A 72089-nucleotide genomic window follows, 5' to 3' on the forward strand; every position below is an offset into this window, starting at 1 on the left:
ATCGGAATTCGGATTGATAAACACGTTTGAAAATCAGTCATACTTATTCTCAAAAGATCAAAGAAGATGTGTTTATTCATAGACATATACATATTTCATAGACTGTGGTGACGTTACACATTAGGTTAATTTAATATGCGATTTATATAGAAAGCTGGAAACTCGTTTGAATCCTCACAAGTATATGTCGAACCAATTACCTGAGAAACATGTGTCGAACCTATTACCTCAGAAATATGTGTCGAACCAATTACCTCCGAAACACGTGTCGAACCAATTACCTCAGAAACACGTGTCGAACCAATTACCTCAGAAACACGTGTCGAACCAATTACCTCCGAAAAATAAATCTACCAAATAGCATAAGATAGAAATAAAAGAATGTTTCTAAAAAGCGTCGAAATTTGCACAAACGAGTAAATGTAAATAAATTGACAACTTAAACAGTAATCATATGTAAATGTGTAAATCAAAGTTCGTTTATCTTGACAGAGTATGAATACGAGATATAAAAGTATATCATAAGAACAGTCAACGAAACAATGAATACAAATAGTTCAAACAAAAGGTATTCCATTAATAATCTTATTAAGCCAATTGCTCTTGAAAACGTTCGGAAACTCTTTTTGTAGACATTTTACACAGTATCCTTTCAAAGGGACCTCCTACTGTGTTCTTTATTTCCACCCAAACTAAACCTTGTAGAAAACGTAACACGGCGACTTGATGCCTGGTCGTCAGCAGCTATAATTATTAGAAGGTGAGCCGGTGGTCTAGTGGTAATTTAACACGCTTGACTGTCAATCCAGAGGTCCGGGGTTCGAATCCCGGTCCAGACACTGGAAATTTCTGAGATGCTCTTGACTGTCTCCCACCTAACTAAGAGGCCTGTACTGGTTTCCTCCAGGAAATACGGCTTCGCGTGTATCGGTGCCGCTATACATCGGGCCCTCTCCATCTGTTCTTGGGGATTTATCTCACTCTATCCCTCTGATCAGAACACTTTGAATCTGGTACTATCAGAGATCGCTTTGAATCTGGTACTAGTTGAGGGTGAATTTCGCACCCTCTGTGGCTGCGTTTGCTATATGTATTTTAGCGCCTCTGAACGTGTCCAGCATGAAAAGGGTGTTATATGCATATGTATAATAATAATATATAATATTTTAGCAAATTTTGGTCTATCGCAGAAGTTGCTTGTTCGGAATTTTCGTCTTCACCATTCCAGAATGTTTACTCAATGCCTTTGACTGAGTTGCGGTCTGTGCTTTTTTTCAAAGTCTTCATCAATAAAAAGAAGTCTTTAACTCATGCTTTGACTCGCCCATGTCGTTGCGGTATTTTTCCATAAGTGCACTTCTGCGTACTGATTAAAAATTCAGTTTCTTTTCAGTGCTATGCGTGCATGAGACTCGACCTTACTTATCAGCACCATCATGTTTTAATGTCGATCTTTTGTTCTCTGGCGTACTTGTGATTCCCTTTTCTCGTTTCTTTTTAGATGCCATGCGTGAGCTAAGACCTTTACTTAAATCCACATCCAACATAGGATTTTATGACGCTCTTTGTCACATACGCGTTTGTGTGCTCGATAGTAGGCTATGGTAATATATTGTTATATGTAAAGTGTGAGCTAATGACCTTGTTCAATCGATAAAACAATGGTCTTAGTAACGCTGTGATACACTTAGCATTGGTATTGCTCAATAGTATGAGCTATGTATATATATATATGTGTGTGTGTATAGGTAAACTTTCATTTTTAGTACACTCCCGTGTTATTTATTTTGGAGTTGTGTTTGTTTACTATGAGCCTTGAAATTTGTTGATAATTACTTACCCCGTGTTGTCATTTCCTTTACCTTTGAAATAAAGATATTTGCTTTTCGGCGAATGTCGTACTAAGAACGAATTCGTGACCTGGACCGACCACGTGACTTAAGTTTGCAAATCAGACTACTTTATAACACATTATAGACAATTTATCAAAATGAAAGATTTTTATGTAATTGTTCATTATATAGGCTGTCAAAAAGAGAAGAGTAAGGAATAATATAAATCTGACAAGATATGCAAATTGCATAACTCATTCAAAGTTATAGAGTTGATATTTGTTGTTGTTGTTGTTGTTGTTCATTCCAGCAAGAATAGGTCATAATTAATTTAGATCACCTAGTACATGTATATTAAATGAGTGTATCATGTTTGATCTTCATGAAAATTTTAACCGGACATACCCTTTGAAACTGTCAATCATTCATTATTTGACAACCGACCTTAGGCTTGATGGTTATGTAAAAGGTCGTTTCATTAATTTATTTTGAAAGGTGGATATTAATAAGGTGAGGAAAAGTTTAAAACTTTCATAAAAATGTTTTTGCAATATTTGTAATTGTTATGTTGTAATTTATTTAAACAAATTTATTAATTAATTTGCAGCGATGAGTGACGTCATTTTTTGTGTTCATTTTACCGTGTAGTGTCGTCGCGGCAAAAATTCGTTATTGTCGATATTTTACGTAGGCCTACATTTTATATAATCAATGGTTTCAAGCAATCGGGTTTAGGTATATAATAAACAACTCTTTGAACGGCAATAATATTCCTAACGTGGTTATTAGCACTCCCGGGCCTACAGTGGCACACTGACCGCGCTCTCGTGCATTATAGGTATAGTCGTGCTAATAACAGAATGACCACCCTAGACTCGCTATTGCCGTTAAATAAGGGTATGATAATGCACATGGTGAATACAATGTAATGAATACACAATTATTTTGAAACTTTAATAATTTCTGTTTATTTGCTCTTTGTTTCTGTTGTAAGTCTGAAATCTGTATTTGGCTGGTCGGGATTGGGGTTGGAGTGTATGTAAAATATATGAATAATGTAAATACATACCTTTTTTACCTCCATCCTAGGAAGAGTACATGATTTTAAACTAAAGAAATACTGTAGGCCCTATGTACATTTTTATTGCACGGTATTGCTGTATTATCTTTTTAAAAGCTAAATAAATAGGTAGCATACGTGCCTTAGGGTACACTTAGTTGTTAACTACGCTGTGGCTATCATAAATTCAGTAGAGAACGCATCACTTTTTCTTGTTTCATATAAAGATTATTTTGTCCTTTATGAGCAGTAATAATTCATTGAATAAGTTTGTAGACATGTAAAAAAAGTTTGAATTGCCACACAAAATTAGATATATATGATATTTAGGGGCCTCCGTGGCTAAGGTCGCTGACATCAAATCATTTGCCCCTCACCGATGTGGGTTCGGGCCTTAATCCGGGCGTTTAATTTTTCATGTGAGGAAGCCATCCAGCTGAAAAAAAATGTAGTTGCCGTATGGTTTTATTTGATTGATCTATCTCAGAGAGGTAGTAACAAACATTGATCTATCTCAGAGAGGTAGCAACAAACATTGACTATCTCAGAGAAGTAGTAACAAACATTGATCTATCTCAGAGAGGTAGTAACAAACACTGATCTGTCTCAGAGAGGTAGTAACAAACATTGATCTATCTCAGAGAGGTAGTAACAAACATTGACTATCTCAGAGAGGTAGTAACAAACATTGATCTGTCTCAGAGAGGTAGTAACAAACATTGATCTGTCTCAGAGAGGTAGTAACAAACATTGATCTATCTCAGAGAGGTAGTAACAAACATTGACTGTCTCAGAGAGGTAGTAACAAACATTGATCTGTCTCAGAGAGGTAGTAACAAACATTGATCTGTCTCAGAGAGGTAGTAACAAACATTGATCTATCTCAGAGAGGTAGTAACAAACATTGATCTATCTCAGAGAGGTAGTAACAAACACTGATCTGTCTCAGAGAGGTAGTAACAAACATTGATCTGTCTCAGAGAGGTAGTAACAAACATTGATCTGTCTCAGAGAGGTAGTAACAAACATTGATCTATCTCAGAGAGGTAGTAACAAACACTGATCTATCTCAGAGAGGTAGTAACAAACATTGATCTATCTCAGAGAGGTAGTAACAAACATTGATCTATCTCAGAGAGGTAGTAACAAACACTGATCTGTCTCAGAGAGGTAGTAACAAACATTGATCTATCTCAGAGAGGTAGTAACAAACACTGATCTGTCTCAGAGAGGTAGTAACAAACATTGATCTATCTCAGAGAGGTAGTAACAAACATTGATCTATCTCAGAGAGGTAGTAACAAACATTGATCTATCTCAGAGAGGTAGTAACAAACATTGATCTATCTCAGAGAGGTAGTAACAAACATTGATCTATCTCAGAGAGGTAGTAACAAACATTGATCTATCTCAGAGAGGTAGTAACAAACATTGATCTATCTCAGAGAGGTAGTAACAAACATTGATCTATCTCAGAGAGGTAGTAACAAACATTGATCTATCTCAGAGAGGTAGTAACAGACATTGATCTATCTCAGAGAGGTAGTAACAAACATTGATCTATCTCAGAGAGGTAGTAACAAACATTAACTGACTAAAGTATGTACGCTCGTATTTCATTTTTACAAACACATTTTTCGAAAGGATTTACACTTGAGGATTTTCACAACAACGCTCCGAAGATGGTAAACTGGGGAAGAATATCTATCATTAAGTTGATTTTACGCAGCCATCACCAAGCCTTTCAGAAGGCATCTTTTTTTAAATATAAGTCGGGCCAATATTTGAAAAAGTTTGAAATTTATGAAAATGGCTAACCATTGAGGCAGGCATTTGTGTTTATGACGTCAGTTACACACACTTAATATATATTCCGGAGAATATTCCTCTAGCCAATAATTGAAAAGTAAAAGTACATATTTTACTTTAAAAACCCGAATAATTAGAATCATAAGGTGCAAAATAATCCATTTTCAATATTTGATTTATCACATGCTATTTTTTACATAAATTTTGTCTCGGATTTTGACTGTCCCGCACCTCGATTTATGATACCCTCATTTCGTCATTATTTCTGTTCTATTTCGTTAAATATAAAATGTGTAAAAGTATCATAATTATGATGCACGATTTTGTATAAAACCGTGAATATGAAGACTTTGGTGCAAGCGTTTTCTTTCTCTTAATTAACAGATCTTTCAAATGATATATATTTCATTTTCTTAAATCAAGAAGCTGATGAAACCCAGGTACGGCTTATTGTCACTAATTTTGAACATTCAACTTTAAAGCTGTACCCTCTTATGAAGACAACATATAATGCCGGTCAATAGAGGCTTATATTTTATGAAATTACATTTGAAAATGAAATAACACTCCAATCATTTAGGTGACAATACCCGGAAGCAATAAACATCGACACATGCAACATTATCAGAACAGAACAGAACAGAAATTTTATTAAGTCTTATGCATATACAGCACATCGACATAAACCAATATTCATATAAATAATAGCATGATCATGACAATAATGGCAACAACAGTAATATGACTGTCATATAATGACAATTAAATTGATGAGAATGTTTAAAAAGTACAAATTTAAAAGGATAACTTGCATAAAGTTAGTACACAAGTTAATTATTTTTATACACATTTTACACAATCATGTCGCATTCAATATATTTTGTCTTTATCAGTACCGATCGGTTGCTGTTGTCTCCCCTGATATCGATTTTTTTGTAATATCGGTTTGGAAGTCAATTCTTCTGCCTGTTAATTTCTATCATTTCTTGATGTAAGGACGTCATTTAAAACATTATCAGTTCTTTCTTTTATGACAAAAAAAAAGATAAAATATTTTACGGAAAGAAGGAAGTGCGGTTGAAATAAAGAGCTCTATGACACTTTAATTCATCACATGTAATAATAAACTGCAGCGCCACTTTCTGTCATTCTAAATGTTAATTTTCTGCAGAAGGGATAAGCGATTTTGTTTAGGTTTTTGAATACCGACATACATATTTCTCGAGGTAGCGAGAACGCCTTTAGAACTTGTTGCGCGAAGCCCAGATACAGTGAAGTGTTATCATTTTATCAATTCATTTTTCAGCCGAAACTGAGGCAGTCATGAAAATTGAAAGAAGTTATGTTGCAGGTGGCATAAGACGCTGTTTCTTCATGTCCATATTCAAAGCTTTCGTCATACTGTCATTAATGTGTATCTGTGAGTATATATATATTCATAATGGTTTTAAAGACTTTTTGCTGTTTTTTCTGCTTTAATCAAAAACTCATTGAAATCACTTGGTGTCTTGGAAAAAGTCTCAAAAAAGCTTACAGTCTGAGTATAGATAACCCATAACCTATAGATATTTCTTTTTATAAGTTACATCCCATATTGTAGTATATAGTAATATGTGAATGATGATCTTTAGGCTGATAATGCTCATGATGATTGATTCCAATATTGATGATGAAACCTATGTTATTAATAAAAACGGCGAAGACGCCAACCGTGATGATGATGATGGCGGCAACGAAAACGACCACGACGATGATGCTGATGCTGATGATGTTAATGATGCAGATGATAACGCTGATAATGATAATTTATGTTTATGTTTCAGTGTTCACTTTAAGTCTCATTTCCGTAATGTTACGTAATGATGACGTCATAACGGTAGGCACACCAAGGGACAGATTCCGCATACCAAACGATCAGGAACTGGAGAGATTATCAGATAATCAACTTCTGCGTGTATTTACAAAGTAAGTTGTACCGGAAAAAAAACAAAGTATCGGCATGACAACGCATTTGTTTTATAAAGCCCGGGATGAACGAATTAGGGCACATAGATCTATATACAGAGATTTTGCCGAGCCCCGATGATGAGTTCGAGCGAAAGGTGGTATTCGAATTATCCAAGTTCGAGGTCTTGCAATTATTTCTTGCCCATAAAACATTGAGACTTTCTGTTACAACATTCCTCACATAGTAATTAATAAAGAAATCTTCAGCAAACTACAAACGCACACAACCGGCAGGATTTACATATGAAAATTTAATCAATCATACCTTGAGAAATACAATATAGTAATTCTTAAAGAGTGTAAGAACAGTCATGATGGGATTTCCTTTTATAATGAAATTTCTAATTATGGTGTCAACCATAAAAAGTCTATAACCGTGCTATAACCGTGGTATTTCGGTAAAATTTTATGCTCTTCATGCTTTATATGTCAGTTTTAGTTAAAAAAAAAAGACGTAAATGTAATAAAAGCAAGTTATTTTACATGTTGCCATACCTTTAGTGTTTGTACGAGAATTCAGTGTCAATTTCTTAAGGTACTTCCGCAAATTGAAATTAGAAATTCATGTGAAAAATCAGAATCCTCGAAACAACTTTCGAAATGCAAGGACACAAAAAATATATGATAAAACTTGAAAAGATATATCTGTAGGTAAACTTGCGAGTATGAAAGTTACGTTGAACCCTATATCCACAGTGCTTTGGAAGAAAATGAGTGAACATTTTTGGTGCAAAATTTTAGTATCGTATGCATCCTAAATTGCTATAAAATATTTATTTTCAAATCAAAGAAATGCCAAAATAGTGCACACGAGCGCTATTTTCTCAAGAAAATGTCGTTAAACATTCTAATGCGCAAAACATGTGCACAGTTTTTCTAAAATATTTCGCCGCCATGTTTATTTCAAGAAATAAAATATATGATTGTTCTTTTACCTCAGATTTCCTTACTGAAATATATATGCCTCCTTATCAATGGTTAGAGATATCCATTTAGTATAGTTTTGCACTGTCCGATCTCCTTAATTTGTTACCGATCCTTTACATTTAAAGAATAAACGCTATGTGTAATGATAGTTTTTCGCTTTACACACCTCTTTTGGACAAGAAAGCCGTTTCACTTAAAATTTGTAAGCATCCGCTGACAAAATATTGATGAAAGATCGGGACTTTTTCTAAAAACAAGTTCGATTTCAATCATTTTCAAAAACTGGAAATATTGCACATTGTGTTGAATTTATAAATAAAACAAAAAATCCTCCAAATAAGCCATTTTAGAACTTTTCCGGGAACTTTACGTTTCAGCCGAACAACGCATTTCAAGATGACACAAAACTGATTTCACTTTGAAAACAATGTCAAAGTTCACCTGAGGAACATTGCTGGAAAAGTAAAAGTGCTTACTTGTTTCAGTTTTACGTCCTGTATAAAACAATCAACTTTCAACTTTAAATGCATATATGTTCTATGATTATTCCAATATAAAAAACCGTCCGATCTTTTCCGTGAGAAATAAAACGAAGCAAATTTAACTATTTGTTTACACTTCAACCATGTGAAATAAAGGCATGTACTATCACGAGACTCCCGTGCATTTTGAACCTCGTGGTGAATAAACTGAATTTACTTTAAAGTATGGTGTCTCAGCTGAGCCAGTTATTTGTTAATACAATAAAGAAGTGTTTATGAGATTATGCATATGTTCGAATATTTACTAGTTTACTTTATATTTACGATGATAGAAAACAAGTGTGCACTCGGCAAATAGCAAGTCTATTATTTTCAGGTGTATACTGAACACTGATCCCAATGTTCGTAATTTTCAGATAAAGAACTCGTTATCCTTGGTTTTGTAGACAGTCTTAGTACTGGACCGCTGCTTCCGCTGTCAACACCGCAGTGACCACTAATGTAAAGTCAGTGTCCATTTCTATGCCGGAATTTCAATACACATTTATTGTAGGGATAATACACGCTTTTTTGTGTGTGTAGTAACGTCTGCAGAAGCCCGCGGGATTGTTTGTGACCGAGACCGAAGGTCGCTATTCTTGCATAAAAATATATTTCACGACGATTTATGTATTGTTTTCATATGTGATGACTTGACGATTCCGGTACATTTTTACTTACCATTCCAGTTGTTCTCGGAAACGGTAAACTTGTTTTAAATATCCGTATCCAGGGCTCAGAAATAAACATCACTACCAAAAGCACATCCTGAAGGTTTTTAAGCGATTTTTTTATCTCTCATTATTACAATATAAAATAACCGATAATTTTTCATATCAGTTCACAATTTGGTGGACTCGATCACAACTTCAAGAATAATAACTTTACATTCGGGTTATATTGGAGTACGGATGAGTACGAACGTAGTGTCATGTTTCCAAGCTGTTTATATAATTTCTTCGATAAATTAGATAAAAACATACTGATTGATACATATCAAAATCATAAATATAATACCTAAAAACAAAGAATCGTACAGGTAAACACGCAATTCTTTAAAATTCACGGTTGTCTACAAAATCTGAATTGACGCAGAGTTAAAATGGGAGTTTAGCGTATTCGTTAGTTACTCAATTTACTGATACAGTAAATCATTCTATGGTTTAGATTGCATATTTAATGCTTCAAGTAGAGGTTTTTATGAAAGAAAAAAGACGTAGATACTAGATGTCAATCTGCGCAGAATTACATATACGTCCCTGGGAAAGCATTTTTAAAAATAAAAATCGGGTATTAACAGCACGTGAATTGCCTTGTTTGCACACGATTTTTCTCCCGTTAATACATGGCGAGGGCTGAGCGCGAAACTATTGTATCTTGTTCTTTATTTATATACAGTTACAATAGTTTCGCGCTCAGCCCACGATGGGTGGATCCAGTGAAAAAAGTAGTTTTTTATGCAAGAATATCTGTTTAAATCTATGAAAGTGTGACAAATCATCAGGTTATCTACAATTGTATACAAATTATAATACCTCCTTACATATTTTGTTGCACATTTTTTTCTGCGATTTATTACATGCTGCATAAATTCTCATATTGTATGAAAAGTCGAAAGATCAAAATTGGCAAGTTTACGACGCATGAAACCTCTAAGGAATCATTATACACATCGAACTTGTCCCCGGCCAGTATGCGGAAATACTGTGGCCAAATGTTTTAAGATTGTCTAAAATATTTGCATACATCGTGATAACGCAAATATTTCGATTGTTTTTATAACTTATAAATATACAATCACGTATGTGTGAGAAAGTTACGTTAAGTAATTTCGGTAGTTAGCGCAGGAAGTGCCGAAAATTCCATTTCCACCAAATTTTCCGTGAGATAAGCAGCGCGTTAGTAAATAAAGTCCACAATAGTAAATTAAAATTTTCTTATACTTGCACAATCCTTGAAAAGAATTTTGGATCGCTGCAAATCTTGTTCACATTAAGTCTGAGACTTCTCTTACAATTTTAGGCAGTTTGGTACACCATACATAGAAAAATCATTGTCCGCACATTGCACTACTTTTATGTATGCTGAAAATAGCAATATGTACAGATTTATTTTTGTTTTAATACATGAGGTGGTCAGATTTGAAAACAGATTTTGTACTAAGTTTAGTTCTATTCGGTAAGACAATTCTCCTATGCACTAATTGATACTTTGAACTAACTTTTGCCATTCATGAATTTTTAATAAAGTATTTTGAAAGGATTTAAAAATCTAACCAAAAATTTTGAAAAATACAGGTAAAATATCTTCTTTGTTTATTTCCAAATTTTATTATTACTTTTTATACAGCTACTTTTACTTCAGATCTTGCAAACTGAGCTGTTTTTGTACTCTGGAACAGCTGCATTTGAAAGCTTTTGTTCACAATATTTTCACACCTCAAATGAAGGTCACTCTAAATTCAAGATGGCGGAAGTACCTTAAGCATCTGTCAAGACTTTCTGCCAAAAACTTTCTCATACTACACAGTGATTAATTGTTGAAAAATTTCTCTATCCAAGGTACGTGAACTCGTTCCAGATAATGTGTAGAAATCACAAACGCACCGGTCAGTTAGTGGATGGCGGAAAGGAGGTGTGCGTGGATGAAGTTATCCGCCCGAAATCTCCATGTCTCGTGTATTCATTCGGGTAAGCCATAAATAAACACATTTTGGAGAGGAGGGGATTTAATGAAATTGATGTTAATTTTCACCAGTTTCTGCTTTTTTGACCAGTTGATGATATGAACAGTTTCGAACTGTACAGACATCTTTAATTTATCCATTTTATATCCAAAAATATATTTCTCATTTCCCATATGTAAATTTCTGGCCCATTGAAAATGAAAATTTCGGACATACGCACCCCCCCCCCCCCCCCCCCCCCCGACACACACACACAAACTTTAATAAATCTTAAAATCATATTTAGATACCATGCAAGTTAAATAGTATAACATCAATAAACAGAGCCAAAATTGAAAGCTTTTATTCTTTTTTTTCAAAGCCAAAATGGCTGAAAATTTCGATAGAAAATACCTTATACTAAAAGCGCTTTTTACGACAACCTAATATTCTCTACATCCCTGTGTCCTTGGGTTGTCGTCTTTAACAATTTTACTTTTAATACTCCAGATGGCACACTTTTCGCACAGTCTTGGTGAAAGTAACTTAAATCATAGAAAAATCCTTTTTGATTCTACATACCGCGTTTTTTTTTTTTTTTTTTTTTTTTTTTTTTTTTTTTTGTTTTTTTTAAAAACTTGTTAACACTCCAGATGTGAACAGATGCAGCAGTTGTCATTAGTGTAAATATTCATTGTAATTTCATATTCCGTCACTCATTTTGAAGATAAGATTATTAGCATTTCCGCTTGAAATCAGTGATCTTTAATCGGTTGAACGCCAGGCAACACGGATAGGACTTCATATGGTGTCTACAATACCACCAGCAGCCCTAGCAAACTGACACATTCTGACATTGTAAAAAGATTATATGGATCTTGTGTGATACAGGGTTTTCCGAAACCTGAGGGACAGCGTTGGACGAAAACCCTTTTCTTTCACCGTCTGTTTTAATAGTTTTGACCATTTTACAGGTCACATTACCACCTAGAATCACTCATCCGCGGTCCGCGTGCTCCGACTGTCTCTTAATTGCAATAATTCGGAAGAATTAGAATTTCAAATAAAACAATGAAAATGCTGTAATTCTACAGTCAACATTTTCTAATATTTCTCCACGCCATTTTGTAGATGAAAAAGCTCGTTAAAATAGCTAAAAGTATTATATCTGTTTACTAGGAGCAGTTCGATGCCACTATAGTTTAACAATAGTAGGTGATCAATATAGGCCAGTCGATGTAATTTTTTCTAGCATAAGCTAAAGTTGGCATGTAAATCTGTTATCCTTTTCGATTTCCATTTTTAGAAGATGGAAAGATGAGAAGAAGTTCTGTTTAGTGAGGAGAAATGGAAACCTAGAAAAGGTCGAGATACAGAAAAAGTGAGCGATTTTCTTTCAAATGCATTTATATTATAGTATTAGTGAGATACATGAGTCGCGCCTTGAGAAAACCAACCTAGTGCGTTTGCGACCAGCATGGATCCAGACCAGCCTGCATATTCGCGCAGTCTGGTCAGGATCCATGCTGTTTGCTTTCAAAGCCTATTGCAATTAGAGAAACCGTTAGCGAACAGCATGGATCCTGAACAGACTGCGCGAATACGCATGCTGGTCTGGATCCATGCTGGTCGCAGACGCACTAGGTTGGTTTTCTCACCGCACGGCTCATTATTATGTATATCTGAAAGTAATGCTAATTCTGTAGACTTTCATGACAACGAAACGATTACCCAAACGAACTAGTTGTTAAAATGTTTGAGACTTTTAAAACAGATACAGGATTAACAGCATGCATCTAAGCGTTTGCTAATATATTGATATTTTAATGACAGATATATTTTATTTTAAATTATAAATACAGTGACTTAAGGCGGCAGTTTTTATTCACAAAAAGTCCACACGTTTTCAAGTTAGGAATATCAAATACAACGACAACAAATTCTGTAATTCAAGGGCTTTTCACCAAGACTAATAGTACACATAAAACATTCTACCTCAAGGTGCTTAAAAAGAACTTTATAATATATCTTTCAATTTTTCTTTGTGTTTATTTGCGATTTATCGTAAGTGTATCAAGATTTTGGAGTTAGACATGGGTTCTGTCTGGTGTTGAAATTGTATCTCTTAATAACCTTTCAGTTGAGTCACTGTTCGCTTTTTCTTTTATTAGTTTTCAAGTTTACTATGTCCTGTATGTGTTCGGGTTTAACGTTTTTTTTTTTCAACAATTTTTCAGTCATATAAACGACGGTGTCTGCTTGTAGCAGTGAGCACAATGCCCAACTTTATAGTGCTGCCTCACTGGAATATCACATTATACTGACACCGGGCTGACCAGTCCTAGCACTATCCTCTTAATGCTGAGCGCCAAGCGAGGAAGCTACTAGTACCATTTTTTACGTCTTTGGTATGACGCGGCCGGGGATCGAACCCACGACCTCCCGCACTCAAAGCGGACGCTCTACCACTAGGCTACCGAGGCGGTTTACTATGTCCTAAAATTGTTTACTTATTACAAGTGTTATGCAGTTTTCGGACCAAGGGAGTCGGAAGATTGCTCCAATATGGCGTACATTTTCTATTTCGGACCTAGTAAATTGTATACAAAACAATTTTTAGAGGGCTGGCGCCGGGTCCTGTCCATATCCCCCCTCTCATACACATATACACACGCACACAAACGCACGCGTAAATGATTGTAATATGGAGATCATTTAGTTCTGTATAACCGAGGGAAGGTATTCTTATGAAAAACAAAATATTTAGCACTGTCTAACCTATACACGTTTACTATATTGTGACATTACCATCTAATCTATTAAGTTGCACTAGATTCTTTATATTTCGGTGCTGAAAAAAGTAACTTTGTCCTATGTATCATACATTGTGATTAAAAAACCTTATAGGATTTATACGTTGTTTTCTTCGCCCTCCTCCCCCCACGCCACCTTTTTTTTTCTTCTCACAAACATATTTTACTTTTGCCTTTCAGTTCGAACAACCAGTTTGACTTCGAGGATGGAGTAATAAAACAATTCGGTTGCGAAGTACTGACCTTTGATCCGACGTAAGTTACGTTATAATATACTAGTAATTATATCTGGTAACAGACTCTTAAATTTTTTCATGTTGCAAAACATAATAATTATTTTTATTTACGTTTCAGCCCTATGATCTTTATCAAAATGATCATGTTCAATGGACTATATATAGTGAAAAAAAGATTAACCAAACAAAAGTATCTTTTGACATACCCCTTGGTACCAGGTTGCTTATATATCTGTTACACAATGCACAAGTATTCAACATTCTTCAACGTACATACTTAGTAAACGTTGCTTCAATGTGACATAAGTCTTCAAATGACAGTTTTAAATTCAACGTAGGTTCAGGCACTGGTAGTCAGTGCCAAACGTGAAAGCGTTTCGTAATAACAAATACTACAACACAGTGAAAACATGTTTAATAAATATTGCAAGAATAAAAGCAATATCGATGAAAATGTAAAATTACATTGAATTAATAAAAATGCAGGTCTCTTTTGAATTCGAACCCATGGTAACGTGCGTGGAAGTCGGAGAGCTTACCACTACGCCACCGAGCCATTGTTAAACATTATATGTTATTTTAGTTGATGTGCACGTGTAGATATTTTCAGAATACAAAGCAAACTATAACGAAAACACGCGAAAATATTCGCGAAGATTAATACTTTACGGACAATAACATTGTTACTTGACTGTTCCTTCTCCAGATGTTGCTTACAAAGTCTCCACATGAAATAACGACGCTTCAAACCTATTGTCTTACGTGTGTAGGGCAAATCTATGAGAACTTAGATATGCACGTGATATAACTGAATTGAAATTCTCTTATTAAAACGTTTAATGTTTTTAGAATGGGCATGTTAGATAGAAAAGATTTGAAAATCCCAAAAGGATGCCGTTTCTACGAGAAGGGACTTGATGGGGAGGATAAGCCAGAGAAACGCCTGTACAAGCTTGGCACTATCTTAAAACAGTTTGGACACTCAGAGGTTTGATATGTAATCAGATAAGATAAAAAAACATTTGAAGATTTAGATATGACCGCAGTCACGTATGATTTTCACCCTTTTTTCTTAAGTGAGGTCGATAGAAGTAATGACGTTGGAAAAGACATATTGACGTAGGCTAATATACAACGTATAAGAATCTTTCACTGGTTGCGGGTAAAGATGGGAATATCCGGTACGAGGGTAATTGTTAAGGCGGTAACGAGGCTTCTGCCGAGTTACTGCCTAAACAGTTACCTGAGTGCCGGATATTCCAATTTTTACCCGCTGCCAGCGATTGATTCTTTTTCTTGCATGCCTTATTCTTCAATTTGTAGAAGATATAAAGAAAAACGAAGGTTTTTCTTTAGGGCTTTATTTTGTTATAGTAGCGTATGAATTTACGCATTCATTCATAAAATATAGTACGTGAGTCATCTTACACCCTGGGTGTAAGATGAGTTTTTCTAGCACCGGGAAAGCACAGGGAAATCCTGTCCGGCATGCAAGAAATAATTGTTCATATCGACGAAATCATTAAGGCAACACTCGTTTTATTATTCAATCCATCAGTTCAAATGTTACTTGTAGAAATGGATGCAAACGTTTTAACTACAACCTCGTGTCAGTATGTCTTTCTTTCATTAATCGTGTTACTTTGCACTGACGGGTGAAAATAGATTTACCAATATTCTAATTTGATTTAACTCAATTAACAAAATATTATAAAATTCTCGACCTGACTGTCATTGTACCGAAGAAGAATGTCAAGCTATATTCTATATACTGCGATAAACAACAGTTGACATGCGGATCGGTAAGAGAACATTATGACGTCAGTTATGACGTCTATAGCCGCCTGAAGTCCGGTAGGCTACACTAATACTTGAATAAATCAAGCATTAATTTTATCAAAACATTTCAATGACAGTGTAAGAATTATAAAAAATAGACCTTCTTATGGTTTATCGTCTAATTTACCACGGTTCACCCTTCAGTTGCTAGGATATGTAACCAGTGGGGCTTACGCCAACGTGGTTCAGTTCCAGAAAATCTGAACTCCGAACGGCGATAAATCAGGGGACAAACCAGGCCTTGATTATTTGATAAATATCGGAGATTTTGAGGGTCTAACAATAAAACAACTATTGCCCTTTACGTTCTGTCAATATGAAAATTACCGGTAATACAGTGTAATATTATATAGTTTAAAGTATAGTAGACGTTGGCCAAAATGGACTTATTTATATTAGTTAAAAGAAAGTAGAATTTTAGTGTTTTGGCATGAAAAGCTAACATATGATAAAAAGAATATTACATTTCTGACTTTCCACATTGAATTCATTAAACTCATTGAAAGAAAATGATAAAATGCTCTTCAGAGCCTCGCATTTTATCATTTTATTACACTCGTTTAATTTCAATATGAAAAGGCAATCATGTTATATTCTCTGTTTACTTATTGATAATGTTGTCAGAACCTTTTGGCATTTTTGTTTAACTATGTTAAAAGCTTGTTCTGCTGTTCTGAAGTTACGGTTCGGTAATCAGTAGGCCTACTGGTGTCTCTATTGGTTCAATGAAAGAGGGTATAAACTTATTAGCCATTATGTCAAACCTCTTTTCCACGAAATTGACTTATGAATGGCCAATACATAGGAAGTACGCGTTTTGTTTTTTTCAGGAGTTTTGAATGAGAATTGCTTTTAGTTTTGGACGCGTCTGTGAATTACACGCAATAATTAGATATGCGACTGTTTTCTTTGTGGCGATAGTCTTTAAATCATTTGTAAAAGCATGATTTTGTCAGTTTTATTACGTATGGTATTAATGTTATTCGAAACGCATACTTGTACATATAATAGACTTATTTCTGTATTCAGTGGTACATTTTAACCAATTTTATAGCCAGTGTCCCTTTATTTTCGTAAAACAAGCACCCAATATGTCGAAAATTTTATAAAAAATATCTTTTTTTTTCAGAAAGCGCTTGATTTACTTAAAATTGACATTGAAGGATCAGAATGGTCTGCCCTTGATGAAATGATGACGTCAGGGACCCTGAAAAATGTCCGTCAACTTTTCGTAGAATTTCATTTTCATGGTTTGACAAAAGATGAAAAGATAAGAAATTTAACAGTTTTCAGAAGGCTCTATGACTATGGTTTCAGAGCGTTTAGCCGAGAAAGAAACACGGGTAAAGCAGAATTCATCAAAGAACTTGGATACGCTATTGCTTATTATGTTGAAATTTCATTTGTTAACATAAGATATCTTTAACGCCATAATATATTATTTTGTAGTTTGTTCTTGAACCATTATGAATATATGAATTTGGTACTTATTTATTTACATTGTTTGTTCGTATGTCCGCATGATTAGTAATCGTGCTTCCATCGTCTATTTATGCGCATGTCTATAGATACATATGACTGTATGTATGTGTGTATTCTGAATACGCATGCGCACTAAAATCAACGTCAGGGCATCCTATAGAGTTGTAAATCCGTCTATTGTGGAACGTAATTTTTTCTTCACGACTACAGAGCGTGGTAGGTTGAAAAATGTGTTAATACCACAGTCACACATACGGCGCGGATAGCTACGTTTAGGCGCGGATAGCTACGTGTAGTAATCCGTATTTATCCGTACCTAGACCGTACCTTAAAGTAGTAATCCGTATCAATCCGTACGGCTTAGCTACGGATCGATACGGATTACTACGTTTCTATCCGTGGCTAGACGTAGATTTCCGCGCCGTATGTGTGACTGGGGTATAAGGATAAGTAACCATTTATTTGCGCAAGTTATGTCCAATCTGTCCTTTACTTACTTAAGCTATCAAGTACTCGCGTACTTCGCGTATTTCGCGAGTGTTGTATTCCGCGAATCTTTGTACCCGCTAAATTGCTTGTCGTCATATAAACGAGAAATATAGTGTTCGCGGACGTTTCTAGGGTTACTGTATCGTATCCAACCGAACTTTGTCATGCTTTCACATCAAAACAATACCTCAAGTGTACAACTCGGGCTCCTATCTTAAACGTAAATGTCAAGCTGAGGGGTCAAAAAGTGTACTTAATTATCCTTAGTCGCTGAGTAACTTTTTATACAAAGATAGGTGTTAAAATAACTTGGTTCAAATATAAGCTCAAAACAAAACAATGTGCCGTGTAAACCATCACTGCTCTGGTACTGTTGAATTGCTGATGTTTACCTAATATATTCAGATAATGTAAATCAATTCTCATTCTTACTACTACGCTGGTACTTATAACATGGAATGAAGAAATAATTGGCGTTGTTCGTCCTAATTACTCAAAAGAAGCAATAAAAATAAAATCAATTTCACTTTAATAAGTTTTCACTAAATTTCAAGTTTTCTGTGTAACATAACCTTTTTCTCGTTTTCTTCCCGTATTAATGGGAATAGCAAAACTGTAACAGAAAAAAAAATATCACTATTGTCAAAATAAATGGTTCTCCCATTTCTCATTATACATTTACAGGTAGTTACGCGGGATGAGAGCGTTTTTATAGAAATAAACAGTTGCTATAATAGGTTTTCTCTTTTATCGCATGACGTAGGAGGCATACGTATTAGGCCTTCATGAAATTCTTTTATTTAGAGGGAAATTAACATATATACACACACGAGGGAAAGTCAAATAGTTCAGGAAAAGCTGTGCCATCTTATGCTAATTATGGTAATTTTTGACAGTATAATTTGTTTAATTTACCTATCCATTTCCAAGAAAAGATCAGTTTGTATGGCGTGCAACCTGTGTGTAGTTGCTTCTTTTATCAATTACCGCGCTTAGCTGATGTGCTAATTTTATTGTCTACTTTGTTAATACTACTGCGCCGTTATTGTTTTACTGCAGCGTCGTTATATAGTCATCTATTGGTTTTGCCGATTTATTGTGTCAGTTTTCTAACTAGGGTAAGGCCTCTCTACTTTGCCACCACAAACAGGTTTGCTGGCTGGATATGTACCCCGCCGTCAGTAAGCCGTGCAGCATGCCTTCTCTTCATCGACGCCGACTGGTTGTAGATGTAGAACAGTAAGATATTGTCTGTACATGCGTGGTGCACTCGGTTCAGAGCGCGTAATGTGAGTTATTACATACTCGTTTTTATTCCCCGTTAAGTTGCACTGGTACCGGAAACGTCAATATTTTCCATACACTGACGCCTGAATTTCATATCGGGTGCGTGACGTAATTCAGTGTGTGTTGTTGCACTACTTTTTCTTTTTAATTCAGTATTGTCAATCCTAATCAGGCTACTGAACAAATTTATGATATTTACATTATATTTATACGTGTAGATGCGTATGTAATAAAAAAGTTATTATCTTTGCATCGGGAAATATGCACTCGTTCTTCAGCGGAAGAATATTGCGCTCCTAAATTCCGCTGAAGAACTCGTGCATATTTCCCGATACAAAGCTAATAACCTATAAATATTTAAAGACGACGTTCGTTCCTGTTTACAGACACTAAAAACATGTATCAGTTGGTCGGATTTACTTTGTCTATAATAGGTAAAGAAAGAAAGTTTGAGGTTTCAGCAGGAAAAGCTTACATGTGTTCAAAAGAATGTTACTTTTACGTCTTTCCACGTTGAATTTATTAAACTCGTTGAATAAAATTAAGAGTCTCGAATTTTATACTTTATTCAACTGGATTAATAAATTCAATATGAAAAGACATTCATGGAATATGCTCTATATGTGCTATCCAGCGAAATGTTGTTGTTACGCCAACCTCTCGTGGTTAATATCAATATTTAGTATAGTTACTTAACATGTATTTAAGAGCATTATTTTGATGTGTCTACAGCTTTGTAAATATAAGATATTTTCTCAATGAATAAAATATATATCATTTTAGTACATTTATAAAATACTCTAGAAATGTTTGTCAAACACTCAATACACTTAAAGTGTGGGGTAGTGTGTAGAATTGTTTCTTTTTCCAAAAATAATTAGTGATGGCTCCATTAACCAGGGGGTTTGAACCTCTATATGCAGACCGTCTGGGCGTACCATGTAAGGCTTTCAGCACTGGTATTGGCAATGGGGGTAAGATAGCCTCAGGGGGAAGGGTGCTATTACGGTCGTTCGTTTCCTTATTTCCTGATTTGTGCATTCCATTTCTCTGACCACCACAATCCACAATATCATTCATAGGTGTAAACTGTTCATTCTTCGCACTTGTCACGGAGTTCTCGGACATTGTAATTTTCGTGACATCTTCTCTTGATGTTTTTTTTTCACTTACTTTACATAGTGGCACTGCTTTCGTTTTTATTCTCTTCTTATCTAATTAGTTATGTATAATTCATATGACAATTTTGTCACACCATTTATTTTTCTTCTTTCTTATTTGCTTTCCTTTTTACTTTCTTTTCCAGTTTTATCTCCCTTCATGTCTTATCAATAAGTGTAACAGCCTTGCAATATTCGCATTTTTATATCATGTGTTATTACTTTTTCTTTAGTCTATATCTGTTATTACATATGTGACATAATAACAATATTATTTCCTTAAATGTAATCCAACGCTTTCCCGTACTTTTCTCACACAAGAGTTTCTTTTTAGAGTTTTGGTGCACGTATTACAAATAACATTTATTCTTTCACCATTTGTACATAATTTTTATCTTATTTTAATCTCTGTTTATTGTACGACATACTGTTTATGCCACTAAGAATTAATTTGTTTATAATACATTATTTTAGTTCATGTGTTTCACTATACTGTATATATTGGGATGAATTTTTACATTATTATGTTGGAGGACCATATGTTAGACTGGCTATAGCCAAATATGTTATCCTCTTTAAATAAGCTATTATTATTATTATTATTATTAACGCGTTCCCTGGACATTTTTGAACGCCCCTCGCATATGAGCCTGGGTAAAAGAACGTTAGATATTTGTACTGTAATGACGAAATACTAGTGATGAAAATATCCGTTCATTATAAACCGCAAATAGTAATTAAACAAGGTATATTTGTAAAAACGCCGCCCAAAACTGTGACATTTCACAGAGGTTTATTACTACAACATATCGAGCTGTGGAAAACTGTGAAATACACTGAAATGGCAAAGGTGTTTCTATAGAAAGCGATGACATGCAGAGCCTTATCTGTATCCCTATTGTAATTTTCTCCTTGTTTAACGTCAGTGACCAATAAAAGTCTTAACAATATTTACCAGTTCCTAGAGAAGTTTTCTATACCCTTTTCTTTATGAAATAAACAATTTATAATGTTTTGAAAGACTAAAATTGCAGCAGAAAAAAAATGATACTGTCATTTGGGCAATGAGACACGGAGGCATATTTTAATTAATGTTCGCAACTGGGAACATCGCGTGCTTTAGTGATAATATCTTCGATTCCATGATATGAAGCTGTTGTATTACATGTAAACATAAGAAAAACTTTTGAAAATAATTCAGTTGAATGCTATTCTATTTTAAATGTTCACACTGACTGAAATAAAAGATATTCTAAATGGAGTTTCTACCTTTACACTTTACACTCGTCACTACTTAAGAAGGACCATTAGACGATCTAATTTTGTTTTAATTATTTCTGTTTGTTTATGCTGTTTTGCGTAGCCAGTTTCGAGCCATTGCGAATTAATGGCAGACCCGGCGAAAATTCTATTTTGAGACCAGTTGGTTGCCTGGGTACAATCAAAATATCGTGTTGTAACACGAACCAATACCATTATTAGTAATCGCGCACTTGTGTTTAATCTGCCTTTTACAATTAGTTTATGAAATAAACAACCTATTACCCTATACGTCATGTATATGCCTGTATTGTGCAATATGCATTTTCAGCATTTAAAGTGACATGCGGAAATGGAGAAATCTCAAGGATTAAAGGAATACAAAAATAAAAACGGTTGAATTTTTTAAGCCCTGTTCAGATGAGGCAACGTTTGCTACCGGGTGTAAACGTTTAGGTTCTGCATGCAAAATGAATTCATTTTAAAGTTTTAATCATTTTAATATCACTATTGTCAGCACCTTGTTACCTACTCTTGTGAAGACATACTTTAAAACTTATATTGTTTCCAAATAATAAGAAAACTAAACGATTTAACGGTTGCCAGTTTGGCTGTAAATGTTTTAGTTTTTTAAGTTTATGTGCAGGGTGCACCTTGATTCACAAGACGGAATACCCATTTTTGTGCAAGTCATGCGCATGTGAACAGTGTTTTAGACGTGTGTAAGACACTGCTTGGACGCAGGAGACAATTGATAGCTGCATAAGCGTCTTATTTATTAAACATTTTTTGTCATACTTCTTAATCAAAACTTAGTGAATTAAAACTTATGTAACAATCACAAACAAAATAATGAATGCAGACGTGAAACGAGCTTCTTTCTTTATTGTAAAAACATGCGACATAAGAGCGCGTAGGCAGCTAATTTATATTCATAGAATTATTGACATTCCGTCATTTTAAGCCAGGTTCTTATGGTCCAATGGAAGAAAGGATTTATTTGCTAGGCCCAGGACGTCTAATGACCTTTTGTTGTTTCCTGTTAACGATGCGTCGCATGTAAACGTCACGTAGTACACAGAGCATTAGGGTATAGCAGATGTTAGGGTACAGAGGATAGGTTGGATAGATTTTGTCATAGACCTGAATTATTGTAAAAAAAAAAAAAAAAAAAAAAAAAAAAAAAAAACATAATTTTTATCATTCTTTTACTGGTATGCATACAGACATTCTGACACATTTTAAATGTTTGCTTGTTGTGTTATTTTTTCATATGCCATTAAATGAAAATCGAAGCTATCTTTTACTGACTAAATCAATGTGTATGTAAAAACTTCAGTGAATGAAAACTATTTGATAGAAATTTAAATGTAAACAATGATGGTATGGAGAGAAAAAACACTTGAATTTCTATTAAAAACGGAATGTTTTGGAAAGAATAGCTGTTTTCTGTCGGATATACAGAAAAAAAGTACTGAATTTAATTTCTTTAAATTGGAATACAGGAAAAATTAGTTAGTTATCCGCTATACCCTAAAGCACTGTATAATTGTATAAAACTAAATTCTTTGATTTTTTCAGTAGAAGTGACATGTTTCCATTTTCGTGTAATAATATTTTAGAGACTCGTATACGGACATATCAAATGACAAATGTGTAAAAAGATAAGAGAAATGCTAATTATTGATCCGGGTATTTTGTTCTTCGTCCGGTTAAGTAAAGCGTTCTACAAATCATAACATAATAATATGTCTCGCTTTTTTATAAAAGAAATTAAAAAAAAAGAAAGAAGTATAACGCAATGTTATAGTAAAAAAAGGTAATAAATCAATACCACAAAAAATAGCGGGAACCAGCATTACTCGTGGGTGTCTGTACATGATGATGCAACAAAGCCGGGAACAAATCGATTGCGGACTTTCCCACCGCTCTGCAATTGTTATATATAGGCAGTTTCACCAGCTCTGATTTAATGAATAGGAAGAGCGCATGTGATACCAAACTGTTAAGGATATAGAATCTTATGTAAAAACTGAATTTTGAAATAATAAAATTATTTCATATTTCATCGCAGTAATTGCCAAAGATAAAATTGAGAGTTATTCTCATATTTTGAGGAATAGTTTTGTGCCGGGTTCAGAGAATATCTTCAACACGGGGAACTGCGTGGAACCGTATAAATTGGCGCTAAAGCACGCCGCCTTTCAGAACTATATCATGGAAAGAGAAAAAGAGAAACAGAGTCAAAACGGTACAGGGCCTCCAAAAGCATTCGAGCGAGGGGCTTCAATAACGGTAGAGCCTCCTCATCATCCTGGAGTCGCTAACATCAGAGGGATAGTCAGTTTGGAGCCACAATCAAGCCGAGGAGCGGCCTACATGAGGAACACGGCTAGAATAATGAAAGTGCATGAGAAAGAGGAGAAAAGGGATTATGGGAAAGAAGAGAAATTCAAACTCAAGAGAAGGTGTAGCAGTATCATAATTGAGGATGACCAAGATATCCAAAATCTAGAAGTAAGTTACTTTGGACTATTTTTCCTCTATACCACACCTTACCTGTCAATTACCTCTCCCCCTTTTCAATACTTTTCTCAGCACATAGAAGTGTTAATCACACAATAATTTGATTCGCCATGGATATGTGTAATTCTTATATATTTGTTCATGAGAAATAAACAGCTGGCCTTCTTCAAACAAGTTCTTCTGAGGGCTGTCAATTTACTTCTGGACCCTTTAGTCTGGTAACACTATCTGACTATGAAATCAGGGATCGCGAGTACGAGCCGCTGCTCTTCCAGCTAAGATTTATAACATTAGGATAAGAGTCCCGTGTATGGTTGCTTTATACCTGGCATGCTAATGAAGGGGAGTTTCTGGAATGTGGGCGTGTTCTGTATCTTGTGCTATACTCTAACAAAGCTACCAACAGTATTCATGAAGGGTCGCCTATACGGGTTTTCGGTTTCGGATATAAATAAGCTTACAAAAAACAAACATTTTTTTCCTTAAAAAACAGGAAAGTTTGGGCCATGTTTGACGCAAGAAATATATCTGTAGTCGTTTTGTAGTTTTGGTCTGTCATAACTCGCAACATTGTGATGGAGGTGTGCACTTTCAGTTTTGGTCGACTATATAAAATTAAGAAGCGATATAAACATTCAAAATAAAATGGTATGTTTGGATTTTGCCTGCTGAATTTGTTTTGTAGTTTGCAAACCTTTGAGAGCTCAAATGTACTAAATTCAAGTGATGTCTTAGATAAAAATAAAACATGATTAATTCTAAAGTTAATCAATTTTGTTGGTATTTCTAAAATCACAGGAGCACTACTGAGGTCTTATGGTGACTTTAAAGGTTTAACGGTGGAAGTAAACCCTGATACAGGTAGACCCTAGGTGCTCTTTCACAGATGACTTCAAACACGGAGGTCACTGCAGAACCCAGGAATTGCTCTACAAGTATTAACAATTTTAAGAACTATTTGAATTCGTCATTATGCACCCACACTTTTTGAAATTTAGTTTGGCTAATCATTAAATATTGCATGGATGGCATTCATTTCATTAATATCCTAATAAAAAACAACCATAGGATCGATATTGAAACCGTGAGCTGTGAACATGAAATCAAATTTAGGCCTTAAAAATAGAATCTAACTTTATACAATTATAACACGACAAGCGAGGTTCCGTCCGTATTCCTCTTTGTCAAGTTAAAAATTTGCAATTAATTAAATTTTGTTCAAGGAAGTAACCTGTCTTTTTTCTTTGCATATTTGAATTTGTCCTATCTGTGTTTTAATGATTCTATCGAATCAAATGCTTGAATCCAGAAGGTGATTTTGTTAAAATCTCTGAAGAAACAAAGATTATCACAAAACAGAATTAGAGGGAAGTTGGCTATAGTACTGGAAATTAAAAGACAAATTATAAGAGTCATCGACAATATGGAATATGCCAATCCCACGCCAACATGACATAACGAAATATCCCGCTTCAGCCACCATACATATCAGAATATAGAAATAATACACATTTTTGTGTATTTATGTCTACAGAAGCCCACGGTATTGTTAGTGAGCGACACCGAAGGTCGAATCGTCAACATATTATAAGGGCTTCTGCAGACGATAATACAAACGTGTATTGTCGCTATTCTTGCATAAAATCATGATACGAAAACTAAATATATTGTTTTCATAAGTGATGATACAATACTGTTTTACCATTCCGATGTTCTTGGAAACGGGTCAACATGTTTTAAGTATCCTTAATACACAGTCACACAACGACCATAGCTATCAAGTTTTGCTAGGATAGATTTAGTTAATTCTCCTCCTTTACCAAGCAGATAACGAATTGGTACGGAGATCAGTTAACTAATTTAAGATAATGAGACGGATGAAGGATCAACCGATACATAGGTTTACGACCGCATGGACAATCCGCCGCGCATCGCGTGACTGGGGATTCCGGGTGCAGTCCTTCAAAACTACTATACAATTAGAAAGTTTTTGGAGGATTGATTTTCTCGACTCCGAAGCGCAGCCTGTCTGATTGTGTCGCAAACCACTTAAATTCAGTTTTCAAGGGCAAGCTCAATTAGATATTCTGAGTTATTTGAGTATGAACCGTTTTCAACATGTTGATATACTTCCATGATTGATATGAATCGTTTTTCCAGAAATTAAATAATACGGAAGACCGGTGCGCCATGCTAATTGCCAAGTGCCACATATCAAATATTTAATGTTAAATGCCAATTACTTAATGACAAATGTCAATTAACTAATGCTTATTGGTAACTGATAAATGCTAATCGTCAAATTCTTTGACTTTATGAATTAATGTTTCTATCTCTAATGAATGTAACTGTCAATTATTTAAGACTTACGTTTTTCTAGCCAATGACTATTTAAAGGATGCATTCATACACTGATATTCCCAGCACCTATATTATTGAATAAGCATTTAGCAATTATTTGTTCGCACTTAGCATTTATCATTTGACAATTTCCTTATGGCAGCCAATATATGACATCTAGCATTTGGCAAATTTTGCTTCAACTAATTGCCATTTAGCATTTGGAAATTACCATAAATGAAAAAATGCCATAATTGACACTTCCGAAAAACGTCGATAGGATTTGTAAAATAAATTATCACATTGGTTACATTCATGGTTATCGGTGAACTTTTTGCAGAAAACATTAGTTCTCCCACGATGAACATACATACGCATTGAATGTACCTTGTAAACCTGGGTTAAACCTAACCCTAATATCATACCCCCCAGTGTTTGCACACATCCAATAGGTGAGAATTAATGTCAGCACTTTTTCCTAACAATGTAATCAGCGACGCAACAAATAATATTCGGCTCTGGCACATCATTTTCAAAATAAAAAAAAAATACTTGCACAAACAGCACGTAAATGGCATGTAGGGATAAAACACCTTTTTGTATATTAACGTCTGCAGAAGTCCGCGGGAATGTTTGTGTCCGAGACCGAAGGTCGCCCCGCCAGATGTCGCCTCGCCGAAAGTCGCCCCGCCAAACGTCGCCCCGCCGAAAGTCTCCCCGCCGAACGTCGCCCCACGGAACGTGGTCCTGTTAAACGTCGCCCCGAAAAATGGTGTCTCGCCGAACGTCACCCAGCCAAACATGGTCTCGAGCCCCAGCTTCTCCAACTAAAAATTACTAGCATTGGGATAAGAGTGTATGGGTGCTTTACATCTGGCACACTAAAGAACCAGGGAATCTTCTGGAGTTGGAGCGTCTTCTATATCTTGCAATATCCTCCCACTAAGGTTACTAACAGTCTTCTGGAGAAGTCGCCCATATGCGTTACCGGTGGCGACTATAAAGAAAACATATATAAAAAAACAAGAGAGTTATGATGACCCTATTCGCCCACCTGTTAAACTTTGCATTGGAATTATCAAGATGAACATTCTGACCAAGTTTCATGAAGATATGGTCATAAATATGGCCTCTACAGTGTTAACAAGCTTTTCCTTTGATTAGAGTGGTGACCTAGTTTTTGACTCCACATGATCCAGTTTCGAATTTGGCCTAGCAATCATCAAGATGAACATTCTTACCAAGTTTCACGAAGATAGGATCATTAATAAGGCATCTAGAGTGTTAACAAGCTTTTCATTTGATTTGACCTGGTGACCTAGTTTTTGACCCCACATTACCCAGTTTCAAACTTGACCTAGAGACAAGATAAACATTCTGTTGTTTGTATAAAATTAAAACATAAATGAAACTTCTATATGGCTGAAAGGGCTAAAATAAATTTTTTTGCCCCTTTCAGGGGCAGTAACTCTAGAACCCATGATGGAATCTAGCCGGTTTTCAAAAGGAACCGAGATATTATTGTTACTTAAGTTGTGTGGTTAAAATCGAATGTAAAATGTCACTTCTATCGTGTTCACAAGGTAAAAATTAACAAATTTTGGCTTTTCAGGGGTCAAGCAAGAGCCGTAACTCTGGAACCTATGATTTGATCTGACGGATTCAGCATGGAATCCAAGATTTATTGTCGTTGAAGATATTTTGCAAGTTGTTTTCTTTTTTTCAAATAAAATCTCTGTATGGCTGCAAAAGTCAAAATAGCAAATTTTGGCCCTTTAAAGGGCCGTAACTCTTGAACTCATGATGGGATCTGGCCAGTTTTCGAACAGAACCGAGATGTTATACCAATACAAGTCGTGTGCAAGTTTCATTAAAATCGATTGCAAAATGTGGTCTCTATCATATTCACAAGAAATTGTGGACGGACGACGACGCATGAAGGGCGGTCACAAAAGCTTATCATGTCACTACGTGACAGGTGAGCTAAAAACCAGAATAGTTATGATATATTTTTCAGTCCACAACCGAGTGTTGCTTAAGAAAATTGCTCACTCTCTCCCCTTCCACATCAACAACCTTCACCCATCAGTGAGTCCACCAGTGGCACGATGTGCACCTTTAAAATAGCCTGTGACCGACGACATCCTCAGGAGGCCATACTTTATGATGATGCAGGAGAAATTGCTTACGTCGTGTCGTGTTTTTTGACAATTCAAAGTGATCTAAACACCCCTGGTAGAGGGTTGTCCAAGAATATTAGTATTAAAGCACATGCTTTTAGAATTTGTTTTAAATTTTTTAGCTATGTTGTCAATTTTCATAGCTACTAACATTCTTCATGGAATAGATAATTAGATTTCTTTAAATAATTTGGTAGAGAAAATATATGCAAAGTTTAATCAATTCCACAAAATGGATTTACGGGAAATATCGTTCTAAAACATTGATAAAGAACAGACGACGGACAGACGACGAACGGTGAGTGATCACACTAGCTCTTCCAAACATTTGGTGAGCTTAAACGAAACCTAGTTACGGAGACTGTGGACTAAACATTGCTGAGACTGTGGACTAAACATTACAGAGACTGTGGACTAAACATTGCTGAGACTGTGGACTAAACATTGCTGAGAATGTGGACTAAACATTGCTGAGACTGTGGACTAAACATTGCGGAGACTGTGGACTAAACATTGCTGAGACTGTGGGCTAAACATTGCTGAGACTGTGGACTAAACATTGCTGAGACTGTGGACTAAACATTGCGGAGACTGTGGACTAAACATTGCTGAGACTGTGGACTAAACATTGCTGAGACTGTGGACTAAACATTGCTGAGACTGTGGACTAAACATTGCGGAGACTGTGACTAACATTGCTGAGACTGTGGCTAAACATTGCTGAGACTTGGACTAAACATTCTGAGACGTGGACTAAACATTGCGGAGACTGTGGACTAAACATTGCTGAGACTGTGGACTAAACATTGCTGAGACTGTGGACTAAACATTGCTGAGACTGTGGACTAAACATTGCTGAGACTGTGGACTAAACATTGCGGAGACTGTGGACTAAACATTGCTGAGACTGTGGACTAAACATTGCTGAGACTGTGGACTAAACATTGCTGAGACTGTGGGCTAAACATTGCTGAGACTGTGGACTAAACATTGCTGAGAATGTGGACTAAACATTGCTGAGACTGTGGACTAAACATTGCTGAGACTGTGGACTAAACATTGGACAAAGTTCACTTACATTCTACGTATCATGCGTTACAATTATTTTTATCAAACAGAAAAGTTACCGACTTCCCATTGGCACTCAAGGCGAATTTCATTTCATGAATGAAATCGACTTCTCCGCATTGTGATATTTTTCCAAAGCCCTAGCATTTTCTTATTCTATATTTGTCCAAATAACAAATCCTTTAATACCAGCGCCGATCCGGAAACATTCAACATGCAAATGATTGCATGAACTTAACCATACGAAACTGATTCGTCCTATTGGATTTTGATGGCTATCTGGTGATCGATTGGGAGTCAAGACAAGAAATCATTTGCTAGGCCTAAAGAACAATCCAGAAATGTATTTTGGTGCTATTGACTGAACCTTATTCATGAAGATATCCATTGTTTTTCTCAAGGTATAGATACTACTGTCAGGATTCATCTAATCCGTAACAGGCTATTTTTTGTAAACGGCGGATCAAGATATAAACTATACATTATTCCAAAAGTCTCCGAGGACTGTAGTAGCTTTTTTTTAAGTTTTAAGATATCTTTGATATTGTCAGTTTTATAGCCAAAAATAAATTATACTCGAGCAAAAACAATTTTACAGAGATTTTACATTGTTAACATGGAAATGTCGCTTGAATGCTAACTAACATATCCTGCAAGATTTATAAACAATCATTCATAAATAAAAGTCAAAATTTATTTTTGTAGAAAATATGGAAAACACACCTATCAAAATCGATTTTGGTGATAAATTCAAAACTTCAATTCAAACGTTCTTATACCTACCATTGCAGCTGTCTTATCAATTGTACTATTATTGTCTAATATTTAAAGAGAAATCATGAAAACTTTGTTTCGGAAAATGAGGACCAAACAGTAGTAGCACCAAAGACTCATCCTTCCCGACATAATATAGGTATCTCATAGAATTCAAGTTTGTGACTTAGTAATTTTCACTAATGGTCCATCCTTTTAGCAGCAAAGAAAATGTCTTCTTCTTTTTTTTTTGATACGCTGAAGTTGCAAATTTGCGAAACGTAATATAGACTGTGAAAATGTGTGAAATCTTTTGAATAGCATTGAAAATTAATGTTATTTTGATATGTAGTTTAAAACTGATTAAATTGCGTACATCCTGATTAAATGGTGCCATGTTTTACATTGAATTAGTATTTATTGTATTTAACAAATGGTGATAGAACACACAAACCGCGAGAGAGATGCTTGTTCACTTAATTATGTACTGTAGTAACTATTGTTCTCCGAACGAAACTAGTTTTACACGGGACAATTGCTACTTGTTAAAATACAAGTCATCAGAGCATGCTGAGCATTCTGTTTCCTGCATGTAGTAGTTGACCAAAATGCGATAAATTAGAAATACAGGTCGCAGGTTGAGTGGAATTACAGAATTTTATGTAGTCATTTCAATTGATAGGTACTTAATTTAACATAAGAATAGACAGAAACAAATGCGTAGAATGCTTCCTGTTCAACTTAACATTTTGTTTAAAAAGAAGTTAAAACAATTTTTTGTAACTAATATTTTCGCATATCATTCTTTTAGTAGAAATAAAGTAATATTGGCATCGCGGTCCGGAAAGAAGACATTTCCAAAGTGTTTCACTTAGTACTGTAGTAGTGAATAGCCTAATCACATATGTTCGCATAGTTTGAGATAATTCCGTCAATTATGTCCTATATATAATCCACTTCTCAATTTAAGAGATGTATTGAAGGAATTACAGAAAGCAACACTTTCCATTCTATATAGCATTCTATCGGATTCCCAAAACATTTTGTATTTCCCAAAAGTGTATGTAAAACAAACACTTCCTTGTGTAAGCTAAATATTGGTCACTTTTAAGAAACTTATTCGAAACTGGCTAGGCAAGTCCAGCCGGCATAAAATGACGATCTTCCATAGGTGTTTTTTCTTCCTTAGCAATACTAGTGGGTTTGGTTTGTGATGAAACTAAAGGCCTTGGGCGTAAATTTGTAAATTAATACCGCAGTATAATATCTTGTTAAATTAGGCTAACAAATAAACATTTTCAAGAGATAGTTTTTTATCTTTTACATATCTAGCATGCAACCTTACTTACGATGCTTTTTAAACAGGAACGAAAGTAGACATTCTTTTATAGGTTGTTAGATGATATAGAATGAGAGAAAAAAACAACATTTTGTATTGTGATGTCGTAAAATAACCTTTAAAAGAATATAAGACTGGGTAAAATACACCGACAGCTGTAAATCCTTGCAACCCTTTCTATAAGTACCATTAAAGTTTTGGAATGAGTAATAAAACAATTGTTGCCTTTTAGATTCGACCCGCCCCCGGTCCCAGGTCGGTAAACCTTTAATTATATCGACCTCACTAAAGCCATAAGTGTAACATATATTTTATTTAAAATAATATTAGACCTAATATATTCGCAGGAAAACCCAACGCCATGATATTTGCGAGCCCTTTAAAGAGGATAATTCGCTTTAACAATTAATCAAATATATAATCAAATAGCAGCTCGTAAGTCACTACAGGAATCAAAATGACGTTTACATAATGCATGAAAAATTCGTTAGCAATCTTTTGCGAGTCATATTTATAGAAGTATATAAAACAAATTGTCACGACGAACCCGAATGTGCTAATTAGAATGTCAGCTGAAAACAAAGGACTTCAAACAGTGTAATCTCCGTAACGGAGGCAATTCTTGCTTGTATTTAGTAATGGAAAAATGATTATATCACTAAATGGTAAGTGTTTATTATTTTTGATATATGCAACAAGCATGTGTATTTAGTGTTGTTAAAGATCTATCGTAGGCATATACTTACGACGGATATTTTCGTATATGCTTCCTATTTTACTTTTAATAAAAACTAATTTTTCCATCGTTAATTTTGTTTGTGATAGTAAAGTTGTCAGAATTTAGAAGAAACAAAATTGTGAGTCGACATGCTGAAAGGGACAATCTTGTTGAATTTTGTATATAAATGCAATGGTCGCAAAGATTCAAAGGTAAATTCGAAAGGCACGAAAAGCTGCACCTTGGTTCATATTTTGCTGAACTCTCACATTTTAATTAAACCATTTGTGTGCTATATATGTTAACATTACCGGACAGGTTTTTTTTTCTGTTCGATACATAAACAAATTGAATTTAGACTGTACCTTTGAACGGTTCTCACGCGGTGATATGTAAGTTCAAGTTTATACAGAAATTCTAAATCAGAAGTTTCTGGTTGCATGAAATATGACAAATATAATTAACTAGCTAACACATATAAATATAGTGGAATATTATATACCCTTCTAAAATGCGCTCATTTCATTGGTCAAAAGAGGTGCACGCGCGGGTCTGAAAAAAGCGATATTGACCCGCAAAAATGATAATGACTCTTCTGATATCACGTTTTCTTATATGTTTGAAATATAGGCCAGTCAAATGAGTTCATTTGAGATGGGCATATAATATAACAATTATTGACTTATGTTTCGGTCAATATGTGTGTTTACGGACCTGTAAAAATGATATTAACCTCGGACTGTGTCATCGGATACCTTATATATTTTTTACAGCTATAAGAAAATTATTGATGTAATACAAATGTATAAACTTGCATTGGAACATTTTTCTGTTAAAACTTGAAACAATGTATATTCGATCGGTACGATTGAAGTTCGTTCGATATGCATAAACATTCAATCATTCATAATTCATTCATGCACAAAATTTGGGGGTTTGTATTCGATAAATCAGTTGAAACACCTAACAATTTAAACAATTTTTAACATTGTACCTGCATTCCGCAAGTAAACTTTTAGATAATACCATGTCAGGAGTGGATTGCTGTAGGGCTAAAACGCCGCAATGTTTCAATTGGGGTATTTAATTAATCATCCTAAGTCACTGAAATAATATCAACGTCTGTACATATTGATAAGAATAAAATTCTACCATTTCCGATATATTCCCTGAACGGATTACTCCTCCCTACAGAGCTGATAAAAACGCTAACGAAAGTGGCAGCATTACCCTTAATGACTTCCCAATACCGGAATACACGACTTACACAGTAACTTGTACATTATGACGCTTATATTTACACAAAGAACTTGAATTTAAACAATGATACTGCATTGAATCATTTTCTATAAAACAGAAGTGAAAACAGATGAATAATTAACATTAACAAATTAAGCGTTCTACGAATCCAAACAAGATTATTACCGCCCCCTAATCTTTTAAAGGTCAAACCTATTAGTACAACAAAAGGATAATCAAATGAAACAAATATATAACGTGCATAAATATTTTCATAAACATCAGTGAACAGTTAAGATACGATGTAACATGTGAAGTCCGAAATGCCTATTTAAATCATTTTAAGTGAAACAATATGACCGAAACATAAGTCAACAACTGTATAATAATCCTCATTTTCGTGTTACAACTGAACTAAACCTCTACTTCGCGTTGTTCGTGCGTTCGTCGTATCGTATCGTTCATTCATTTTTGGGGGGATTACCATTTTACTGTCGGAAATTATGAAAACCAACAATGAAGATTCATATTATCGATTCTTGCAATCCAAATCAGAACTTCAGAGATATTATTCAGATGCATCATAATGCTATCTTAACCACGACATGTAAAGGCAATTTAATAGATATTATTTTTAAAGATTAATACAATAACGTGTCACGTACATCAGGTAAGAATTGAGAGAATGAACCATTGAATGACTCCATGAAGCAATTACCACACGGCACGATAAAACCAAGTAAACAGTGCCGGCATAACCCTTATGACTTCCCAATACCGCAATCACCGGCACTTACACCAGGTAAGACATTTACGGGTAAAACCCTTAATGACTTCCCAATACTTACACCAGGAAAGACATTTACCTGTTTTGCATATAGGCCTAATGACTTCCCACTTTCGCAGTCACCGGCACTTACACAAAGTAAAGACATTGACCAGTATTGCCATTAATGACTTCCCACTACTGTAATCAACGACACTTACACCAGATACGGCACAATCACCGGTATGGCTATCAATGACTTCCATACTATCTTTTTATGCATTTACCGGTATTATAATTGTTTTGATCTCTTTTTTCCTGCTCCTCTATCTAAAGCAGTCAGCACTGTGCTAAAGACCACATCCGCATTAAGGCCTCTACTATAAAACTTGGTTGAAAGAGCAACTTTTTTTCCGTTTAGCCATTTATAGTGTATTTCCCTTTGTTGAGAGACGACCTGTCAACAACAAAATACTTTTTTCATTTCACAAGGGCGGTCTTTACAGACACGTTTGGTGTTTTATTTTGGTCGCTTTTTAGACAAAACATTTGTTTAGGCGGGGAATGTCTATGTCATGGTATATAATTTGAATATTTAAACGACGAGAAGATGTGCAGCCAGACCACGACTAGAACATGGGACCTCGGAATACCGTTCTAATGCTTTACCGACTGAGCTACCTGGCCACCCACACCTTTTCCTCCTCGTTTTAATAATCAAGTCCTATGCCGTGATATACTCTCCCGCTATGTGAAATTCTTCCTCGAATTTCTAATGGGACAGAGAACAAGGTGAACTCACGGTCCCGTGGTGGGTTCCAAATGTCACAGGGTGAGAAAATTCACAGCCAGACCGGGACTCGAACCGGTGGCCTCGGTATACCGTTCTGATGCTCTACCTGCTGAGCTACCCGGCCGCCTGCACATTTTTTTCTGGTGTTAAAATTCAAGTCCTACACCGTGACAGCTATGGCCATCATGTCACTTGTTTACTTTTTTTCACGTCATAGATATAAGAAAATTGTTATCTCCCTATTAATATATTTATTGTATGTAATAAATTTTTGTAACAAAAAAACCTTCATTTGAAGAAAAGATTATTTTTTTTCAGTCTGTTATTACATTTTATAACTATGCTTGACGTTTTCAAATTTGCAGACACCTTTGCGACGACACCATGGTTTCCAAGAACAGTCAGTGACCTGGATCGTACAGCAAATCGTGTGCTCATGTACGGTACGGAGCTCGATGCTGACCATCCTGTAAGTCTGTAGTTTTTGTTGCTTTTTACATTGAACCATCTATCTTTTTACAGTAACTTACTTACCGTTCTGTTTTCCTAACAATAAAGCGCGAAATTATTTTTCTAATCTTTTTCTCCCCAATATTTTACATAATGTTGAGTAATATTTCTTGTTATATCTTTCCATTTTCTTCGTACTTTGAGTAACTTCTTATTATATTTTTCCATTCAAGCTGTGTACGTATCTTTCTTATTATTATACATTAACGTACACTGAGTATTTTCCTTGTTATAGCTTTCCATTGCTTTCTCTTATGTTTTCTTGTATTATCTACGTTGAGCAATTTTTCTTTTTATATATTTCCATTTTTTAAGTACGGTAAGAAATCCTTCTTGTTATACATTTTCATATTTACACACGTTTAGTCATGTTTTTTCTTCATTCTCCACTCAGAATAAAAGAATATATTACACCCATCTCTTAACCACCCCTAACCCGAAAACCATTTTCTTGCCAGTGTATAAAAGATAAAGTTTTTAAAAAGTTCTGACGGTATTTCTTAACCGGATCTACTGACATTTAAATAAAGTTTAATAATCTTCTCTTTTTTACATGATTTTGATACATTCTTGTATATATTCGTTTTCAGGGTTTTACAGACAAGGTATACAGACAAAGAAGACTTCATTTTGCTAACATTGCCATGAACTACAGACAGTAAGTTAACTAGTAAACGTCGCCGTGGACTGCAGAGACAGCTGATCTGTGACCATGCTAAAAGATATTTTTCTATTGAGTACTAGAAACCAATTAGTAAATGCTTATCTGAAAATGATATGCAAAAAAAAATACTCATTAGGGCACCCTTGCTGTCTAAATATTGTAGAGAGCAACCAGCTCAAGTTCAAGGTCAATCTCCTTAGATTAGACAGTTCTCTTCGTTTCTATTTCTTAAAGGGAAGTTGTCAATTACTTGTTAAGAGGTTAGACATTCGGGAGTAACCATGATTAAATAACTGATACGAAACAAAATTCACTATAGTGAGTATTATAGTCCATATTTGACGAGCAGTGACTACCAAAACATGGTATAAAACGTGTTTATTTCGACCTGTGTAACTCTTTACTTATTTCAGTGGAGATCCAATACCTAGGGTAGATTACACAGAGGAAGAGAGAAAAACATGGTGAGTCATAATTCGCTGGAAATGTTTAGGTGTAAGGGAAATACAGGGCGGTGTCTTTTAGTAACTCCTCTGATGCGCATTATTTACTGAAATCATCCTCATGTCATTCAGTATAAAACGACCATTTGTAGTGGATATGAAACTTGACTCTTTTAGAATTACCCAATCTTACCTACCTTTTAAGAAATTATATGATTATGAACTGCTAAATTACGGTAAATGCATGTTATATGAGGTATTTCTGATGTGCCATTTTTCCCGATCTTTTGTCACGAACATGAGTAAAATGAGAAAACGAGTTAATGAATTATTATCACTGATTTTAGGGGAACTGTATTTCGGGAGCTAACGAAATTATATCCGACACATGCATGCAGAGAATACCTAAGAAGCTGGCCATTGTTAAAGGAATTTTGCGGATACCGGTAAGTATTTAGAAAATACTTAGTAGTCTTAGTGTAAGCCAGTCCGTCTCCCCATAGTGTTTGCTTCCAGCAGTATAGATGTCAAAAGTTCGATCACACAGGTAATTCTAATATTAATCTTTAGCATGCTGGCGGCAAGCGGTTTTGTCTTTGCGGCCAATGCAGAGCAAATACGTGCAGGCTGCTCATGGGCTGCAATGTTCGTTATTCAGTCAGTCAATTTTTAGTGAATACCCCTTTGAATGATAAATGGTATTGCTCAAATAGAATGACGGACCAGTCCATTTTAGAAATGTAGCGTGGTACATGCCGACCACAGATATCTTGTATATAGCCACAATTCATCAATACTTGTATCATGTGTGAGCACCTCTCTATAATTGTTTCCTTTTAACAAGGTCAATATGAGAATTTACCGAACTGGGACTGTATTGACCGGGATGAAGCTTTTCCAGGTCGAGAAATCATCATATGGAGCGACCCAAAAGGCAGCAGTTGATTTATTTTTTAAAAATGGGAGTTGCTGATGGTTACCAACAGATTTAGTATTATAAATAGGTTATAGATCACTTATTTACATTGTAATAACATTAGGTTATGGCTTTCACTCCGCTACGCTCAGCTGCTGCATAATCTTGTAATGACATTAGGTTATGGCTTCCAATCCGCTACGCTCAGCTACTGCAAAACTTAAATAAGGTCAATAAATTATCTTTAACCTGTATCAATCATTTTCAGCGGCTTATGATAATTTTAAGCTTTAACGATTAACCTGAGTATATACTCATACCCTGACATTTTAACGTTTTACTTTCAGAGAAGACAACATTCCCCAGCTACAGGACGTTTCAGAATTTTTGAAAGGTATATTATCACATTATTATTAGCGGCATAGTTCAGACATCTCGAATGATCTGAAACATGTTTTCTTTTTGTGTATTTCTTGTAATTAGCATTCACGTCTCCTGGATCGACAGTAGGCAGTCTTTGAATGCGGAAATAGAATATGAATCATAACATCGATTTTTACTGCAGGAAAAGTCTCTGTTATTTTCCGCAACTTTTTTTTTGCTTTCGTCAACTTTTTTCTCTAAATGTAGATACATGTTTCATTTTATATCATTCTGTCATTTTGTATCAGTTCGTAACATTAATGTTTTAGTGTTTTTTGTTGTTGTTTTTTTAATATACAACAATGTATTGAATAATTTTATCTTATCATTAACCTTTAGCCTACTGGCGGCAAATAATTCTGCCTTTGCGACCAGTGCAGACCAAGATCAGCCTGGTCTGCACTGTTCACCATTCAGTCAGTATCTTTTTGGTAAGCACCCCTTTTAACAGTTAATGGTACTGTCAAAATTGAAAGATTGGCAAGCTCATCATTGAAAATTAGCAGGGTATTTTCCTTCGCCAGCTATTTGAATACCAGCATTTTAACTGAAATATTGACTTCATTCTCATAAAACTTTTATTAAGTCTTATACAGTAAGTTTAAGAGCAATATTTTTCTGTAAAACAAATGTAGCGTTCCGAATTTTAAAACATTCATGGGCAAGACTTTTACAAAATAAATACATGTTTTGCCATGACATTGGATGAATTGGACTAACTTAAAGCCGTAGATGTGAGCGATAGCTCTTATACATGAAAGAGGTTGTTTTCTACTATTTGTTTTTATGGTAGCGTACATGACAAAAGTAATGACGACAAAAGAGATGCTTATTCTAAAATACGCTAATTCGTGAGTAAATGCAGTTTTCTGTTACGTGACCAACAGCCCGGGTCAATAAGGGACGGGAGGATGGGATTTATGGTATCAGTTTATCTACTGTAACAAGAAACAATCGCCTTAAATTATATTCCGTATTAATAACCACAAATAAATGATGCAAATATCATAATGCCAACCTCGATCTCTTAATTTGAATAATATTTCCCTTTTAGCAGTATAATTTGGTAACATAGTAACTTAGCACGGACGTAATGCCACGTGAATCGATATATCATTAGATAATGTTAAACAATGCCATCTTTTATTTGCAGACGAAAACGAAAACGTCGCGATAAAACGTCCATTGTTTGAGAAACCTCACTTTTTCCCAATTTGACTTAATTAACATGATGATTTGTTTAGTTAGCGGGTCTGAATGTTTGACGACAAAAGCGCGTGTTACTCCGCGTGCTAAACACCGATCAATGAGAACAAATAATGATTTGGCGCGCACGGTCACATTGTTCCGCCGTTTAGTTTTTGACCGTCGTCAAGTGCAGCTCATGTACTTGTATAGGGAGCAATTCAGTCCAGTGTATTTTGGTACATTGTAGATGGGGAAATTCGTGTAAAGCAAAAAGGTCAAGTGCTTAGTTAGTCTATAAGATTATACAGTATTTATCTAGAAAAGCCAAAACCAAGTATCATGTCTAATATGACATAAATTTCCACTATAAGCTAATATTTTGACAAAACTTCTACACGACTAAATCTTGTACCTTGTACACTTTTCTTATCCTCTATTGAAATTAGTTGAGTAATGAGTATAACATTAGTATATTCATAATACTCTTTAAAAGGTTATTTTCAAGATAAGTTAGGAGATTTTGAAATATTTTATCATGGATCTTACAGTTTTCACGTTGTTTATTCGTTTGTTATTCCAGTCCGCTATCCAACGTTAAAACGCAATAATAGCATTGAAGTTATAGATTTAATAGAAGAAAAATAACCATCTCAGGGTATTAAAAATGATGGAACGGGTGGTGGAAGGGGTCTGGGAAGGGAAGGGAGAGGGGTGGATAAATAGGTGTGATTGGCAGTCATCAGACGGGCGGCCGCCACTTAGTCTGGGTAGAGAATACTATAATCCAACCCTTTTTCCCGTCCGGCGTGTATTTAAGTAGTTTTTTGGTTTCCCTTTAGTTATTTTAAGCTTGAAGTTTTTTTTGTTTCAGTTTTTTTTAAATAACAACTTTTTCATAATTTTATAATAACGCAATGATCAGAAAAGCAACACTTTAACTTAAGCCTGTTATTGTAAAGTCTTATTTCAAATTGAGAAAATAAGACATTTTCAAATCAACACAGTTGCCACTTGCAAAATCAATAACAATATAATAAAAACAAGTGTTACATATGGCAGTTTATTTGTGCAACATATTTTGCGATGCGAAACTTTAAAGTCATGTTTGTGCAGCCCGTATAACGATGATAGATTATAAAATATTGTACGTAATGCACGTTTTGTGATGAGAGACTTCTAAGTCGTGTATGTACTGCACGTCTAGCGATGCATGTTGGGCGATGATACACTTGAATCTTTTGTTATTTTCACAGCTCAGACAGGATTCACACTAAGACCAGTTGCTGGGTATCTTTCGTCACGTGACTTCCTGGCTGGATTAGCTTTCCGTGTGTTCCACTGTACACAGTACATACGTCACCAGTCTGACCCCTTGTACACACCGGAGCCGTAAGTAAATTTACATTTTACAATAGCATTTTTCAAATTTATCATGCATTTAGTTTGATATCAAATAAAGAGAAAGAGAATAACTTATATACAATAAATATCCGTCCTATTGCTTTTTTTTTAAATCTTTTTTAAAGATTTTATTAGCGTAACCAAAATGCTTGACATCGCGCAAGACTGGTTTCTTTTAGAGGCAATGAACATTTTAACTTTATGTTTCTGGAACAGTTACTAAATGTTTGCATGAAATAAACCAATAGAAGGTATTTGTTTGTTTCAGTGTAAAATTACTGTCTGTTATCAAGTAAACACTAGACGCAATATTTTCATGAAGGGCGTAGGCACGAATCTGGTGTTCACGAGTGAAAGAAAGATTGATACAACTTGTAAAACAAACACCTTGTCTTTTTGTCTTATAATTCTTGTTTAATCAAAATTTACCATTTTCGTAGCACCATAGCTATGACTCAAATGCATTTCATCTTTTTCACCTTGTAATTAACAAATTTATCTTATTAAAATATTTCAGTAATCTAAGTTCTTGTCATAAATGTATGAAATGGACTATATTAAACATCACTACAGAACAGAAATTTTCGAAGAAAGAAATAAAATGATGTAACGTGACGATGAACTTATTTTCTTCCCAAGGGATTGTTGCCACGAGTTGATGGGACACGTGCCTCTGTTCGCTGACCCAAGTTTCGCCCAGTTTTCTCAGGAGATCGGACTCGCGTCTCTCGGAGCGTCGGACGATGAAGTGGCAAAGCTGGCAACGGTACAACCTTTTTGAAATAAATAATCAACCCTGCAGAATAAAATTATCAGGTCATATTTAATGGTATAACAATATGATACGCAGGACGTATGTTTGCTTTGGTAGAAGATCGAAATCATTTTATTTAGAGGAGCACCACATGTATATTTTCACGAATGGTGCTTATAGTCAGGTCAAATACAAAACATGTATTTTATTGAGAAAAAAAACAACACATATATATGTCCATCGCCAAATAACTTTATGGCGGTTTACACATTTACAGTACTACAATAACAGAAATTTATATTACTTATGATAAAAGCAAAAATTAATGCACTTTTTCTTTCACATATTGCGACAGTTGTTAAGTAAAAATATATCCACGAGTAGTTTTAAGCTCCACAGAAAATCTCCAAAATAGATGTAGTAACATTATGTGGTATAGACAGAACCTGTTGAGGAACTTCTTCTTTGAACTGTTGGCTTGAGAAAACTTTCTTCTTGGAGCAATAACCCTAATATTAAATGACTCTATTGATGTATGTTTATGCGTCTTTTATCTCTATTTCCAGTGTTATTTTTTCTCGGTTGAGTTTGGACTGTGCAAACAGGACGGTGAATTGAGAGTTTATGGAGCTGGCCTCCTGTCCTCTATCAGCGAGCTCAAGGTATGAAATATCAAGTCAAATAGTCCTAGGACGGTGAATTTTCAACCTATGTCAATTTGCCAATTCTTTTTTTTAGTTTTATTCTGTTGATTGTGCTGAATTATTTTCTATCTGTTTACCCCAATATGTGTCAAAATGGTTTTTCGAAGAAAAATATGACATTTTCCTCAGATGAGACATGGTTTCGGGGCGGATCGGTAAAGTCATTGTCCCCAGTCCTCCTATTCATCCCCACAGCAAGTACAGCTAGGGGATCTAACTTGTGCCATGTGCAGTAACAATTTGTTTATGAATTTCAATCATTTTGTGCCCCCGCACACCTCATCTTAAAAGGGTTGCAAGGGTGATTCTTAGATATGACCTTGTCCACTCGTCTGTCCGTTTGTCAGACCGATATCTCCAAAAGTATTTGAGTTACAGCTCTGCTACATTGTAGGAATGGTATTTAGCCGGATTTTTTTTTATAGGATTTTATTAAGACTAGGCGTATAGGCCCTATACTTCATAAAAAAATATATAATACTACTTCAGTTTGCTTGCACCAAAAAATCTGAATGACAATTTACTGTCTTACAATGGTCAGAGAGGGGTAGACAGTGTTAAAGCATTAATGGGAAACGTGTGTCCTACAGACACATTTCCAATTCTCTCATAGTTTAGCCGACGCTCCGGGTAAAATTTGGTCATCGGCTTCTGCCGAGATATTTTAAGAAAAATTGCATGAGTATCGGTAGCAATCAGTAACAGATATTTTTCAATTTAAGGTAGTTCTGCACGTTTGTATCAAAATATCTTCAACAATGTAGAAGTTGATTCAACACTAACTTTTGAAAGCTACGTTATGTAATTAGATACAGATCTATTAGCTGATAAGAAGAAATAGGATCATGTGAAAATTTGTTAAACTGATGTGAAAATTTTGGATTTCAGAAAAGTTTTCAAAGGGAAATCTACGATGAAATCATAATTTTTATGACAATTTTGTGTATAGGAATATAAAAGCAACAAAGGTTCTATTTGGCAATTTATTCATTGTTTTGTTTGTTTGTTTTGGGTTTCGCACTGTTTTTTTCAACAGTATTTCAGTTATGTAACGGCGGGCAGTTGACCTACCCAGTGTTCCTGGATTCTGTACCAGTACAAACCTGTTCTCAGCAAGTAACTGCCCACTTCTCCACATGAATCAATCTATTCATTGCTCGAGTTAATCCGGAAATTATTCTGCGTTGTCCGGATAAATGACGTTACGCCAATCACCTCCAGTTTTTCAGTCAAACGTGCAGAACTACCTCAATAAAGACCAGTAACTAATAAAACAGATATATACTTATTGGTGCGTTCTAGCTAACTGTATATCCAGTGAAAGTAAGTAATGAACTTTATATAAGACTGAAGCAAAGAACCAATGATATTAACATAAATTTTATTTTGTCAGTCCTGATATTGATATTACCTTAAATGATTTTAGCATGCACTGACAGATGAGGCTGTCAAGAAGGCGTTTGATCCACTGACCACATGTCAACAGGAGTGTTTGGTGACCACTTTCCAAGATGTGTACTTCTACGCGGAAAGTTTTGAGGAAGCTAAAGAGCAGATGAGGTTAGGTTTACCATTTTAAAGTAACGTGATCTTAAAATGATTGCACGTGTTAAATAGGCTCATATTGTAAAATGTCGTTTTGTTAAGAAACAACATTCAAAACTCACAAAACAAATGAAACACGAATAAGTTTTGAAAATATTTCATTTATTTTTGTTTATCTGTTTTGAAGTTCTTCCGACATACAAAATTTAGCTTAAATGGCGACTTTCCAGACTTAATGCCAGAGGTACCCCATCGGGCATTATTTCACCTTAGGGCATGGGCATTGATGTAGTAAAATTGCTTTTCTGGAAGAAACTGTATTACACTTTTCTTACTTGACGACCGTGCTCGAACCCACAAAGTTGAGGGATAAGTGACTCGAAGTCGGCGACCTTTATCACTCGCCTACGTATGTAAGGTACTAGCAAATGTTACGAGAGAATTCTCCAACTGGGGTCTTCCTAATACGTTTAAACTTCGTATTTCATATTTTGCAGAAACTTTGCGAGTACCATAAAACGACCATTTGCAATCCGATTCAACCCCTACACACAGAGTGTCGATGTCCTTGACAACACGCGCTGTATTGGTTACCTAGTAAGCGAGGTCAAAGGTGAATTATGTATAGTTAGTGACGCACTTAGACGGGTTCAACTACTTGAAAAGGAGAAATCTAAAAGAAAGACTTTGGAGAAGCCAAAAGAAAATTCTATTGACGAAGAAGCACGTCATTAAAGATATGTAATAAGTAGGCCTGCCGCCAACGATCGCGTATCAGCTTGGCATAATGTGACTTTGTTCCGTGTCGGTGTTGAGGCACTTTGTTCTCATACATACAAAAATCATTCCAGCTGAACATAATATCATTTAATTTATTACACTACACAATATTTAAGCAATTTATAGTCTATTCTAACAGACTCTGTTCTATCTATATTATTACACAACAATGTTATCATTAACTTAGTGTGGTCGATATGAGTATTTATTATCAAATCTATATTTATAGCAATTTCCATTGGTTTTAACACAGTAATGTGGTTAAAAATCGTAATAACACTCGGGAGAAGCCAAAAGACATATCTACCCCAATTAGTGACGTCATAAAAATGTGATGACGTGTACACAATTTAAGACCAAAGCACTGGAGGACATACAAACTGCTCTAAACTATATTATATAATATTTAAACTTTGACTCATTGTTGCTATATTTTCTGACCCTTTGGGCTCATACAGTACACTCATTTTTGCTCTCTAGCCGGTGCTAGGGGTTGCGACGGATGTTGCATAGTCAGACCGAGACTGCTAGTATAATTCTTGGTTGTGGTTTATGCTTCCCAGATTTTATTGATTTGTCTGTTCTTAATTTATCCCCATTTATTACATGTACTAATAAAACAATTGCCGATCGGTCAGTATGCGGATTTATCCATATCTTTACAGGTCGATAAATCCTTATGTCGACCTCACTAAAGGGCAATAACTGTATATTGACCGACCTGGGTAAAGTGATATTGACCGAATAAATCATAAAACTCTATCCATAGAATCAACCTAAAATCAAATTAAATTTGTTACATCTATTCATTGTTATAACTTGTGTTCGGCGTCACTTAGTTATAACGTCACGTTGTTGCCCGATTACAAGTAAGTCATACGACAGTTCAGCATTAATCCCGTGGCAGTGTTTAGACCAATGGAAAGAACTATAAATATAGGTTCAAAAAAAAAGCAAAACAAATATACCTTATATGCACCGAATAAAACAGCTATACCACCGTTTGCTATTTTGCTAGTAAATGCATTTATTGAAAAATATAGGGGGCCTACATTTAGATTATCTAGATCAAGTTGTAATAGAACCTATAAAGATGTGTAAATGTTATCTTTTTTACCTGAAACTGGTTAAAATTTTACAGATACAAGATTTTCTTTTTTCGTTAGGATACAACAACGACGTTATTTTCTTTTTGTTGCCATTTCTTCCCCGTTAGTTTGTAAATACTAGTGATGGGCAAATCGGTTAGATTTGCCAACCGATTAATCGGCATAATCGGACAAGCCGACCGATTCCATTAATCGGATATAATTGGATAATCGGTTACTCTAGTTGCATATCTGTAAGTTCACCTCACACTGTATGTTTTATGTCATCACTTAAGAAATGAGCCACACACAGGCCCCATCTAACGCATCCTTATGGTATAGCATTTATATAGTAAGAAAAAAGAAAAGGTAGGACACTTCCGAATACCCATATTCTCTTGTTCATTAATATATGATCGATTTCAATAGAATAAAATTTAAACGTTAGTTGGAAATATTAATTTTAACAAATTTACCACAAAAAATGTTCAAATAAGTCCTATTATAGCTATAAAATCGATGTTTTACATTTTGAATCGAGTCCAACATTTGCTTTGCTCCGCTGTTTCCGGATCTACGGTGCGAATATCCTCTGCGATTTCATTGGTTAATAGGTATAGTTTGACAGATACCGGGAAAATCGATATACCTCGGCTGTATACCTTCATCATCATTACTTCAATAGAACTGAATGAAAAAATAGCGACAAACAATAATAAACAAAAATGTCAATTCAGTTAGAACAACTAAGGAGCGCTGCTAAGCGTGACCACAACATTATTACATCGGGCCAAGCCGGTACAGAATATAAATTTTTCGATTTATTTTCACGAAAATTTATACCTTCGATATCGAAGGTTTATTTTTGACCACCGCAATAGGGACCACAAATTCACTCCGTTGCAAACCGGATGTATACAAGCAGGGAAGATGTAGAAATCTGAAGTTCGTGGAAAATCGCTTATTTCTTTAAAAATACTGTAGTGATAAAGGTTAAACTTATGCCGTAGGTTTATTACAATAATATCAATTAATTAAGTGTATCGTTTGAACCGTACGTTCTATATTAGCTTCAAATCAGATTTGGTGTTTCGGAAGTGTCCTACCTTTTCTTTTCTTACTATATAATGCTATACCATAAGGATACCGTTAGATGGGGCCTATGGAGCCACACAGACATCAAATATCCTATTTCTATTGTATCCCTTCATAAACATAAGTAAGTTAACAGCAAAAAAGTAAACTTCAAATCAGGTACTGGTCACAATTTCACCAGAGACTCTTATCCAGTGATATATTGTGTTATTAAATTAAAATCATATGGAGCAAAAACGTATTAACGATTTATTAATTCTTAATAATGACTGGAATGATTTCAATCCCACAAAATCAAAAATTGAAAATACCTTTGCTAATATCCTTGCGTAATTCTTACAGCATGCTATGCATACTGCCATACTATGGTCAAGAGTTTAGGTTGATGGTTTTTCCGGCTTTATTTTGTAAAAGCCATATATCTATATCTATATCTAATCTGGGTGATCACAGATAAACTCAATTTCTTTCGAGATTTTGGAGGAAGCCATTTTTACGTAGAGTAGTTTCCCTTGGCGTAATTGCCCCAAAGAACAGTAAAGACCAGAAAGAAAAAGGTCAGAAACAACTAAATTATCCGTTTGGGGTTCCAAGTAATTAGTCGGTCAGGGAAAAGTGAAGTCGACGATCGCGCTCATGAATGCAACGCCGACGATTATTCGATTGTCGCCGATTGTCGGCCCGTCACTAGTAAATACTTTACATTTGGTGTATTTTTGTGACTTTTCAAAATGGGGTAAGTCGTAAAATTAAAATACAGTTACATATTATTAAAATTTTAGAATGTTATCAACAGAATATTGTTGTAAGCCAAAGTATTTTCAATAACTTTGAAGATATTGGCAAAAGAGCAGTTAGTGAGTAAGCTCCCCTGCTCAGCACATCCAGATACTGTATATCCAGAGAAAAGTTACAATGGGTTACGGCCTCCACAGAGATAGAATTGTAAATATTTTATCGGTATATTTTGAATCAATATGTTGCAATATATTTATTTACCACTTAAAAACAACACAAAATGCGTTTAATTAATTAATTAATTAGTTAAATTGTACAAAGAGTCTTTGAACTCGTCGCTGTTAGAACAATAAATCGTGCGGTGCGCGTGAATCAATCGCTTTGTAATTGTAAATATGTACGAGGAGACCCTTTGGTGACACACTTTGAATTTATTCTTGTAATAATTTACATACATGTATGTGCACAGATGATTTCGTTATGGTTAACTGTTCGTACATTGTGTTTTGAATACGTGTGATTGCAAAACTAGAAGATTTACTGTCATTTTGCCCTTATATAAAGGGTGTACGTGTAATTGTATGAAATAGAAACCTGATACTAGTATATGCTTTTACTCGTAAAAGATAGATATGTATATAATTTATGTTTTGAATGATATATGTTTACAATTATTTAACTGTTACTTGTACTTTAGTTTCGTTGATGGTGGAGGATAGGGTTGAGAATAACTGTTACTTGCCTGTGATAACTGTTGTACTTCAGACCAAATAAAATATTATAATCATGTTTTTAATGACAGGATAAAAACTAACAAATTCACATTTTGTCTTTGACGCTTCATAAGATTGTAAGTTGCACTTATTCTGTCCGTGGTTAAGTAACCTCGTAGCAAGTTACATGAAGTTAGGGGTCGGGTTCAAGTTGGCAGGCTGTGTGATCTTATGCAGTCAGGATCGAAGATGTTCTGCCTAAATGTTTGTCTATCAACACATTGTAACGATTCGTCTTGTAGACCCGAGACTTACAACAGGTGACTTTAAAGGGGCATGCATCCAGATTTTCTAGTGAGACTTTGGCTGGATTAGATTGTTATAAAATTTGCTGATTTAATCTGATTTCTTAATGTGTCCCTTTAAAACTTTGTTTTCAGTTATAGAAGTCAACATGGTGCATTAAACTGATATTACAGTTTACAATTTCTTCTGTTTCAAAATCGTATGTCTGTTTTAGAAGAAAGTGTGTATATATTGGCAATTATGAATCTGTTAGTTATTGGGCATAAAGATAGAAAACAAGAAAAGTCGTTTGTTTATTTATTTTTCACTGGTTAAGAGTTAGCTGTTCTTTTAGTTTATACCAGGACTTTCCACATTTTTTTTCAAGTTTGATAGAGATTTTTAATCTTAAAGAAACTGAAATTAAGTTTATTGGCTCGAGTTTGATCAACAATGACGTTTTAACATGCTCCTTGGAGATCAGTGTGGAGACCATTGCCATTGGTCAATTTCAAAACTGAGCAGAGAGTCGACCAATCAGATACCGGAGTGTTGAGTCTGTTCCTTTCAAGTCAACTTGCCAGATATCTTTCCAAGTTAAGTGACATGTAGCAGTTTTGTATGTGGATCATCAATATGATGGATAGAGATTATTAGGTTGCTGTCTTGTATATTTAAATTTATTAGACGCGTCGAAGAAAATGTAAAAGTCGCGGCTCTATAATTGAAAAACGGCGATAAATTTCTTATTTCTGAACGAAATATGTAAGTGCTGGTACTTATGAAAAATTGTTTTTAAAACTCTTTATGCGGAAAGCAAAATAGTTAAAACAATGAAAAAATCTATTCGGAAATACGTTTACTTAGAGGTATAAGGCTTCAGTTATTTTATCCTGTGTTCGTGTATGTGTAAACCCTGACGAATAACGCACACATAGAATCAAACCCCTTTAATGAACACATTTTCTGTCTAGCCAAGTTATTTCACGGAAATTTCCAGTGATTTATTTAGCTAGTACACCTTTTTTCCAGTGATTTATTTAGCTAGTACACCTTTTTTCCAGTGATTTTTTAGCTCGTACACCTTTTTTTCCAGTGATTTATTTAGCTAGTACACCTTTTTCCAATGATTATTTAGCTAGTACACCTTTTTTCCAGTGATTTATTTAGCTAGTACACCTTTTTCCAATGATTTATTTAGCTAGCTAGTACACCTTTTTCCAATGATTTATTTAGCTAGTACACCTTTTTTCCAGTGATTTATTTAGCTAGTACACCTTTTTCACCCTTGTAAAGCTGACGCCTCAGTTTGTAGAAAATCTTTCGTTACCAATTCAAATAAGATTCAGAAGGCTTTGCCGCCAGTTTAAGGAGGTCAGTTGTAATCATAGAATATCATTATTAGAGTATGTACATGTATATATGCAGAGAAAGGCAGACTATCGCTTTATATCTTAAAAACGACGATATATTTAAAAAAATATATATTATGCATTGCAATCGGAATATAACACTTAATTTTGTTCGCTTTATCATTGTGCAGCCAAGTACGTTAGGAGTCATGAATTCCATATATTTTATTTATAATATCGCTTGTAACGTAGTATAGTGGCCTGGCCGATGCACCTAAAGTTTGTCTTCAAAACACAACACCATTATGACAGTTCTAACATTTTTATTTCCTACGAAGAGCAATATGCACAGTTACTTATAAATGTTCAGTCGAATTTCAACGATATAATCAATGTTCAGTTAGTCTTTTAAAACAGTTATGTTGACAACTCTGTTAATACAATTTCTTATCTATAAATATATTTTAACCTAGGTTTTAACAATGCTTATTGAGTTTCAGCTCATCAGAGCGGGACCATGTTCCCTAGCTCGTCACCTGGGCTGCTCCCTCCCTCAGATCACAGTGTATATTGAGTTTATGTAGGATAATACAGGAAAACATTGCAGACACATTTTTAAACTTCCGTCAACTTAGTAATTAAAGTTAGATAATTCACTGATGTTTTACACCCTGAAGCTACTGCAGATTTGACAGGTTTTGTCTGACTTTGTTAATTAATTTTTTGTGTGTAATTTCAAATCTTAAACTTCTGAAAGAAATACTCAAAAATAAAATACAAAATTTAGCCATTACACTACACGCTCCAACGATGCAAAATGCAGTAAGAAGAAATACGATGTGATGTCTAAGATCTGCAGCGTTTCTCGGATATATAACGAAAGTGTTTCTTGAAAATAAATTGCACACCGCATTTTCGCATATAATAAATAATACAACCTGTTTGGATTCATGATCTAAGGCATACTCTATATGACAGCTTGAAGTGATTCTGTGGATGATGAATGGGGTGCCATGTTATCTCACTAAACGAAAAATTTATGTGCTTGTTAACACTGAACGTAACTTAGAAATATAGGAACGCAAAACAGATATACAAGGAACAATCAAAGTGTAAATATTTTCCTTAATGAAAAAAATTGAACGTATACAACCTATTGGTAGGTACAATTCTAAAGCAATTGTGCATAAAATGATATAAAAGTAATACATTCTCGTCAATAATTAAAACAATTCCGCGCCCTCTTCAATCAAATCTTCATGTAAGTGAAAATGACAGTGTATTACTACTGTACAGTATTGCAGACGTAACATTTCACTTTTGGGTTCCGTGAACAATAAATTATGTTAATCATACGTTTTCTTGCGATTTTCACCAGCGAAATATACACCCTCCTCCTTCTTTCGATCATTGATTTGACTTAAAATGCGTTGCTTGTCCATTATATTTCGTAAACTTCCGGCTAAGTTTGGTAACAATCATACACCGTGTTACAGTGATGTTTTGTCAAAAGTTGTCCTGTGTAAAAACTGCTTCTTTTTCTCCCGATAAATGTAGTTCCAATAGGCCAAAGTTTTTGCATAATGAATATGAATTTCTCTAACGTCTTTCATATTTTCAGTTAGAATGTCTTTACACGGCAATGTTTTGAAAGGAAATAAGACAGGTTAAACATCTCAAACAGGTGCATCCACGGCCATTTACTTATGAATTAACACTCCAGAAAATGTATTCCAGTAATTATACGAAGTTGAATCGTACTCCGACAAGATGTCTGATGAAGTTGATCCCATTAGACACTTCAGCCAAACTTTCTGTCTGGCTTCCAGCACCATAATGGCATTTGCCGAGTGACAAGCAGTGGAACCATCCTCGTAGAATCTCCCGTACGCTTGGATTTCGCTATCCCTTATAATGTCATAATAGAAAGTATAACCACCGTTCACACACAGATGAATAGTAAACACGTATGTACCGCCCACTGGTGCTGTGAATATGCCAGTAACGTTATCATAGGCGTCGCCATGGTTCGCCATGGTCTTAGAAAAGACGACAGTTTGACCTGTTTCAAGGCTGAGGTCATTTAGTTGGCGGGCATTGAAGGATACTGCAGGAGTCAGCAACGTATCTGAAGGAAAAAATGAAAATTCTATATAATTTGTGTATATTATATACCCGTGTTTTCGGTCCAAAAAAAAATAAATATTTTTTGGTCAAGATTTAGATGTAGGAACCCCTGCACAAGTTACACAAACATCATGTTATTGTCTATTTTGTTATGAATAATATCATAAACATCTAGAAGACATTTGTTTGTTTCAGTGTAATATCGAAATATATGTTTTTCACTGAGTGAACACCATATGCAACATTTTCACGAGTGGCGCACCCATGGCTGAAAATGTTAATTATTATTGTGTTCACGAGTGAAACATATACCGATCTTACACTGGGACAAATACAGTCTACCTACGATATTATTCATAACAAAACAGACAATAGCAATAACTTTAAGATCTATTTCTACTTTATATATTTTTACTGGTTGTAACTAAATTTTGCCAATTTTACCCGCAATGTCACGAGCAGAGCTTCATAACGTCTCAATGTCATGTTATCGGGGAAAACTAGTTCTTTGAAGTTTCTAGACTATTTTATGTGGAGCGTACATCTTTATGTCCTGGTTGGTATTTATACATCTATATATTTACTGACGTATATTTTGCAAAGAATTTCCGATATTTTTGTATTCATATTCTTTCGCATTCAAATGTAGTTCCGTACCAGTGAAAAATAAAACAAAAGATATTTTCACTGCTATGAAACAGTGAAATACCAATTTCTTTTCACTGATTTATTCCAGTATTTCACTGAAAAACATCAAATTAAAGGTCCAATACTAAGGAAAGTGAACATTTTAATTTCTTTTAAAAAGCACAGAAACTATTTCATTTTATTGGAAAATGAAAGTTGGTATGTAGAAATTCGAAATAAATCGCAGTATATGTACAATTATTTTTCTATGAAGTATGAAGAAAGTTATAAAGACCTGGGGGGTTATTCTGTCGATTCATTGAAATTTCAACATAATACACATACATTTCTTTGAGTTCCAAAGACCTTCTGTAAATTTTGACCTGCCAATCTTCATTATTTAGTGTCTTGCAGAAGTCTATGCACTGGCTATGAAAAAAATTGCCAACTCACTTTCCCTTAGTAATGGACCTTTAATGTCTATATTTGCTTGATATTTCATTTCTCTAAAACAAAAATAAAATTTTCGTTTCACGCCAACGTATAAAAAATTTTTGCCACTCCTTACCTTTTATCCTTTTTGATTCGTCCATGAGCTTCGTTTTAAGGTCATTAAAATCCCTCCTGAAATTTATGCCTTCGGATTTTAGTGCAGTTAGTTTCCTTAACATTTTTATCTGTTTCTAAAACTTGTCTGTTTGTGTTAGTTATCATTTTTTCAATCGCTTCAACTTTCACATCTAACCGAATCATTTTATCCAAAAGTTGATCCTCGTAGTGGAATCGAGAGCAGTGCGGTTCCTCAGTATTCATTCTATTTACAAGAAGCAAACAAACAATCAAAGTTGACAACAGCATCGTTTCAGGAACTTTTCTCTAAACGTCTTTTCCTAGATCAGTGTCTGTATGTAATGGTAACTTGTACGATATGATATCCCAGAGAAACGTAGAAATCGTACGGGTGGCACGCAATATCAGCTGCCCGCCATTACGTCTGCTCTCCTGCAGCCTCAGCTGGTGTCAGATTTTATTTATCTGCGTCATGATATAGAGTTAAAATATTTCAAACCTGTCATTTTAAATGAAAATAAGAGATAAGAATAAATTTTTAGTCAGAGGAGAAGCCTAAAAGCTTTTGATAAGATAATATTCACATAACTACTTGCAAAACATTGAAGTTTAAATTTCTCTCAGCATCAGTTGAGCGCAATAAAAAAACAAAAAACAAAAACAAAACTAAAAAACAAAAAACAACTAAAGACTTATTTTTGTTTTGTTGGGTAAAGCCCCCATCACACCAAACTAGTTCTCAAAACGTTCCAGCCCACCCTAAAATATTGTAAAACGGGCTGCGATCTGGCTAGAACGTTTGAAATTTGGCAGGAAAATATCCATAACGCGATCATAGTTAGTTCTTAAACAGTTCTCGATACGTCCACTGCGTCTTTATCCCGTCTGAAGTACGTTTATAGTAAGTTCATTTCGGAAAAAAATGCCCGTTCACCTCATGTGAACACCGTTTGTAGGCAGTCCAAGTCCGTCTGTAGTCAGATTAAAGAAGTATGTAACTAGTCCTACTTCGTTTTGAGTACGCCGAAATACGTTCTAAGTAGTTGTTAACTCGACCAACTCGTTCACAGACAGTTTAACTCGTTCTGGTTACGTCCTTATCTCTCCCTAGTACGTTCAGAACGTAAATTGCAATCACGTTCTGGCCCGATGGCTATTAAAAGCCATCACGTTTCGCCCAGTTCTCATTCTCGTTTGTCTCTTCAACCTCTCAAGACACAAAAAACTACAACAATAGGCAAGTATCAATATGACTCCAAAGAAAAGTGAAGACAGACAGACAGGGTGTAAAGTGTTAAAGCAGCAAAAGACCAATGCCGATACAGTCTCCTGAGTCAGTCTCTGAACGTGAAAGTCGAGAGGATGAGTGTCGTAATATATTCCCTGCACCTTCTGACGACTCTGTCTCCAAGTCCGAGGATGAAGGAGGACAGAGTCCGAAACCAAAAGGCATAAACTTGGCTAAACATTGTGCCCAAATCTTGAACCTGTACGACAACGGCATGTATTTATACCCTAACTTGTGTAATTATACTGCAGACGGGATCGACGTTGTAGGAACTGTGAATAAACGTACTAAAGGTACTAAAAACGTGCGGAGCGTACTGAGAACGTATTGTAAACTCTTAGAACTGTTTTGAAACGTATTGCAAACTTAGCATTTTATTTTGATCGTATTCAGACGGAATAACGACGCACTAAGGATGTAATGCGGTCGAGTTAAGTCTTTCTGTGAACGGGTTAAACGAGCTAGAAACGGATCCGGTCGGTGTGCACACGTACTTAAATTGACCCCCGATCGCATTACGTCATACCACGTCTCTAGTACGATCGAAGTACGGCGGTTCAGTTCTTAGTACGTCCATCTAGTTTTAAGTACGTTGTCAGTCCGTCTATCTGCAGGACGGAATGATCGGCAGAAATTTTTGAGTAGGCTCAAAGTTCTGGAGCACCATTCCCGTTCAACCCCGTCCGAGCCAGTCCATAAAGTTCTTAGACAGACTGTAGAACGTCGCTACTACGTCTGTTCCGTTACCACCAGTTTGAGCCCGTTCGGTTACATTTTTTAGAACGTACTGAAAACGAGCTTGGTGTGATGGGGGTATTAGATGGCCACGAAATATGCCTTTTACTCTTCTTGTATCAGTTTTCTGACGGTCCCGATCCACAGATAGAACCACAAGTCCTGCCGCCTACAATCTACGCTCGTTCTGGGGAAAAATGTATAAAGGTCAGGTGATCTGAGGACTTTCACAGTATGCTGTAAAATGTAACTGTACATAACAAAACAGCTAATCCACATTTACCACACACTCAAACTCAAACTCAAAGTCCCTTCAGTACAATATATTTTGGAGTGTGATATTAATTGATATGTGTTTTTGTGACTTTCAGAGAAATTTTATATGTCTGATAAAATATTTTTCATAAAAGTGAGCTAATTCAAAAAAATATTTCCAGTAGTTACTTGTGAGTTTGAACAGTTGTTATGCCGGGAAGTCTGTCTTTTGTAGCAAATTCACTCAGACCTACGAAAATTGAAAAGTTTTATCTGCTGAGACAAGTAAAATCTGCATGTTGTAGATTTATAAATAGAGGCTGGAAAGTGTATGTTAATAGTCTTTCGTCCTGTTGCTGAAACTTCATTAAAACTCGTATACTTCTATGTACATTTAGATCAGAACCATCCCAAAAGTTCCCGTCTTTTTTGTTGCAGAGTATGAGCTATAACTTGTTCTCAGTCCTTTAAAAATTATCCGTCAATATTTCATCAGTAGTAATTAAATGGAAGAATCATTATCGCAATTATCAGATTCAAGAAAGATTTATGACAGCAATATGATTTCATTATCAGTTTGTTGCAGACCAGAATTTTCGTCATAAGATAATAAACATCCTCCTGCTAGCATCACATAAATCATTTAAATCATACGAACATTTTGGGTTCTTATTGTTTTGTTTTGTTTTGTTTTGAATTAATGCAAACTTTGTGGTTTATACTCGTCTGTACGCACACAAAAGTAGCATTTTGTTCTTATATTTACAGTAACTTGCTACATGAACAAGTGGTTTGTATTCCAAGGGTATCAGAAACTCAAAATTGATATTTTCAACATTCAAAATATCCCACCCATGATCAGCTGTTACTCGCCTTCCGACATAGATACAAAATAGGAAAAAAGTCATAAAATCGTTTCCATTCACTTTTGATTTTTATTATTGAAGTCTCGCTTAAAGGGCCACCCTTTACATTCTTGCATCAGTGTTTTGTTCGAAAATAAACGCTTTTTATTCTATGCAAAACATATGTGAATGTGAATAGTATGATACACATTCCTGCTAGTGTTAAGTCTCTTCCGAAAACGTTGTATATTGTTCATATGTATTGTATAAGTTATACGCAAAGCATTGCACATGTCCATTCACTTGCTTACTTATTCAACTATTAGGTTCTTTACCAATATATTCAATAATTTTTCCAAATGTATAATTGTATAATTGTTATAGTTGCACTCTAAGGCCAGACGATTTTTAATGATTTTCATCCTCGACCTATTTCTTTGATACGCGTATTTAAATACTCATTCTTTATGCTTTTTAAATCTTTTCTTGATACAGAAAACTGTATGCTTAATTGATAACAGCAGTATTCCAAACTGATTTAAATTTAAAGTTTAAACTCACATATTATTATTATTATCATTATTATACCAGAATAATAATATATAGCGCCAGTTTCATGATAAACACGTTCAAAAGCGCTTTACATATAGCAAACGCAGTCACATAGGGCGCAAAGTTCATCCTCTACTAGTACAGACACAGAGCGATCTGACCAGAGGGACAGAGTGAGATAAAGCCCCCAGAACAGACAGAGAGAACTTTTTAGATACAGACGTGTCCGGCTAACTTACCCTACCGAATAGACATTCTGGCTCTTTAATGTGCCCAGTGTATAGCACCGATACACGCGAAGACGTCTTTCCTGGGAAGAATCAGTAAAGGCTTCTAGTTAGGTGGGAAACACTCAAGAGCATCTCAGAAATTTCCAGTGCCTGGACTGGGATTCGAACCCCGGACCTCTGGACAGACAGTCAAGCGTGTTACCACTAGACCACCGGCCCACCTAATATCCATTTTGATTAATATGTCCGATCAATTGATACATATATCTGGTTAAGAAACCTAGATTTTTTTCAACATGTATGATGAGTAGGGACCTTTCAGCAAGACATCTTTTGTTTGAAATCTTTACAATCATAAACATGTTTCGACTGTATCTAATTTATAGCTGACTAAGATATGCATTCGCTGCACATTCAGCAATTTCTCATTGTAAATAGTTTTCATTGCAATCAGTGATTCACTAGGTATCATTAACGACTAAAACAGAAAGAAAACGTGTAAACACAAAGAGATCGTCGCGGACACGCTTTGTTGGTGATCGTCTAACCTGAACAACCTAAACAAATACCGGACCCCTGTCGGCTTTGGCCGAAGTCAAAAGGTCCGACACCTATGGTATCTTTTCATCTGCTTTTCATTAATAATATCTTTTTTTCAACTTTACATTAACTAGCAATATGTGCTGTCTCTCGGGATTCTGCTGATGTTTGATACACGAAGAAACGTGCGTTAACCCTTCAACAACAGACCAAGGATCGCTGCTAGATCACTTTTATTTCTGTTGAGAGCTTCAATCAATTCAGGACAAATTCACATTTCTCAACGTGTACAGACTGCTTTCTTACAGGCATTTCTGAAATGTCAATATATATTTAAAACAAGACCTGTCACTATTAGTGACAAATGCCCGCGAACAATAGTGCCAATTAGTTTTTATGCCAAGATATTTCAAAATCCCTTCTGGATCCATGCTGGTCGCAAACCCACTATGTTAGTTTTCTCATGGCACGGCTCACATGATCGCCGAAGGACGGGGTAATTTTTTTCTTTATCGTTATAAAATCTTCTTTTCTGAAACCATTGTCCCGTTTTGGAAATAAGTGAAATCTGTGTCTCCTTACATGACAATATTTGAAAAACTGTCCCTTGTGTGACTCTTCTTCGTCATATATAATAATGACAAACATTCAATTAATGATACATTATGGCCATGCTGGGAGGGTAGAGAAAGTAAAATACTGTCAGGTTTCCTAGGCTACTCAATCCATCTAGTGCTACCTAACAGTTGTGATAAAAAATGGTGCACAAACCTAATTACCTTAATTCCAATAACTGCGAATTACATATACACATAAACTGTTGTGCAGCAAGAAAGACGTAGGGTTAAAACAGGATAAAAGCAAATATAAAGATATATACTGGAATTATGTCGTAAACATCTATGTAGCCAGAGTACTGATTTTAATTCAGAAAAAGTTTCAGCACTGACTACATGACATGGTAATGCGTTCCAATGAACAACTGTACTAGGGAAAACTGATTTTTTATAATATTCAGCTATAGTAGATGGAATCTGAAATGCCAGTTGATTGTCGTGTCTGGACTGTCTTGTGTAAGTTGTAACATATTGCTTTGGATCAACATCTACATGATAATAAACCATTTCGTGAAAACAATTAGTCTACTATATTGTCGTCAAATGCAATGTATTCCTGTTTTAAATTAAGTCTTGTATGATATTTGTGACTGTGCTATAATCATTTGTTACAAATCTTGTAACTTGTCTTTGAATGTTTTTTAGTTTGTCTATATCCTTCTTATGGTAAGGATCGCACTAGAACAGAACAGTATTCTTAAAGTTGGTCTTACAATAGTATTAAAGCAGCTGTCTTGGTAGAACTTCTAGAAGAACGTATGTTACGTTTTAAGAAACCTAAGCTCTGACTAGCTTTATTAGAAACTTTATTTACATGAGGAGACCAAGATAAATTTGATGATACTTTCACGACATAGGTGGCTTGACTGACAACAGACAAGTGCAACCAGACAATTCAATTTTGTTAAAAAGTATGGCGCAAAGCAGGGAATATAGACAAACTGTATTATTTTAGGTATGGTGAAAACTTGTTGGCATCATATTTTGATATTGTTTACAGATATGTTCCTTTGTTGACACTTTTCCAAGATTGTTCAAATTATTCTTATTTTTCTCTTTGCCCTATTTGTATATAGTAGAAACTTTACGTCTCGCTGTCAGAATGCCTAATTTTCAAATCATTTGACACAAAAAGTTTTGGTCAGTTACCTCCCACGAATGTTAAACTTGTTCCGATTTGTCGAAAGTCAAGGTTGGCAGAGCTAAAATTAGGAAAGTCTTAAAACGCAGTATATTTTCAAATATTTTACGAAAATAATTATTAGGGAAACTGATTCCTGCTCATCAAAACAATGACCGATACAGCTAAAAAAATCGAGGAAAAACTATTAAAACTATGTTTGCGCTTAAAGGCACTGACCTCCAGGTTTTGGCTTAAAATGATCTTTCTTTGACATTAGAAAATGGGTTTTTGGTTTCTAAATTATTTTATAAATACAAAATCACGAAAGAAATAAGATGAGAAACGGTTTTCGATTTTCATCGTAAAACGTAGTAAAACAACTAATTATCATGTGTTTCCGTAACATATAGTCTGTCAGTAGTAAAGTTTCAAAGCATTCTTAAGAAATATAGCATTAATTTCCAGATATCTTAAAAATCTCCTTTTTTGTTGTTAAAGATCTGGAGGCCAGTGCCTTCAAACCGCTGGTCTATTATCTGAAATAATTTCATACAAAATTAATTCTCCTTGCTAGCTTTCAAAGCACTAAGGTAGATATTTTCTAGAAGGAGTCTTCCAAAATTGTTTCTATTTTAGCTGGGCGATCTACGCTATCATGACACTCCGGCTTTTATTCAGTCCTATTTTTGTTTTTCGTATTGTCTAGCGTTGCTATCCTCAAAAAGCCTTTCTTGACAGATTTAAACGTTTTGTTGCCATAGGAATTCAATTGCTAATTGTACCTATATAAATGACCAGCCCAATCTCCTATTTGCCCATGCTGTATGAAACAGAATTAATAAAACGGTAGCAAGTACTTTTAAATTAGAACTGGGTCCATCTTTTCTGATTGACATTCGGGTCAAACAAGTAGCAGAAGGACGAAATAAAATGAATAATCTGCTAATGTTCCAGGTATCATGCAAAAACCTCTAAGAGCTGGAAATGTTTGAGACAGACGGACGGACAGACAGACGTATGAGCAAGCGGACGAGCGAAGAAATAAGGAAACGTGCATATTATCAATATTGTGTTCATTCTGTTTACAAGTTTTCATGGAATAAGTTTTGTAAGTTATCGAAGAATACACTATATGATTTGTTTTAACTAGTAGTTTCCATATCAAGCACACTTTTATAATGCAAACAAAAATAAAATGATAGACCTATTTTCCGTATTGCCTTCTATCCATGCACGGTGTATCATAAAAAATGTCTTGCACATGACGGAGTGGCGTAGGGACGTTTTCAAATCATGTCTCCTGTGGAATTCCCTGAGGAGAATTCCGATGGGAGAACTATAAACCCACGTTCTCATTTTAAGAATTGTCTACTATCTGTTTACCAAGCTTCATGAAAATCTTTGAAAGTTTTATACTTTATACTATCACAGGACCCACTTCCTGTTATATTTCTAACTACTTGTTACCATAGTTTTGACAAAGTAAAGTTAAAGGACTTCAGCATTTGTCATATCACCTTCTATTCATGTACAAAGTTCCATGAAAAAATGTGCTTTTAGAGTAACCACAGGTTCTTGTGACTGACGGACAGACAGTTGACTGACGGACAGACAGTCGGATAAGGAACTATAAGTAATTAGTACTCAATACGACTAATAACGACAATAAAAGCGAATAAAGATAACAGTTTTATTGATCATAAATTCCATGGCACTGAACAAAATGGAATCGAATTATTTTTTTTTTTGTTGACATTCAAGCAGAGTAGGTTCTTTCATTTCTGCAATTTAAAAGATATTTTTATATAATTTCATGGAATATAAAGGTTGTGCATTTAAGATCATATGTAAATATATCTAATATTTTTTACAGTAAAAAATATTAGATATATTTACATATGATCTTAAATGCACAGTACTAAATAAATATATAATTACCACTGAAATATTCCAAGAATTCACTTAACATCTTGTAATAAAATCACATCGTACAGAACCAGCAGAATACAAATGTGAAATAAATCATTTTATTCAGAGTATTTACCAGACAAAACATGTCCCCTGCTACTGAAACAAATAATGAACTTCACACACATTTTCAGATATAAGAACATGCGTTTCTAGAACTAGGGCTATTAGTGGTATTAATCTAATGATCCATAGTTATTTATTGAAGTTTACTGCTTAAAATAATTTCACATGGACTATTTTCTGTTATTTTTGATAGTTACATACTATGGAGCATTAGTTTCTGTTATTATTCATAGTTACATACTACGGGGATAATAATGCAAGTGTAGAAAGATTACCACAAACAAGAAGAAGTTTGTTCGTACAGAGTGATATATTTCTGCAAAAATGTTAACGTTTCGCGAAGATTTTATGATTTCTACGAACAGTACATAGAATGTTCGATGGACTATATTCATGGAATGATTTCTCCATTCGGTATATTGATATTACTTTACCAGAGAGTTATTTAGTCTTCATCCTTCGTGCAAACAGAAATGCCATGAGGGAAGCACTTGCATGATCTTCCTAGACTGTCTTTCCAGGTTGCATCATATTGATATGTCTTGCCATCTGTGCCTGGTCCGCTCACACATGGTTCTTCTGTTGAACATATATAAATTGTAAAAAAACTCCTACATCCCGGAAGTTTGAATGATTTATTTTCATAATTAAATGAAATGAAATTAAATTATTTATATAAAATGCATATTACTAAAATAAAGTAGAAGTCTGGGATATTTTGAAAAATTTGATAAACGAGCAACATCTTTACTGACAATCTACCTGACCATTACATGTTCTGCCGTACTGTCCGGTACGATGGATACTTAAAATACTCTTAAAAAGTTGCCCCCACCCCTTTTAAAAATGAATTTGTTGAGAAATCAAAAATAAACAATTGCTGAAAACTGCGCTGAAGACATTATTGCAAATGCACCGAAACGAAGATATGTAACAGTTCTTTGAAACTGGTGAGTTTTTAAACGCGTTGAAATGTCCGAAAGTGTGGCCCCTTTTGCAGCCCTTTTCCGGAATTCGGTGTATGTATCAGTATACTGACAATTGTATTGCAATTTACATATTTATGTGCTGTTAAATTTTCATTTTAACCTTTCTTTCTGTGATATGATGTTGTTTGAATTTTGTTCTCCAAAAGTAAGGCTAAGCGTTAAATCTATAAGAAGATACCTAGTAGAAAGAGCAAGATGTAACCAACTACATTATTTAATAGAAGACTCTGTTAATCACCACTGTGACGCTCCACTAGAACCAGATTCTTATAGAAATTAAATGGAATTTATTAACCCGAAGTGCAGGAACTTGTACTTACAGTGTTTCAATGGTGTAATATTTGAACGGCCATCACACGCCGGGAAAGACTGTTTTTATTACAAAATATTTTGAAGATTTTGAAGCAAAGAATACATCTAAAGCAGACTTGTTTCTGTTTAGTCCGTAAATAAGAAGTTATGAAATTTGCAACTCCCCAAATATCCATTAGTAGCAACTACAGCCGTGGACTATAATTAATAAATAGAAGTAACAGCTACACTGGACCAAAGGAAGGAACGACTCTTTACGGACGCAACACGGCACTGAAGTCTGCTGTTGTGATTATTCATTAAATGTTTAAGAATATTTTTTTTTAAAGCATGGACTGCTACTGAGCAATAAAGGTTATGGAATAGGCAACAACCCTTCTGACGGCTAGGAGTGAAACCCCTGATGGCATCTACCACCGGCTTAAGCTGTTCGATAAATTGTATTTGAAAGAGCTACATGATAATAAAAGAACTGGGTTACATTTTACGGCCACTACATGACAGTTTGAAAACATATCACGAATCCATAGAAAAACCCTTTCAAACGTAGGGTACAACTAATCAAACAATGGCAAAATCTGTTTGATTGAAAATGAAACATACTTGCCGTTCCCCACCTATAATGCAATATTCTATTGTCTAAATATAAAATTCCGTAGCCACGTGGTGAAGGTCACTGACTTCAAATCACTTGCCCATCACCGATGGAATTCGAGACTCGATCGGGGCTTTAAATTCTTGAGGAATCCATTCAGCTGCCTTATGTAAGGTCGGTGGTTCTATACACAGGTGCCCGCTTGTGATGAAATGAAGGGGCACCTGGGCAACTTGTTCCTAAATATACCTCTAACAGAATAGATGAAATGTGAAAAAATGTCATAAAATGTTGTTTAAATGTAACTGGTAACCTTAATAAGAAATTTAGATTTCAAGTGTTTGAAACATTGTTGTTGTTGTTGACATTAGCAAAAATAAGGTGCTGCTTTAGAACATTTCAAAGTGTAGATCTCTGAATTTAAAATCTAACGATCTCATTAAAAACAGCTTATTTTTTATTCCGTGTTACGAAAAGAATAATAATAAAGCAACAGACTGGCTCCCATAAATTGGTTTCCAGACCCGTTTAATTTATTACGGTTTGGTCCTGGTCCCTGCCCAGTTCTAATACCGGCTTCCGCTTCTTTGATCTCCATTAGGAAGCAAACAGTTCCGAGAAAAAGAAGGGCAACTGACAACTTGCTAACCATGCTTGTGTAAGATATCTGAAAATATTCATAACAAAAACATATTTTTTTTAATGTTTAATGCTTTGGAGCAAAGTTTTATGATAACATCAATAAAAAATGGACTGTTAGTAATCTTAGCTAGAGTCTGCAGAATATAAACCACATCAACCACTAACATTAAGAAAGAACTAAATTTAAAACTGGATCAAACAAAACGGTGTTCAACTTTTAAAATGATGTATGTGAAACTAGTCATCTCAGGAATGATTCTCAATTTGAGAAGTTTTACATATTCACTACTAAAACTTACTGATTCAAAAAGGGCTAGGATTAGGGCTAGGGCTAGTGCACCAAACTTTACTTTTAAATCAAGGATTCAAGGACACACTAAGTAGTGAACTGGCATATCACACTTTTGTAATGAATTAACCCATTCTTGACATATATCACTCGGAAGTCTTTTTTCTAACAATTTATGGAAAATTTGTGAAATACATTGGTAGTGGGACGCCCAAATTACACACATAAGTTTGGCTCCTTTGAAGTTTTAATGAGAGAGTTGGATCTAGTTGAAGAGAACAATAGAGATTAACATATTTTGTTAATCTAAAATTTTAAAAGTACTACGGTAAAGATTCATTTTTTCCCTTCATAGTAGCATGCCACACGTGTGCCCCTAAATATTCCATAGGAAAACCAACGTTTCAAAAACGCAGTCCCATAACAATGTGTATATAAGGATGTGTACATTACAAACCCAAGGACGTGAACGTCAATTTACGTCCTTGCACAAAGTAAAACGCATGGACAACGGAAGAAAAACGGACAAATAAAAGAAGACAGAAGGACAAAGCCTTTGTACGTCAGTGGCAAACACACACTACTGGAGAGTTAAACCAGATAATGGTGCACCAAACTTTACTGTTAATCCCCGCGGTGTTAATTACAGGACAGTGTAAACGAAAGTTATCCCCACGAAGTGAATCCCTTAAACACACAATGGTAACAGAATGCGAGGTATGTAAAACAGAAAAAGCTCTATATAAATATATAATGCACTGTATGTTCTCTTTATTTGAAAAGCAAGTCCAACGAAGCATAAATACACGTACTCAGTACCTTTGCAGAACACAGAAAATTCAGGAAACACCATTAAGGGCCCGACCAAATATTCGACAAGTCGGATATCAAAGCAGCTTTATTCACTGGACTTTAAGATCTGCACACCATGAAGTCTAAAACAATTCAATCAGAGAGGAACGCGAAGCGTCCGGTTGTAAAATGGTTGAGCACAAAACATGCACATGATATGTCTCAAAACAATCGCGTTATAATCTCTTTTAATAAAACGTATTTTAATACAACTGGAAACCGTAAATTCTCTTAAGATATTCCAATTTAATTTTGGAATATATGCAAATTCTAATAAATGAATGAATGATTTAACAGTTCTTTTATATGGGAGACGCGGATATCTCAAATTTTCTATGAGAGGCATTTAGATATTAAATACAAATAATACATACCGTGTGGGTGATCGAAAATAATCTCCTATGTTCAAAATGTGCATGAAATCTTCCGCTTGCCTTTTATATACAAATGTATTGGCACATTGGGAATCATTTCATTTTTACAATTAATTAATTCTCTGCAACAGCTTGAAGGAAAGAGCGTCATCTAATGATAAATGCGATAACATTTGGTTTTCCGCTAGGGGCTTTTTGCAGGCTGAAGGATTGTACATTCATCTCTCAAACATTATGACACATCATTTTCAGGCTCGAGTTTCATGTTTTTTATCTTTTAGACTTAATTCTTATGATTCTTATGATTATAATATAACGTAAACAAATTTAATAGTTCCATAGGAACAGTGATCTTGAATTATCGACCGACAGACGTATGGCAAAACTGTAATTTACATTAAAAATCTGATCGATTTGCAATAAATTTTAATTTTAATGTTAAAACATAACAATCTACATATTTGTTTATATTTAGTTAAAGATTTACAGATCGATTTATTCAAAATTGGCATAGCATATTAAATGATTCTAGTAGAACTTTGTTTTACAAAAATATTGCGTCTTTCAATTCTCAAACATATTTAGACTGCTTTTCAGTAAATAAATTTTGTCAAGCATTAGCTAGGTTAAAATTGTCTCCGCATAGGTTACATCGAGTCTTGAAGATGGATAAAACCAATATGTATACCTGTAAATGAAAGAAAATGTTTCATTTTTAATGTGCTAGAAGATGAATTTCATTTTGTAATTGAATGTCCCTTATACAAAGACTTATGTAAACAATTTATACAATCTTACTTTCGGCAAAGACCGAACATGATGAAGTTTCTAGAGCTGATTAATTAAGTCTGAAAATAGAATCGTGATAAAGAAGTTAGCAATGTATGTTCACAATGCATTTACTGTTAGTACTGTTTTGACGTTAGGGATAGAAATTGGTGTAAACATGTATATATCTATATAACTTGTAAGTTACTTAATTACGTTACATGTTTTGTTAGTATGGAAATATACTCCGGTTGCAAAGACTTAGTCACGTTGTTTCTCAACTTTATATGTTATATTAAAGTGTCACATTTAAAACTTTCATAGCATTTTACATAATGTATAAAACAATCCTGTTAAAACAGTTTTACATCCAGCCATTACTGACTTATGAGACACTAAAACAGTATAAAACACGAGTTTGTACATTAAAATGTTTAGTTTAAAAGTATCCATATTGATGACTATCATTGACACGGCGGCGCCCACGCTACCACCACAAAAGCAGTGGCGTGACCAAAGCATCGCCGGGCAAATCAAACTCAACAGCATGGAGACTTTCCATTGACATAACAGCTATCCTCCCATATCCTTTCCGCAGCCTTAACGTACTAAAACGTATTAGCGTCTGATGGCCCTTTCACGCTTCCGTAGAAACAACATTTATTACACGAAACTTATTTTGAAAATATTTCTGAAATGTCTAGGTCTGCAGCTCTCAAATACGGTTATATCTTACATCTGAGGCATATACTGACACTCTCAGACAACATCAAATATGACATTTTGAGCGATTTGATGAAGTTCCAAAATTATCAATGTACCCTTGGTCCGTTACGGACCCCTGTGCACGGGTATGAAACGTTGCCTGCGGCACAAAATGTGCCGCACTGAAATGAAGGCCTCGCGCGTCCGACGGCGCAGGCATTGCGCAGGATGTTTACAAAAATAACAAGCACGGTGAGTAAAATTGAATGTTTTTGGTTATTGTCTTTTTACAGTAAAAACATTTTAGAAATCGGGGAATGCAGCGGGATGTAGTTGTGTCTTGCCGACAAATTCATGCCCAGTTTGTGAAGAAATATATAATATTGTTATTTTGCGCGTGTTTTCCATCGGATACAGTAACGTGAAAATTACAAAAGCAGTGAATATTCCGAGTCATTTCATATCCTGCCAAAAAAAGGAATGATGTATTTCTGTATTATATTATATAAAGACATGATATCTGATCGATTGAGATAAAATACATGTCAAGGAAAAGGCGTATTCCCTCGTTCTGCCGACTTTTCAGTCCAGTGCCGCAGGCATCTCGATGGTGCCGCAGACATCGTGAGAGGCGCAGTCATCTTGAATACTATTGTAGTCGGTAGTAAGTGTAATTTCGACCTTCTAACATGTATTAAAGTGCAAAATATCAATAACAATGCTGTTCCTCCAGTTATTGTGTAAGACAAATCTTCTCAATCCGAAGTATTGTTAATAGCTATTTTAATAAGTTTGCAATATTTTTTCTCGCTGTTTTTGGGGATTGGGCCAGGTCCCTCCCAGTTGGGAAAATCACGTCATTTTGTATCGAACTGGGATTATTTTCTCCTAAAAACAATATTAAATTACCAAACGTTCCCATTTGTAACAATTATTGATGCTTAGTTCAAAGCAAGGTATGAAAACCAGCATTGGAGCAAAAAAAAAAAACTGTCATAACTTTTGTCATTTTTCAACCAATTTTGATGTTTTTGGTTCAGCATCAAGTTTTCTTGTGTTTTTTTTTCTTTACAGTTTGGTCTTAGTGCTATTTTGATAAGCGATGAGCTGAATTTCGCCCCTCCCCCCCCCCCCCCCCCCCCCCCCCCCAAATGGCGAAAAAATCGCTGTTTTGGCTTTCCGAAGAAAAGGAAAACAAAAAGACAAACAAAAACAAACAAAACGTAAAAACATGAAACTTCCATTTAAACGATACTGTCCCCAAGTTTTGTTTGGAAAAGAAGCAATGAAGTTATCGATAGTTAAATGTCTTGTTTTCATTATATTTTCAGATGGATGTACATGCATTCAGTGTATATAAAAGGAAAAAGAAAATCATTCCTCCTTTTGGTCAGACGTAAACTTTATGTGTACAGTCAGTGCACATACCTAAATCATAGTTGAACGACAAAGAGTAAGTAAAATATGTTAATATTTTTGTAGTATTTCATAAAAAATTAGAACAAGTAAAGCCCCATTTTGGACAATTTTTTTTATTGGTTCTTTTCTACACAAAACTTGGGAACACTATCGTTTTATACATTCTTCGTTCGTATCTAAATATCTTGACTTAACAGCGAATTTTGTGCTGATATACTGTTACAGAAAAACATGAAGTGAGATGACCGAGAGAAATTTCATGTTTTTATGTTGTTGTTCATTTTTTTGTCTTTTGCGTTCTTTTTTTTCGGAACGCCAAAACAGCGAATCTCACCATTTTACTTCTTTATGTATTTACTAATCATTTATTTCTTTTTTGGGGGGGGGGGGGGGGGGGGCAAAATTCTGCTCGCCACTAATCAAAAAAGTACGCCCAAACTGTAAAGAAAAAACAACTCGATGCTGAAACAAAAACATATTTTATAAAACTGGTTGAAAAATGACAAAGTTATGACAGTTTTTGTGCTCCGATGCTGGTTTTCATACCTTGCTTTGAACTAAGCATCAAAAATTTTTACAAATGGGATGTTTAGTAATTATTGAATATAGTTATTTTACGGGAGAAAATAATCCCAAATCGATCCGAATGACGTGATTTTCCGAACTGGAAGGGACCTGGTCCCATTCTCTCCCCCCCCCCCCCCCCCCAAAAAAAAAAAAAAAACGAGAAAAATATTGCAAACTTGTTAAAATAGCTATTATATTACAATATTAGGTCTGAGAAGATTTGTCTTACACAATAACACAATGTTTTTAAATGATATAGAAATGCAATTGCAGAATAATTTAGATGCAGGCATTACGCTTGATCAATTATCTATATATTTGTTATTATTTGCCGATGACGCTGTGTTATTCTCAGAAACGAAAGAAGGTTTACAAAAATCTTTAAATGAGTTAGAATTATATTGTAAAAAATGGAACCTTAGTGTAAATGTAGATAAAACGAAAATTGTTGTTTTTAAGAAAGGAGGTAGAATAAACCAAAATTACAGATGGACATACGACGGGAAAGAAATTGAAATTGTTAACAGTTTTAACTATCTAGGTGTTGTATTTTCCAGCGGTGGCTCTTTTATTAAGGCAACTCAAATGTTAGCTGGAAAGGGATTAAAAGCAATGCACTCACTGTTTAGTGTTACAAAAGGATCTTATGTATCTGTGGATATCATGTTTAATTTATTTGATGCTTATGTTTTATCTATTTTAAATTACAACTGTGAGGTATGGGGCTTTTCTAAAGCTGAAAATATAGAAAGAATCCATAGAAAATTCTGTAAATGGCTTTTAAATGTAAAGACGTCTACAAATTCTCTCTCGTTATATGCAGAATTAGGAAGATTTCCATTATATATTAATAGGTACGTTAGAATTGTTAAATATTGGTTAAAGCTTTTCTCAAGTAAAGACTGTAATTGTATTTTATCTACTGTCGTAAGATCTCAAATAGAACAATTAATCAGCAATCAAAATGTAAAAAACTGGGCAGCTAATGTACGTAACTTGTTGCAAAATGCTGGTTTTAATGATGTTTGGTTATACCCAGAATCTGTTAATATTAATTCTTTTGTTCCACTTCTTACTACCCGTCTTCGGGATATATATATTTCAGAATGGCATACTAACGTTTCTTCTTGTTCCTCGTTACTTTTATATAAACAATTAAAGCTTGATTTTCAACGTGCTTGTTATTTGAGAATTATACAAAATCCTAAAATGAGAAATGCGCTGGCGAAAATAAGGTTAAATTCACATAATTTATTTATCGAAACAGGACGCCATAGAAATATAGAAAGAAATCAAAGGAAATGCTGCTTGTGTACTTTAAACGACATCGAAGATGAATATCATTTTATTTTAATTTGTCCATTATATAGCGATTTAAGAAAGACATATATACAAAGATATTTCTATACAGCTCCCAGTATGTACAAGTTTATTGTTTTACTCAACTCGGATAAAAAGTCAGTGTTAAATAAATTAGCTACGTTTTGTACTAAAGGTTTTAAACTTAGAAATGATGTACTTAACAATTGAGCATATCTTGTGTATTCCAAGTTAAACACTCTCATACATTGCATGTACGTTTTTGTTTACCTACATGTTCCTATTATAATATTCCATATATATCTGTAAAACTGTAAATGTATATTGTAAATGTATAAATGTATATTGTGATCATCATTTATGACGATGGGCTGTAAATGCTTAAGTCGAAATAAAGTTTCTGTTCTGTTCTGTTAATAACTCGAGGAACAACATTGACATTGATATTATTTGCACTTCAATACATGTTAGAAGGTCGAAATTACACGTACTATTGACTACAATAGTATTCAAGATGACTGCGCCTCTCACGACGCCTGCGGCACCATCGAGATGCCTGCGGCACTGGACTGAAAAGTTGGCAGAACGAGGGAATATGCCTTTTCCTTGACATGTATTTTATCTCAATCGACCAGATATCATGTCTTTATATAATATAATACAGAAATACATCATTCCTTTTTCTTTTTTTGCAGGATATGAAATGACTCGGAATATTAAGCGCTCTTTCTTAGTCGCAACAAAAAAACTTTGACGTCAACGCACGTTAGTGTGACGGCATTCTAGCGTAAGAGTGCTTTATCAGACAAAAGCATATTGGAAATAGTGTTAAAGCACGCTTGTGCTATAAATTATTTAATTCCTATCTAGTATGTTAGATACATTTCCTGCCTCGTAGTAGAATTACGTATAATCCTATTCCTTTCAATTTAATTATTTTCTAAAGGTCTTAATAACGTATTAGTATATAACGTTTTGTTATTGATATGAATTTAACCTCTATGACATGCAATGTATGATATATGAGCCACGCCATGAGAAAACCAACATAGTGGCTTTGTGACCAGCATGGATCCAGACCAGCCTGCGCATCTGCGCATTCTGGTCAGGATTCATGCTGTTCACTAACCATTTCTCTAATTGTAATAGGCTTTGAAAGCGAACAGCATGGATCCTGACCCATGCTAGTCGCACAGCCACTATGTTTGTTTTCCCATGTTATGGCTCATATATGTAGTATGTAGTATTATGTATTCACATTTTTCACTAATCGTCAGACATCTATTGAACTGTTGTCCTCATGGGCTTATGAGCCAAATGGATTTAATAAATATACTTGAAACTTGAAACATATAGGGTACCGCTAGATATATTTGCCTTCATTACCTTAGGACAATTTACCTAGAATATATATCCATTTAGGATTTAATTGTTTATTAAAATTCCATCAATCAAAACATAGATTCTATATATGTAACAATTAAAACATCATATAATGTCTATATAAAAGTACATTATTATTATAGGAGAAATATAAGAGAAAATATGATATCAAAAACATAATTCAGCTACATATAACAACATAGATAAGTGTTTTAAGAACTAACAGTACCCTAGTAATCAAGTACATGTATAAAGAGTTTCTACAAAAAGCTTATTAGCTTACTACTGGATCCCTAGCTTTTGTAAAAATGTATTGTAATCACATGCTATTTGTTGAATAAAATAATAGTACATATATTAAGAAAAAATCTCTTTATCCCTTAATGTTTCTATATTTTACAAAACCCTAAACAAAGCATTGTTATGTATTGCATCGTGATTTTAACAATGACAATTCTTCAGCTATGACAAAACAATACGGGTATTAATTTATTTGTATAGCAATTTGTTCATAGTGTTTTAGGATCATACAGCGGGTTTGGTAGCAACATTAACAAAATCATTGTTGCACAGCACAAAAGACCTTTTTATAATCTATAAATGCACGGAAAGTAGACTACTTT

At 34.8% G+C, this 72089-nt stretch overlaps 2 protein-coding genes and 1 long non-coding RNA gene across 3 annotated transcripts; 1 reads left to right on the top strand and 2 right to left on the bottom strand.

The window, feature by feature from the left end:
* Positions 1-6004: 6004 nt before the first annotated feature.
* Positions 6005-45725, top strand: LOC123552557 (uncharacterized). Its single transcript, XM_053542363.1, has 19 exons — positions 6005-6121; positions 6525-6666; positions 10718-10846; positions 12128-12202; positions 13815-13889; positions 14720-14858; positions 16839-17052; positions 23462-23904; positions 34262-34475; positions 35475-35578; positions 36210-36277; positions 36697-36747; positions 37074-37172; positions 37990-38036; positions 40507-40642; positions 41294-41420; positions 41975-42070; positions 43539-43672; positions 44155-45725. Exons 1-19 carry the CDS (start codon positions 6025-6027, stop codon positions 44390-44392), a joined length of 2628 nt encoding a protein of 875 aa, XP_053398338.1. The 5' UTR covers positions 6005-6024; the 3' UTR covers positions 44393-45725.
* Positions 45726-49940: 4215 nt separating this feature from the next.
* Positions 49941-53387, bottom strand: LOC123552559 (C1q-related factor-like). The gene is made up of 2 exons (XM_053542030.1): positions 53031-53387; positions 49941-51836 (listed from the first exon to the last, which is right to left on the bottom strand). The coding sequence occupies exons 1-2, from the start codon at positions 53131-53133 to the stop codon at positions 51409-51411; spliced, it is 531 nt and encodes a 176-aa protein (XP_053398005.1). The 5' UTR covers positions 53134-53387; the 3' UTR covers positions 49941-51408.
* A 7506-nt stretch (positions 53388-60893) lies between these two features.
* Positions 60894-65419, bottom strand: LOC123552558 (uncharacterized). Its single transcript, XR_008370782.1, has 4 exons — positions 65305-65419; positions 63688-63814; positions 61686-61830; positions 60894-60998 (listed from the first exon to the last, which is right to left on the bottom strand). It is a non-coding gene; the product is annotated as an uncharacterized LOC123552558 (long non-coding RNA).
* Positions 65420-72089: the final 6670 nt, after the last annotated feature.

The sequence above is a fragment of the Mercenaria mercenaria genome, chromosome 4, assembly GCF_021730395.1.
Source record: "Mercenaria mercenaria strain notata chromosome 4, MADL_Memer_1, whole genome shotgun sequence".
Classification (NCBI taxonomy): Eukaryota; Metazoa; Mollusca; class Bivalvia; order Venerida; family Veneridae; genus Mercenaria; species Mercenaria mercenaria.

Coding starts and splice junctions, on each gene's coding strand:
- LOC123552557 (XM_053542363.1), top strand. CDS start 6,025: ATGAAAATTGAAAGAAGTTATGTTGCAGGTGGCATAAGACGCTGTTTC. Junction 13,890..14,719: donor GTACTGACCTTTGATCCGAC/GTAAGTTACGTT, acceptor TAATGTTTTTAG/AATGGGCATGTTAGATAGAA. Junction 36,278..36,696: donor ATTGCCATGAACTACAGACA/GTAAGTTAACTA, acceptor TACTTATTTCAG/TGGAGATCCAATACCTAGGG.
- LOC123552559 (XM_053542030.1), bottom strand. CDS start 53,133: ATGTTAAGGAAACTAACTGCACTAAAATCCGAAGGCATAAATTTCAGG. Junction 51,837..53,030: donor CGAATCAAAAAGGATAAAAG/GTAAGGAGTGGC, acceptor TTTTTCCTTCAG/ATACGTTGCTGACTCCTGCA.